Source organism: Procambarus clarkii, chromosome 8 (genome assembly GCF_040958095.1).
Source record: "Procambarus clarkii isolate CNS0578487 chromosome 8, FALCON_Pclarkii_2.0, whole genome shotgun sequence".
Taxonomy (NCBI): Eukaryota; Metazoa; Arthropoda; class Malacostraca; order Decapoda; family Cambaridae; genus Procambarus; species Procambarus clarkii.
In genome coordinates this window covers 46,451,657-46,514,250 of record NC_091157.1, presented here as the reverse complement: position 1 = coordinate 46,514,250, position 62,594 = coordinate 46,451,657, and the positions used below count along the sequence as shown (strand labels likewise).

Below are 62,594 nucleotides of genomic sequence, written 5' to 3'. Positions count from 1 at the left end.
TAGAGCACACTTAGTACTTAGAACATACTTAGTACTAGAGCACAGTACTAGAACACACTTAGTACTAGAGCACACTTAGTACTAGAACATACTTAGTACTAGAGCACAGTGCTAGAACACACTTAGTACTAGAGCACACTTAGTACTAGAACATACTTAGTACTAGAGCACAGTGCTAGAACACACTTAGTACTAGAGCACAGTACTAGAACACACTTAGTACTTGAATACACTAAATACTAGCTGCATCTCGCAATTCATGCTTTCCAAATTTTCATGTGAATTATTACAAGGATGCCACCATGCTAAGTCAAGAGTAGGAAAATCGTTATGTGTTAAATATAACCCTTCTGGTTTAAATCAACTTTTCCTGGAACATATCAATGTACTTTCCCGTTCACTTATCATTTATATAAATGGCAAATAATAACTTGCGGGTAGTGTGGCATTTTCAGTTATTTATTTATTTACAAATGGAATATAAATCTTTCCTGTGATACAAGTATCTTTATTGCTGCGTTATATGTAATGTGTTATACTCATAAGAAATTGGCGTTAATTAAATAAATGTTCTTCATTATTGTTATGGACGCGACAAGGTCCTTGGTATTGATAATTTTTAATCCCTCAATCTTTCGATATCAGAATATATATTTTGGATGTATCTTATTTAAAATGAATGCAAAAAATATAGCATAATTTGAATGGGTATCTTACCCTATTGGTATAGACTCTTGTTCATTTGTCAGTGAAACAAAAAAAAAAAAAAATTGTTTGATAGTTCGGACATGGTACCAAAGTTCTTTTCATCAATTACTACAGAATGATGTATTCTGCATTATTTACATGTCTAAGAATAAAATGGTCAGCTTTACGTAATAATAAAGTACAGGTCGTTAAACATGACTTTTTCCATTGACCTTCTTCAAGTCATTTGAACTTGATCAAGTGAAACTTCATTGACCCGCTTGTTAATTGGACAACCTTAGTTGCCTCACTGTCATATTTCGCAATAATTTCTCAATATTTCACAATAATTTCCCAATATTTTACAATAATTTCCCTATATTTCACAATAATTTCCAAATATTTCAAAATAAATTTCCAATTATTTCCCAATATTTCATAATTTATCAATATTTCACAATTATTTTTGTTCCACTCACAGTTACACATCTCATTAGATGCCCAAATTCTCAATATGATGTAAACTGTTTACAGTCAATTCCATTAAACTCGAGTGTCATTTGATATTTTTCTTCATGACTCTGATATCTTTTAATGTATACAAGCAACAATAAAACATTATATCTTTCTGCTCTGGTATGAGGACCTTGAGCAATATATAAAGCAATATGTCAGTGACCTGCTTTACAATTGACCAGAATGATGCTATATTGCCATACTGGTTTATCACCAGTATGGCAATATAGTACCATTCTGGTTTTCCTTTCATTTCTAATTATTCCTTTCATAACTATTTGCTTCAGTCCTAATATTTGTAACACAAATATCACTTTAGGGAGAAAATGAGAGATAATATTTTACACATAGTTTTAATATATGTATAATGTCATGCATAAGTTATAAAAATATAGGTTATAAGTCAACTGTGTGTGTGTGTGTGTGTGTGTGTATGGTGTATGGCACAAAAACACTGAGTGGCCTCCCGCTCTCCACAACTCTGTTGACAGCTCATCACACAAAGCTGAATGTTTAACGCTCTCAAAGCCATAAATAAAGTACATATAATCAGCATGTCGGAAGCCATTGCCTAATTATTATGTGTCATCTGTGCAAGTGTTCATTACACAGGTAATGACACAGGAATAATTCCATGATGCATAATAATTACCGTCCATAATTCACCCTGATCCAAGAAGTTTTGTCAAGTATTAATTTAAAGAGATAAATATATGAAAGTAGATTGTAAATATAATTATACAAATCAAGACATATTTTTTGATAGCTGAGAGAATAGCCAATTTTCTTGACGGCGTCCGAGAATATTTTTATATTTTTATCTTTTAAACAAAGAGAGTGTTTACGAAATATGAAATTAAAATATCTAAGAGAAATCATATATATCAATGGTGAAAAAGTAATATATTGGAAAACAGAAGCAGTTGGTGGAGGTTGATCTCCTCGTCTTCAGAGGAGTTTCCTCAAGTGATGGAATCGATAATTGACCTGAATCTTTTCTGGTTACTTAAAGAGAAGCTTCCCACGACTCTCGCAAGTTAATGTTATCATGTGTTCACCTAAGATAGAAACGTCTTAGGACCGTCGTAAGGTAACGATGCAACAATGGCTGTCAGCACCAAGTCTGGAAGGTAATGATGCAAAAATGGCTGTCAACACTAAGAATGCAGGCGGAGGAGGAACACATATAATGAACAACACTGTTCATTATATGCTCGGAGTCTGATACAGTCCGACCGGGGCTGGTGAGCCGTTACTGTGACCATTACCGTTAACGCCGTTACCGTTAACACCATTACCGTTCGTTAAACCATTTACTTTACCATTACCGTTTGTGCTAGTATATCCATTACCGTTGCCATTGGTGTAACCATTTCCATTACCTGTAGCTCCATTACCATTACCGTTGACGAGACCGTTACCATTGGTATATCCGTTCCCATTAACTGCAGCTCCGTTACCATTACCGTTGACGAGACTGTTGCCATTGGTATATCCGTTCCCATTAACTGCAGCTCCGTTACCATTACCGTTGACGAGACCGTTGCCATTGGTATATCCGTTCCCATTAACTGCAGCTCCGTTACCATTACCGTTGACGAGACCGTTGCCATTGGTATATCCGTTCCCATTAACTGCAGCTCCGTTACCATTACCGTTGACGAGACCGTTGCCATTGGTATATCCGTTCCCATTGACTGCAGCTCCGTTACCATTACCGTTGACGAGACCGTTGACATTGGTATATCCGTTCCCATTGACTGCAGCTCCGTTACCATTGCCGTTGACGAGACCGTTGCCATTCGTATATCCGTTACCATTAACTGGAACGCCATTACCATTACCGTTGCCATTAGTATATCCATTACCATTGCCGTTGACGGGACCATTGCCATTGGTATATCCATTACCATTAACTGCAGCTCCATTTCCGTTGACGAGACCGTTGCCATTCGTATATCCATTCCCATTAACTACAGCTCCGTTACCATTGCCGTTGACGAGACCGTTGCCATTAGTATATCCATTCCCATTAACTACAGCTCCGTTACCATTACCGTTGACGAGACCATTGCCATTAACTCCAACTCCATTGCCGTTGGAGTTTGCGATAATCACGCCGATCTGAGCGTTGAGACCGTAGAACTGCTGGGCGGTGGAACAGTCGAAGTTGTACCACCAGTCACACACGAAGTACTGCTGGTTGAAGATGGTGCCGTTGGGACAGAGGAAAGAGTCGCTCCTGCCATCAGCCTGGCAGATGTGGAAAACCTGCCGAGGACAACAGTATTAGTGAAGCAAAGTGGTACGTCTGGCAGATGTGGAACACCTGTCGTAGGTGTTATGACCAAAGAGGACTACTGATAAAGGCAGAGGACAATTACTAGCAAATACTCAATAACTTTTAGTAACATGAAAACAGCTTTAAAACGTTTAGTGGAAATACAGACTCTTAATGTGAACCTGACTGTATAAACTCTCAGTTATAAAATGTCAACACGGCAGCATAAGAATCACATGATATCCGGCCTCCAGGGCAGCATAAGAATCACATGACATCCGGCTTCAGGGGGCTGCATAAGACTCACCTGACATCCGGCCTCGGGGGACAGCATAAGACTCACCTGACATCCGGCCTCTGGGGCAGCATAAGACCACTGACATCCGGCCTCGTGGCCAGATAAGACTCACCTGACATCCGGCCTCGGGGACAGAATAAGACTCACCTGACATCCGGCCTCTGGGGCAGTATCAGCGTAGTATCCGGGGATTTGTCCGGTGCAGGAGAATCCGGTGAGTGGGACTGAAGCCAGGATGGGATAGTCCACGCCGGGGACGCCTCCGCCTCCAATAGCGTCACCAAGGGCAGCGATGGGGTCGAAAATGCCATTAAAGATCCCGTTAACGGCACCGTTGCCGTTTGTGTAAACACCATTACCATTTACACCGTTACCGTTGCCATTTCCATTGCCGTTTGTGTAAGCACCATTACCATTTAGGCCGTTGCCGTTTCCATTGCCGTTTGTGAAAGCACCATTACCATTTACACCGTTACCGTTGCCATTTCCATTGCCGTTTGTGTAAGCACCATTACCATTTAGGCCGTTGCCGTTTCCATTGCCGTTTGTGAAAGCACCATTATCATTTACACCGTTACCGTTGCCATTTCCATTTCCGTTTGTGTAAGCACCATTACCATTTACACCGTTACCGTTGCCATTTCCATTGCCGTTTGTATAAGCACCATTACCATTTACACCGTTACCGTTGCCATTTCCATTGCCGTTTGTGTAAACACCATTACCATTTACACCGTTACCGTTGCCATTTCCATTGCCGTTTGTGTAAGCACCATTACCATTTACACCGTTACCGTTGCCATTTCCATTGCCGTTTGTGTAAACACCATTACCGTTTACACCGTTACCGTTGCCATTTCCATTGCCGTTTGTGTAAACACCATTACCGTTTACACCGTTACCGTTGCCATTTCCATTGCCGTTTGTGTAAGCACCATTACCATTTACACCGTTACCGTTGCCATTTCCATTGCCGTTTGTGTGAACACCATTACCGTTTCCATTGGCTCCATTTCCTCCGTTACCGCTGAATCCGTTGGTTGGCGGGAGGTAAGTCCGTTGCTGAGCCAGACACGTGCCCACAACACCTGTTGTTTACAGAATAACAGATATTTCAGCCAAATATCCCACAGACAATACCCGCCAGGTATATATATATATATATATATATATATATATATATATATATATATATATATATATATATATATATATATATATATATATATATACTTCGATGATAGTTTGTTTTATACTTTATTTTAAGCTTCCAATCTTCCAAAGTATAACTCTAGACATTCACTTCTAACTCAAGCTGTAAATGGTTGCTAACTCAAGCTGTAAATGGTTGCTAACTCAAGCTGTAAACGGTTGCTAACTCAAGCTATAGATGGTTGTTAACTCAAGCTGTAAATGGTTGCTAACTCAAGCTGTAAATGTTTGCTAACTCAAGCTGTAAATGACCGCTAACTCAAGCTGTAAATGGTTGCTAACTCAAGCTATAAATGGTTGCTAACTCAAGCTGTAAGTGGCCGCTAACTAAAGCTGTCACTATTACCTAACCCGGCCCATCCTAGCGTTAATGCTATACCCATATATAAATCAGCTCGTCCAGTTGTTACAAAGGACAGAAAATGATGTGCTAAAACACTCGAGCCTAACCTTACTTAAACTATTATGATTAAATGGTACTCATGTTATGTAATATAAAAATACCTTTTCAATTATACGTTATACCGATACCTATACCTAAGTTATACCTATAAAATCCGAAAGATTTTTTAAAATATTGAAAATATTGTTACTGGAGAACATCACAGTGTTAGCCTTTAGAGGTCAAGCCATTTTGATCAGAAATATCTATATAAACATAAAACAATACTTGAGCATAGAAGTTGAATAGCTTAGAGCAGCTTACCAAGGTAAAGGAGGCTCCTGATGATTGCCGCCATGCTTAAACGTGCAGGAAACACAAGATAAGACGATAAAGGAGGAGTAGCAGGGAGATGTAGAGGTGAGGACCGAGTTATGAAGATGGAAGGATGGCGCAGTGCCTTATATACCTGGCTCGGGCAGACACTCTCCCACCTCAAGGACGCTTATACATACGTGCCTTAGGCAAACACTCTTCCACCTCAAGGATGCGGCAAAGAAAGCCCCACACGCAGGCAGGACTACGTCTGACCATTTCTGTCTTCGGCCCAAAACCTCCGTAGATTTTATCTGGGTAAACGCATAGGTACTCTCGTGGTTTATAGGATGTCCTCATAACACTTCCAAAGAGTGCCAGTGGAGGCTACTGGCCACATGCCCCTGTATGGCTAGCCATACAGCAAGATGCTGGACTTTGTAGCATCACGTAGTTACTTCTTGATACTCACACGATGTATCTCTTCTTGCTGTCCAAGATAGGTACTTAAATGCAGCTATCCTTGGTCACCAGACGCGTTTCTAGATGACGATGTAAGTTTCCAGGTCACTAGGTGGATTACCAGGTCACTAGGTGGGTTTCCAGGTCACTAGGTGGATTTCCGAGTCACTAGGTGGGTTTCCAGGTCATCAGGTGGGCTTTCTGATCGCCATATGCATTCCTAGGTCATTAAGTTTGTTCTCAGGTTGCCGGTGGAGCGTCCAGGTCATCAGGTTGGATTTCGCATCATAAAGTATGCTTCCAGGTAACCAGGTTGGATTTCAGGTCACGAAGTGTGTTTCCAAGGATCCAGGTTGGATTTCAGATGACAAAGCGTGTTTTCAGGTAATCAGGTGGGATTTCAGGTCATGAAAAGTGTTTCCAGGTGGGATTTCAGATCATAATGTCTGTTTTCAGTTCAGCAGGTGGGATTACATGCCACGAAGAATGTTTCCAGGTGGAATTTTAGGTCATGCAATGTGACCTAAATTTTCAGTTTCATATATGCTTGGGGAGTTGTTCGCATTTGTGTTCCTCACGTGTGCCCCAAAGAATAAGGTGATTTGATAAAATACTCTGCCGAAGATTACCATTAGAGTGCCGGCGGGATGATGGGAAAATAGAGTCGGCTACCATCATTTTTTGTCCGGTCGTAATGGTTGAGTGGTTAAGGTGTCTTGTACACCAGTTGCAAAGTGCTCCTGGCAATATGGGTTCGAGTCACTTCTGGGGTGCGAGTTTTCAGTTATATATATATATATATATATATATATATATATATATATATATATATATATATATATATTATATATATATATATATATATATATAACTTTAAAAACATAACTTTATAACAGGGACATAACTTTAAAAATAAGTGATATTTATCAAATAAATCATCAGCATTAGAATAATCGCTAGCAGTGACACACTGACTGACTTCCAGCTTCAGTTGGAACTTTATTCCAACTTTTCCATTCGCCCTTGAGCTTCATAGAGTCCGAGTGCGCTACTACCGCAGCACAGAGGCACGAGTGAGCTCTGCACTTACCAAACCGGGGAACGGAATCTATCATTACAATGAATATTACAGGAGCCAGACGCCTCGAGAGCACATTATAGGAACCGCCAACTTCTGGCACCCCTCAACCCTGCCTGCACCGGATAGTCTCTTCGCCCGAAGATCCAACCGGAATGCAGGAAAATGTATTAACTCTCCCGTGACTCCAGGCGATATGTATGCTTGGCGTCGCATTAAACAGGTTCACTGTAAGCAAGTCCTCAAGCTGTGCTCGTCCAAGTGGCAACCGACCCAGTAGACGTACTCATAAATTGTAACGTACCGCAATGAAAGATCTACAAGCATTCTTGGTGGAATAGGGAATAAACAATATATTTCTGACATCCAAACTGTTTTATCATTATCATATTCAGATGTGTCAGTGCATTTTTTTTAACAATCCAAAAGGCAGTGAAAGTGATCTGAGGACAGTCACTGAGTTTCGTTAACTCACCAATCCGCCCTCCACTATACATCATAGCTGACTGCCTGATGAAGGAGCCTCCAAGCCCCAATTCCATTATTTATCTTAAACGACGAATCCTGGTTCACCCTTGACAACGAGCAGACGTCTGGACACCTGCTCCGTCCGGGAGTCGCCGGATCATGTTCTGTTTCGCAATTTTGGATTTTGATACTGCCGATTGGTATTACAATTCGACGGTCCGAATTGTTACGACGCTGGCGCACATATCGCCTTGTGTCACAGGATAGATGATAGATTTTGAACGTTTTTTGGCAAGTTCTCTAGACGGGGTGACGGTGTCCGACGCCGGCTTGGCCGCGAGGTGCCGGGAAGTTGGCGGGTCTCTGTGGGGCTCCTGGTGTGGCCCTCAGACGTGGTGGGCTCCTGGTGTGCCCTCAGGTGTGGAGGGGTCCTCGTGTGTCCTCAGGCGTGGTGGGCTCCTGGTGTGCCCTCAGGCGTGGTGGGGTCCTGGTGTGGCCCTTGGTGTGCCTTCAGTTGTGGTTGGCGGCCGGCTTCTGCTCTGCCGGGGGGCACTGGATGACGTTTTGCGTTTGAATTGGGAGCCGAGTATTTTGTTTTAGCTACCCAGTGTTCTCTGTGGGGCAGGGCCGGTGCTTGCCTCCCTGAGGGACTCCTGGGGCCCCCCAATCATACCGTCTGTGTGTTTATTGGCCTGCTGATAATGACATTCATTTTGTTTATTAAGCTTTCACGGGTACGCGGGGCACATCCGACCCCACGATCGTCGTCTGCCCCTAAATCAACATCTTAAACGACTTGCTCTGACATCGCTGGGCAGTCCCTGGGTTGACCATTCAAGCTGGTGCAAATAGGTCCAGCTACATCCTACAATACTGTCGCTAATTACTGGTAGCCTTGCCATCTCTGAGTGCGTCAGCTTGGTCACACGGCTGCTCAGATTTATCGTGCTCAATGGCGTCAAGAGGGCATTTCTCGGTGACTTCACCTCACGGTATGAAGAGCGCATTTCATGGTGACGTCACCTCTCGGTATGAAGAGGGCATATCTTGGTGACGTCCCCTCACGGTATGAAGAGGTCACATCCTATTGACGACACATCATGAAATCAGGGAGCAAATAGGGAGGATAAAAACAATGTTTTTAAATGAGCGTAATTTTAATAATGTTATCAATATAAAATGTATATAAAAATATAAGATATATGTTCAGGCAGTATATATATGAACCTCTTATATCACAAGAATACCTAGTACGTCACACAAGACAAGATGTCAGGCAGATATAACATGCTATTAAACCTCTTAGTTAATGCTATTAGAAGTAATAGTTAAGGTACAGAGTCGGGGAGAATAATTTTTGCTGCTTTCAGCACAAGTAGTACTGTTAGCACTCTAGTACAACCAGCACTCTAGTACAACCATTACTACTAGAACAACCATCACTACTAGCTCTACCAGTGAGCTACAACAACACAGCCGTTCTATTCAAACAAACCACGTTTTGGAAGCAGTTGATTGATAATGATTTATAAACACAAATATAAATTTTGCTCTAAATTTGACAGTTTTCACAGTTGCGTAAATTACCATAACAAATAAAAAAAAATCTGAATTACTGCTTTTTAGCTCTGAAATATACATTTCAGTCATAATTATCTTAGCGGTGTTTCTAGCAGTTGATGGCGGCTATGTGCAAATCTCTTAAAAATATTTTTTGACTGGAAAATCATTAGATCACTGCTGAATAAGTTACTTGGTTACAAGAAAAAAAGATAATAATTCACTATTAACTAAAGAAATAATATTTGGAAATAATTTCCAAATATTAAAAAAAAATCCAAGAATTTATCAATATTTCCCAATATTTAACAATAATTTTCCAATATTTAACAATTATTTCCTAATATTTCACAACAATTTACCAATATATCACAATAATTTACCAATATTTTACAGTAATTTCTCAATAATTTTTGTTCCACATCTCATTAAATGCCCAAATTCTCAATATGATGTAAACATTTTACAGTCAATTCCCTTAACCTGAAGTGTCATTAGATATTTTTCTTCATGACTCTGATATCTTTTAATGTACACACAAATAAATAAAAAATATATCTTTCTGCTCTGGTATCAGAACCTCGAGCAATATATAAAGCAATATGTCAGTGACCTGTTTTACAATTGACCAGAATGATGCTATATTGCTAATACTAGTTTACCACCAGTATTGGCAATATAGTATCATTCTGGTTTCCTTTCATTTCCAATTATTCCTTTCTTAACTATTTGCTCCAGTCCCAATATTTGTGACACAAATATCACTTTAGGTAGAAAATGAGAGATCATATTTTACACATACTTTTAATATATGTATAATTTCATGCATAAGTTATAAAAATATAGGTTATAAGTCAACTGTGTGTGTGTGCGTGTGTGTATGGTGTATGGCACAAGAGCTCTGAGTGGCCTCCCGCTCTCCACAAGTCTGTTGACAGCTCATAACACAAAATCTGAATGTTTAACGATTGAAAGCTATAAATAAAGTACATACTGTATAATCAGCATGTCGGAAACCGTTGTCTAATTATTGTGTCATCTGTGCAAGTGTTCATTACACAGGTAATGACACAAGAATAATTCCATGATACATAATAATTACCGTCCATAATTTACTCTTTTTGTTAAGTATTAATTTAAATAGACAAATATATGAAAGTAAATCCTATATATTCTTATATAAATGAAGACATGTTTTTTGATAGCTGAGAGAATAGCCAATTTTTTTAACGGCGTCCGAGAATATTTTTATCTTTTAAACAAAGACAGTGTTTACGAAATATAAAATATAAATATAGAAGAGAAATCAAATATATCAATGTGAAAAATGTAATATATTGGAAAACAGAAGCAGTTGGTGGAGGTTGACCTCCTCGTCTTCAGAGGAGTTTCCTCAAGTGATGGAATCGATAATTGACCTGAATCTTTTCTGATTACTTAAAGAGAAGCTTCCTACGACTCTCACAAGATAATGTTATCATGTGTTCACCTAAGATAGAAACGTCTTAGGACCGTCGTAAGGTAATGATGCAAAAATGGCTGTCAACACTAAGACTGCAGGCGGAGAAGGAACACATATAATGAACAACACTATTCATTATATGCTCGGAGTCTGATACAGTCCGACCGGGGCTGGTGAGCCGTTACTGTGACCATTACCGTTAACGCCGTTACCGTTAACGGCATTACCGTTAACACCATTACCGTTAGTTAAACCATTTACTTTACCATTACCGTTTGTGCTAGTATATCCGTTACCGTTGCCATTGGTGAAACCATTTCCATTACCTGTAGCTCCATTACCATTACCGTTGACGAGACCGTTGCCATTGGTATATCCGTTCCCATTAACTGCAGCTCCGTTACCATTACCGTTGACGAGACCGTTGCCATTGGTATATCCGTTCCCATTAACTACAGCTCCGTTACCATTACCGTTGACGAGACCGTTACCATTGGTATATCCGTTCCCATTAACTGCAGCTCCGTTACCATTACCGTTGACGAGACCGTTGCCATTGATATATCCGTTCCCATTAACTGCAGCTCCGTTACCATTACCGTTGACGAGACCGTTGCCATTGGTATATCCGTTCCCGTTGACTGCAGCTCCGTTACCATTACCGTTGACGAGACCGTTGCCATTGGTATATCCGTTCCCATTAACTGCAGCTCCGTTACCATTACCGTTGACGAGACCGTTGCCATTGGTATATCCGTTCTCATTGACTGCAGCTCCGATACCATTGCCGTTGACGAGACCGTTGCCATTGGTATATCCGTTCCCATTGACTGCAGCTCCGTTACCATTACCGTTGACGAGACCGTTGCCATTCGTATATCCGTTACCGTTAACTGGAACGCCATTACCATTACCGTTGCCTTTAGTATATCCATTACCATTGCCGTTGATGGGACCATTGCCATTGGTATATCCATTACCATTAACTGCAGCTCCATTACCGTTGACGAGACCGTTGCCATTCGTATATCCATTCCCATTAACTGCAGCTCCGTTACCATTGCCGTTGACGAGACCGTTGCCATTAGTATATCCATTCCCATTAACTACAGCTCCGTTACCATTACCGTTGACGAGACCATTGCCATTAACAACTCCAACTCCATTGCCGTTGGAGTTTGCGATAATCACGCCGATCTGAGCGTTGAGACCGTAGAACTGCTGGGCGGTGGAACAGTCGAAGTTGTACCACCAGTCACACACGAAGTACTGCTGGTTGAATATGGTGCCGTTGGGACAGAGGAAAGAGTCGCTCCTGCCATCGGCCTGGCAGATGTGGAACACCTGCCGAGGACAACAGTATTTGTGAAACAAAGTGGTACGTCTGGCAGATGTGGAACATCTGTCGTAGGTGTTATGACCAAAGAGGACTACTGATAAAGGCAGAGGACAATTACTAGCAAATACTCAATAACTTTTAATAACATGAAAACAGCTTTAAAACGTTTAGTGGAAATACAGACTCCTAATGTGAACCTGATTGTATAAACTCTCAGTTATAAAATATCAACACGGCAGCATAAGACTCACCTGACATCCGGCCTCCAGGGCAGCATAAGAATCACATGACATCCGGCTTCGGGGGGCTGCATAAGACTCACCTGACATCCGGCCTCGGGGGGGCAGCATAAAACTCACCTGACATCCGTCCTCTGGGGCAGCATAAGACCACTGACATCCGGCCTCGTGGCCAGAATAAGACTCACCTGACATCCGGCCTCAGGGACAGAATAAGACTCACCTGACATCCGGCCTCTGGGGCAGTATCAGCGTAGTATCCGGGGATTTGTCCGGTGCAGGAGAATCCGGTGAGTGGGACAGAAACCAGGATGGGATAGTCCACGCCGGGGACGCCTCCGCCTCCAATAGCGTCACCAAGGGCAGCGATGGGGTCGAAAATGCCGTTAAAGATCCCGTTAACGGCACCGTTGCCGTTTGTGTAAACACCATTACCATTTACACCGTTACCGTTGCCATTTCCATTGCCGTTTGTGTAAGCGCCATTACCATTTACACCGTTACCGTTGCCATTTCCATTGCCGTTTGAGTAAGCACCGTTACCATTTACACCGTTACCGTTGCCATTTCCATTGCCGTTTGTGTAAGCACCATTACCATTTACACCGTTACCGTTGCCATTTCCATTGCCGTTTGTGTAAGCACCGTTACCATTTACACCGTTACCGTTGCCATTTCCATTGCCGTTTGTGTAAGCACCATTACCATTTACACCGTTACCGTTTCCATTGCCGTTTGTGTAAGCACCGTTACCATTTACACCGTTACCGTTGCCATTTCCATTGCCGTTTGTGTAAACACCATTACCATTTACACCGTTACCGTTGCCATTTCCATTGCCGTTTGTGTAAGCACCATTACCATTTAGGCCGTTGCCGTTTCCATTGCCGTTTGTGAAAGCACTATTACCATTTACACCGTTACCGTTGCCATTTCCATTGCCGTTTGGGTAAACACCATTACCGTTTACACCGTTACCGTTGCCATTTCCATTGCTTGTTGAATAAGCACCATTACCGTTTAGGCCGTTGCCATTTCCATTGCCGTTTGTGTAAGCACCATTACCGTTTCCATTGGCTCCATTTCCTCCGTTACCGCTGAATCCGTTGGTTGGCGGGAGGTAAGTCCGTTGCTGAGCCAGACACGCGCCCACAACACCTGTTGTTTACAGAATAACAGATGTTTCAGCCAAATATCCCACAGACAATACCCGCCTGCTTCCCTCGTCCCACACACCTTCAGCTGAAGCTTGCAAAATCTCAAGCTTACAATTCTGGTAATATAATTAAACGCAAACTTAAGGCTAATTGAAAAATTGTAAACAGAAATGGAATATGGGTAAAGGTATTCTGTAACAGCATGCTATATATATATATATATATATATATATATATATATATATATATATATATATATATATATATATATATATATATATATATATATATGCGAACAAGCCTGAATGGTCCCCAGGACAATATGCAACTGAAAACTCACACCCCAGAAGTGCTTCTGGGAGTATGGGTTCGAGTCACTTCTGGGGTGTGAGTTTTCAGTTATATATATATATATATATATTATATATATATATATATATATATATATATATATATATATATATATACTTTGATGATAGTTTGTTTTATACTATATTTTAGGCTGCCAATTTTCCAAGTTATGACTCTAGGCATTCACTTCTAACTCAAGCTGTAAATGGTTATTAACTCAAGCTGTAAACTGTTGCGAAGTCAAGCTGTAAATGGTTGCTAACTCAAGCTGTAAGTGGTTGCTAACTCAAGCTGTAAATGGCCGCTAACTAAAACTGTCACTATTACCTAACCCGGCCCATCCTCACGTTAGTGCTATACCCCATATATAAATCAGCTCGTCCAGTTGTTACAAAGGTTAGAAAATCGTGTGCTAAAACACTCGAGCCTAACCTTACCTAACCTATTATAATTAAATGGTACTCAAGTTATGCCATATAAAAGTATATATTCAATTATACGTTATACCGATATCTATACCTAAGTTATACCTATAAAATCCGAAAGATTTTTTAAAATAATGAAAATATTTTTACTGGTGAATAGATCACAGTGTAAACCTTTTGAGGTCAAGCCATTTTGCTCAGAAATAACTATATAAACATAAAACAATACTTGGGTATAGAAGTTGAATAGCTTAGATCAGCTTACCAAGGTAAAGGAGGCTCCTGATGATTGCCGCCATGCTTAAACGTGCAGGAAACACAGGATAAGACGATAAAGGAGGAGAAGCAGGGAGATGTAGAGGTGAGGACCGAGTTATGAAGATGGAAGGATGGCGCAGTGCCTTATATACCTCGCTCGGGCATACACTCTCCCACCTCAAGGACGCTAATACATACGTGCCTTAGGCAGACACTCTCCCACCTCAAGGATGCGGCAAAGAAAGCCCAACACGCAGGCAGGATTACGTCTGACCACTCCTGCCTTTGGCCCTTTACGTCCGTAGATTTTATTTGGTAAACGCATAAGTACTCTCGTGATTTATAGGATGTCCTCATAACACTTCCAAAGAGTGCCAGTGGAGGCTACTGGCCACATGCCCCTGTATGGCTAGCCATACAGCAAGATGCTGGACTTTGTAGCATCACGTAGTTATTTCTTGATACTCACTCGATGTATCTCTTCTCGCTGTTCAAGATAGGTACTTAAATGCAGCTATCCTTGGTCACCAGACGCGTTTCTAGATCACCATATGAGTTTCCAGGTCACTAGGTGGATTACCAGGTCACTAGGTGGGCTTCCTGATCACCATATGGGTTCCTAGGTCATTAAGTTTGTTCGCAGGTTGCCGGTGGAGCGTCCAGGTCACCAGGTTGGATTTAAGGTCACGAAGAGTATATCCAGGTAACCAAGTTGGATTTCAGGTCATGAAGAGTGTTTCCCAGTCACCAGGTGAGATTTCGCATCACAACGTGTGTTTCCAGGTAACCAGGTTAGATTTCAAGTCACATAGTGCGTTTCCAGGCCACCAGGTGGGATTTCAGATCACGAAGAGTGTTTCCAGGTCACTAGGTTGTATTTCAGGTCGCCAAGAGTTTTTTCAGGTCACCATTTTGGATTTCAGATCACAAAGTGTGTTTTCATGTCACCGGGTTGGATTTCAGGTTGGAAATGGCATCGGTAACGGTGTAAATGGTAATGGTGCTTACACAAACGGCAATGGAATTGGCAACGGTGTAAATGGTAATGGTGTTTACACAAACGGCAATGGAAATGGCAACGGTAACGGTGTAAATGGTAATGGTGCTTAATAATATATATATGTATATATATATATGTATATATATATATATATATATATATATATATATATATATATATATATATATATATATATATATATATATATATATATATATATATATATATAAGTAAAAAGGGACATAACTTTAAAAATAAGTGATATTTATCAAATAAATCATCAACATTAGATTAATAGCTAGCAGTGACACACTGACTGACTTCCAGCTTCAGTTGGAACTTTATTCCAACTTTTCCCTTCGCCCTTGAGCTTCATAGAGCCCGAGGGTGCTACTACCGCGGCATAGAGTCGCGAGTTAGCTCTGCACTTACCAAACCGGCGAACGGAATCTAGCATTACAGTGAACATTACAGGAGCCAGACGCCTCGAGAGCACATTATAGGAGCCGCCAACTCGTGGCTCCCCTCAGCCCAATCTGCACCGGACAGTCTCTTCGCACGAAGATCCAACCGGATTGCAGGAAAATGTACTAACTCTCCCGTGACTCCGGGCGATATGTATGCTCGGCGTCGCATTAAACAGGTTCACTGTAAGCAAGTCCTCAAGCTGTGCTCGTCCAAGTGGCGGCCGACCCAGTAGACGTACTCATAAATTGTAACGTACCGCAATGAAAAATCTACAAGCATTCTTGGTGGAATAGTGGATAAACAATATATTTCTGACATCCAAACTGTTTTATCATTATCATATTCAGGTGTTTCAGTGCATTTTTTTAACAATCCAAAAGGCAGTGAAAGTGATCTGATGACAGTCACTGAGTTTCGTTAACTCACCAATCCGCCCTCCACTATACATCATAGCTGACTGCCTGATGAAGGAGCCTCCAAGCCCCAATTCCATTATTTATCTTAAACGACGAATCCTGGTTCACCCTTGACAACGAGCAGACGTCTGGACACCTGCTCCGTCCGGGAGTCGCCGGATCATGTTCTGTTCGGAATTTTGGATTTGATACTGCCGATTGGCATTCCAATTCGACGAACCGAATTGTTACGACGCCAGGCGCACTTATCGCCTTGTGTCACAGGATAGATGATAGATTTTGAACGTTTTTTTTGGCAAGTTCTCTAGACGGGGTGACGGTGTCCGACGCCGGCTTGGCCGCGAGGTGCCGGGAGTTGGCGGGTCTCTGTGGGCTCCTGGTGTGCCCTCAGACGTGGTGGGCTTCTGGTGTGCCCTCAGGTGTTGAGGGAGGTCCTGGTGTGCCCTCAGGCGTGGTGGGCACCTGGTGTGCCCTCAGGCGTGGTGGGGTCCTGGTGTGCCCTCAGGCGTGGTGGGCTCCTGGTGTGCCTTCAGTCGTGGTGGGCGGCCGGCTTCTGCTCTGCCTGGGGGCACTGGACGACGTTTTGCATTTGAATTGGGAGCCGAGTATTTGCTTTAGCTTCCCAGTGTTCTCTGTGGGGCAGGGCCGGTGCTTGCCTCCCTGAGGGACTCCTGGCCCCCCCCCCATCATCCCGTCTGTGTGTTTATTGGCTTGCTGACAAATGACATTCATTTTGTTATTAAGCTTCGCGATTTACCCTTCACGGGTACGCCAGGACACATCCGACCCCACGATCGTCGTTGCCCCTAAATCAACATCTTAAACGACTTGCTCTGACATCGCTGGGCAGTCCCTGGGTTGACTATTCAAGCTGGTGCAAATAGGTCCAGCTACATCCTACAATACTGTCACTAATTACTGGTAGCCTTGCCATCTCTGAGTGCGTCAGCTTGGTCACACGGATGCTCAGATTTAACATGCTCTATGGCGTCAAGAGGGTATCAAGAGGGCATTTCTCGGTGACTTCACCTCACGGTTTGAAGAGCGCATATCATGGTGACGTCACCTCTCGGTATCAAGAGGTCATATCCTATTGACGTCACATCATGAAATCAGGGAGCAAATAGGGAGGATAAAAACAATGTTTTTAAATGCGCGTAATTTTAATAATGTTATCAATATAAAATGTATATAAAAATATAAGATATATGTTCAGGCAGTATATATGAACCTTTTATATCACAAGAATACCTAGTACGTCACACAAGACAAGATGTCAGGCAGATATAACATGCTATTAAACCTCTTAGTTAATGCTATTAGAAGTAATAGTTAAGGTACAGAGTCGGGGAGAATAATTTTTGCTGCTTTCAGCACAAGTAGTACTGTTAGCACTCTAGTACAACCAGCACTCTAGTACAACCATTACTACTAGAACAACCATCACTACTAGCTCTACCAGTGAGCTACAACAACACAGCCGTTCTAATCAAACAAACCACGTTTTGGAAGCAGTTGATTGATAATGATTTATAAACACAAATATAAATTTTGCTCTAAATTTGACAGTTTTCACAGTTGCGTAAATTACCATAACAAATAAAAAAAAATCTGAATTACTGCTTTTTAGCTCTGAAATATACATTTCAGTCATAATTATCTTAGCGGTGTTTCTAGCAGTTGATGGCGGCTATGTGCAAATCTCTTAAAAATATTTTTTGACTGGAAAATCATTAGATCACTGCTGAATAAGTTACTTGGTTACAAGAAAAAAGATAATAATTCACTATTAACTAAAGAAATAATATTTGGAAATAATTTCCAAATATTAAAAAAAATCCAAGAATTTATCAATATTTCCCAATATTTAACAATAATTTTCCAATATTTAACAATTATTTCCTAATATTTCACAACAATTTACCAATATATCACAATAATTTACCAATATTTTACAGTAATTTCTCAATAATTTTGTTCCACATCTCATTAAATGCCCAAATTCTCAATATGATGCAAACATTTTACAGTCAATTCCCTTAACCTGAAGTGTCATTAGATATTTTTCTTCATGACTCTGATATCTTTTAATGTACACACAAATAAATAAAAAATATATCTTTCTGCTCTGGTATCAGAACCTCGAGCAATATATAAAGCAATATGTCAGTGACCTGTTTTACAATTGACCAGAATGATGCTATATTGCTAATACTAGTTTACCACCAGTATTGGCAATATAGTATCATTCTGGTTTCCTTTCATTTCCAATGTTTCCTTTCTTAACTATTTGCTCCAGTCCCAATATTTGTGACACAAATATCACTTTAGGTAGAAAATGAGAGATCATATTTTACACATACTTTTAATATATATATAATTTCATGCATAAGTTATAAAAATATAGGTTATAAGTCAACTGTGTGTGTGTGCGTGTGTGTATGGTGTATGGCACAAGAGCTCTGAGTGGCCTCCCGCTCTCCACAAGTCTGTTGACAGCTCATAACACAAAATCTGAATGTTTAACGATTCAAAGCTATAAATAAAGTACATACTGTATAATCAGCATGTCGGAAACCGTTGCCTAATTATTGTGTCATCTGTGCAAGTGTTCATTACACAGGTAATGACACAAGAATAATTCCATGATAAATAATAATTACCGTCCATAATTTACTCTTTTTGTTAAGTATTAATTTAAATAGACAAATATATGAAAGTAAATCCTATATATTCTTATACAAATGAAGACATGTTTTTTGATAGCTGAGAGAATAGCCAATTTTTTTGACGGCGTCCGAGAATATTTTTATCTTTTAAACAAAGACAGTGTTTACGAAATATAAAATATAAATATAGAAGAGAAATCAAATATATCAATGTGAAAAATGTAATATATTGGAAAACAGAAGCAGTTGGTGGAGGTTGATCTCCTCGTCTTCAGAGGAGTTTCCTCAAGTGATGGAATCGATAATTGACCTGAATCTTTTCTGATTACTTAAAGAGACGCTTCCCACGACTCTCGCAAGTTAATGTTATCATGTGTTCACCTAAGATAGAAACGTCTTAGGACCGTCGTAAGGTAATGATGCAAAAATGGCTGTCAACACTAAGACTGCAGGCGGAGGAGGAACACATATAATGAACAACACTATTCATTATATGCTCGGAGTCTGATACAGTCCGACCGGGGCTGGTGAGCCGTTACTGTGACCATTACCGTTAACGCCGTTACCGTTAACACCATTACCGTTAGTTAAACCATTTACTTTACCATTACCGTTTGTGCTAGTATATCCGTTACCGTTGCCATTGGTGAAACCATTTCCATTACCTGTAGCTCCATTACCATTACCGTTGACGAGACCGTTGCCATTGGTATATCCGTTCCCATTAACTGCAGCTCCGTTACCATTACCGTTGACGAGACCGTTGCCATTGGTATATCCGTTCCCATTAACTGCAGCTCCGTTACCATTACCGTTGACGAGACCGTTGCCATTGGTATATCCGTTCCCATTAACTGCAGCTCCGTTACCATTACCGTTGACGAGACCGTTGCCATTGGTATATCCGTTCCCGTTGACTGCAGCTCCGTTACCATTGCCGTTGACGAGACCGTTGCCATTGGTATATCCGTTCCCATTGACTGCAGCTCCGTTACCATTACCGTTGACGAGACCGTTGCCATTCGTATATCCGTTACCGTTAACTGGAACGCCATTACCATTACCGTTGCCTTTAGTATATCCATTACCATTGCCGTTGACGGGACCATTGCCATTGGTATATCCATTACCATTAACTGCAGCTCCATTACCGTTGACGAGACCGTTGCCATTCGTATATCCATTCCCATTAACTGCAGCTCCGTTACCATTGCCGTTGACGAGACCGTTGCCATTAGTATATCCATTCCCATTAACTACAGCTCCGTTACCATTACCGTTGACGAGACCATTGCCATTAACAACTCCAACTCCATTGCCGTTGGAGTTTGCGATAATCACGCCGATCTGAGCGTTGAGACCGTAGAACTGCTGGGCGGTGGAACAGTCGAAGTTGTACCACCAGTCACACACGAAGTACTGCTGGTTGAATATGGTGCCGTTGGGACAGAGGAAAGAGTCGCTCCTGCCATCGGCCTGGCAGATGTGGAACACCTGCCGAGGACAACAGTATTTAGTGAAACAAAGTGGTACGTCTGGCAGATGTGGAACATCTGTCGTAGGTGTTATGACCAAAGAGGACTACTGATAAAGGCAGAGGACAATTACTAGCAAATACTCAATAACTTTTAATAACATGAAAACAGCTTTAAAACGTTTAGTGGAAATACAGACTCCTAATGTGAACCTGATTGTATAAACTCTCAGTTATAAAATATCAACACGGCAGCATAAGACTCACCTGACATCCGGCCTCCAGGGCAGCATAAGAATCACATGACATCCGGCTTCGGGGGGCTGCATAAGACTCACCTGACATCCGGCCTCGGGGGGCAGCATAAAACTCACCTGACATCCGTCCTCTGGGGCAGCATAAGACCACTGACATCCGGCCTCGTGGCCAGAATAAGACTCACCTGACATCCGGCCTCAGGGACAGAATAAGACTCACCTGACATCCGGCCTCTGGGGCAGTATCAGCGTAGTATCCGGGGATTTGTCCGGTGCAGGAGAATCCGGTGAGTGGGACAGAAACCAGGATGGGATAGTCCACGCCGGGGACGCCTCCGCCTCCAATAGCGTCACCAAGGGCAGCGATGGGGTCGAAAATGCCGTTAAAGATCCCGTTAACGGCACCGTTGCCGTTTGTGTAAACACCATTACCATTTACACCGTTACCGTTGCCATTTCCATTGCTGTTTGTGTAAGCGCCATTACCATTTACACCGTTACCGTTGCCATTTCCATTGCCGTTTGTGTAAGCGCCATTACCATTTACACCGTTACCGTTGCCATTTCCATTGCCGTTTGTGTAAGCACCATTACCATTTACACCGTTACCGTTGCCATTTCCATTGCCGTTTGTGTAAGCACCGTTACCATTTACACCGTTACCGTTGCCATTTCCATTGCCGTTTGTGTAAGCACCATTACCATTTACACCGTTACCGTTTCCATTGCCGTTTGTGTAAGCACTGTTACCATTTACACCGTTACCGTTGCCATTTCCATTGCCGTTTGTGTAAGCACCGTTACCATTTACACCGTTACCGTTGCCATTTCCATTGCCGTTTGTGTAAACACCATTACCATTTACACCGTTACCGTTGCCATTTCCATTGCCGTTTGTGTAAGCACCATTACCATTTAGGCCGTTGCCGTTTGTGAAAGCACTATTACCATTTACACCGTTACCGTTGCCATTTCCATTGCCGTTTGTGTAAACACCATTACCGTTTACACCGTTACCGTTTCCATTGCTTGTTGAATAAGCACCATTACCGTTTAGGCCGTTGCCATTTCCATTGCCGTTTGTGTAAGCACCATTACCGTTTCCATTGGCTCCATTTCCTCCGTTACCGCTGAATCCGTTGGTTGGCGGGAGGTAAGTCCGTTGCTGAGCCAGACACGCGCCCACAACACCTGTTGTTTACAGAATAACAGATGTTTCAGCCAAATATCCCACAGACAATACCCGCCTGCTTCCCTCGTCCCACACACCTTCAGCTGAAGCTTGCATAATCTCAAGCTTACAATTCTGGTAATATAATTAAACGCAAACTGAAGGCTAATTGAAAAATTGTAAACAGAAATGGAATATGGGTAAAGGTATTCTGGAACAGCATGCTATATATATATATATATATATATATATATATATATATATATATATATATATATATATATATATATAACTGAAAACTCACACCCCAGAAACTCACACCTCAGTTGTATATAGTCCTGGGGACCATTCAGGCTTGTTTGCATATATATATATATATATATATATATATATATATATATATATATATATACTTTGATGATAGTTTGTTTTATACTATATTTTAGGCTGCCAATTTTCCAAGTTATAACTCTAGCCATTCACTTCTAACTCAAGCTGTAAATGGTTATTAACTCAAGCTGTAAATTGTTGCGAAGTCAAGCTGTAAATGGTTGCTAACTCAAGCTGTAAGTGGTTGCTAACTCAAGCTGTAAATGGCCGCTAACTAAAACTGTCACTATTACCTAACCCGGCCCATCCTCACGTTAGTGCTATACCCCATATATAAATCAGCTCGTCCAGTTGTTACAAAGGTTAGAAAATGGTGTGCTAAAACACTCGAGCCTAACCTTACCTAACCTATTATAATTAAATGGTACTCAAGTTATGCCATATAAAAGTATATATTCAATTATACGTTATACCGATATCTATACCTAAGTTATACCTATAAAATCCGAAAGATTTTTTAAAATAATTAAAATATTTTTACTGGTGAAATAGATCACAGTGTAAACCTTTTGAGGTCAAGCCATTTTGCTCAGAAATAACTATATAAACATAAAACAATACTTGGGTATAGAAGTTGAATAGCTTAGATCAGCTTACCAAGGTAAAGGAGGCTCCTGATGATTGCCGCCATGCTTAAACGTGCAGGAAACACAGGATAAGACGATAAAGGAGGAGAAGCAGGGAGATGTAGAGGTGAGGACCGAGTTATGAAGATGGAAGGATGGCGCAGTGCCTTATATACCTCGCTCGGGCATACACTCTCCCACCTCAAGGACGCTAATACATACGTGCCTTAGGCAGACACTCTCCCACCTCAAGGATGCGGCAAAGAAAGCCCAACACGCAGGCAGGATTACGTCTGACCACTCCTGCCTTTGGCCCTTTACGTCCGTAGATTTTATTTGGTAAACGCATAAGTACTCTCGTGATTTATAGGATGTCCTCATAACACTTCCAAAGAGTGCCAGTGGAGGCTACTGGCCACATGCCCCTGTATGGCTAGCCATACAGCAAGATGCTGGACTTTGTAGCATCACGTAGTTATTTCTTGATACTCACTCGATGTATCTCTTCTCGCTGTCCAAGATAGGTACTTAAATGCAGCTATCCTTGGTCACCAGACGCGTTTCTAGATCACCATGTGAGTTTCCAGGTCACTAGGTGGATTACCAGGTCACTAGGTGGGCTTCCTGATCACCATATGGGTTCCTAGGTCATTAAGTTTGTTCGCAGGTTGCCGGTGGAGCGTCCAGGTCACCAGGTTGGATTTAAGGTCACGAAGAGTATATCCAGGTAACCAAGTTGCATTTCAGGTCATGAAGTGTTTCCCAGTCACCAGGTGAGATTTCGCATCACAACGTGTGTTTCCAGGTAACCAGGTTAGATTTCAAGTCACATAGTGCGTTTCCAGGCCACCAGGTGGGATTTCAGATCACGAAGAGTGTTTCCAGGTCACTAGGTTGTATTTCAGGTCGCCAAGAGTTTTTTCAGGTCACCATTTTGGATTTCAGATCACAAAGTGTGTTTTCATGTCACCGGGTTGGATTTCAGGTTGGAAATGGCATCGGTAACGGTGTAAATGGTAATGGTGCTTACACAAACGGCAATGGAATTGGCAACGGCAACGGTGTAAATGGTAATGGTGTTTACACAAACGGCAATGGAAATGGCAACGGTAACGGTGTAAATGGTAATGGTGCTTAATAATATATATATGTATATATATATATATGTATATATATATATATATATATATATATATATATATATATATATATATATATATATATATATATATATATATATATATATATATATATATATATATATATAAGTAAAAAGGGACATAACTTTAAAAATTAAGTGATATTTATCAAATAAATCATCAACATTAGATTAATAGCTAGCAGTGACACACTGACTGACTTCCAGCTTCAGTTGGAACTTTATTCCAACTTTTCCCTTCGCCCTTGAGCTTCATAGAGCCCGAGGGTGCTACTACCGCGGCATAGAGTCGCGAGTTAGCTCTGCACTTACCAAACCGGCGAACGGAATCTAGCATTACAGTGAACATTACAGGAGCCAGACGCCTCGAGAGCACATTATAGGAGCCGCCAACTCGTGGCTCCCCTCAACCCAATCTGCACCGGACAGTCTCTTCGCACGAAGATCCAACCGGATTGCAGGAAAATGTACTAACTCTCCCGTGACTCCGGGCGATATGTATGCTCGGCGTCGCATTAAACAGGTTCACTGTAAGCAAGTCCTCAAGCTGTGCTCGTCCAAGTGGCGGCCGACCCAGTAGACGTACTCATAAATTGTAACGTACCGCAATGAAAAATCTACAAGCATTCTTGGTGGAATAGTGGATAAACAATATATTTCTGACATCCAAACTGTTTTATCATTATCATATTCAGGTGTTTCAGTGCATTTTTTTAACAATCCAAAAGGCAGTGAAAGTGATCTGATGACAGTCACTGAGTTTCGTTAACTCACCAATCCGCCCTCCACTATACATCATAGCTGACTGCCTGATGAAGGAGCCTCCAAGCCCCAATTCCATTATTTATCTTAAACGACGAATCCTGGTTCACCCTTGACAACGAGCAGACGTCTGGACACCTGCTCCGTCCGGGAGTCGCCGGATCATGTTCTGTTTCGCAATTTTGGATTTGATACTGCCGATTGGCATTCCAATTCGACGAACCGAATTGTTACGACGCCAGGCGCACTTATCGCCTTGTGTCACAGGATAGATGATAGATTTTGAACGTTTTTTTGGCAAGTTCTCTAGACGGGGTGACGGTGTCCGACGCCGGCTTGGCCGCGAGGTGCCGGGAGTTGGCGGGTCTCTGTGGGCTCCTGGTGTGCCCTCAGACGTGGTGGGCTTCTGGTGTGCCCTCAGGTGTTGAGGGAGGTCCTGGTGTGCCCTCAGGCGTGGTGGGCACCTGGTGTGCCCTCAGGCGTGGTGGGCACCTGGTGTGCCCTCAGGCGTGGTGGGGTCCTGGTGTGCCCTCAGGCGTGGTGGGCTCCTGGTGTGCCTTCAGTCGTGGTGGGCGGCCGGCTTCTGCTCTGCCTGGGGGCACTGGATGACGTTTTGCATTTGAATTGGGAGCCGAGTATTTGCTTTAGCTTCCCAGTGTTCTCTGTGGGGCAGGGCCGGTGCTTGCCTCCCTGAGGGACTCCTGGCCCCCCCCCATCATCCCGTCTGTGTGTTTATTGGCTTGCTGACAAATGACATTCATTTTGTTATTAAGCTTCGCGATTTACCCTTCACGGGTACGCCAGGACACATCCGACCCCACGATCGTTGTTGCCCCTAAATCAACATCTTAAACGACTTGCTCTGACATCGCTGGGCAGTCCCTGGGTTGACTATTCAAGCTGGTGCAAATAGGTCCAGCTACATCCTACAATACTGTCACTAATTACTGGTAGCCTTGCCATCTCTGAGTGCGTCAGCTTGGTCACACGGATGCTCAGATTTAACATGCTCTATGGCGTCAAGAGGGTATCAAGAGGGCATTTCTCGGTGACTTCACCTCACGGTTTGAAGAGCGCATATCATGGTGACGTCACCTCTCGGTATCAAGAGGTCATATCCTATTGACGTCACATCATGAAATCAGGGAGCAAATAGGGAGGATAAAAACAATGTTTTTAAATGCGCGTAATTTTAATAATGTTATCAATATAAAATGTATATAAAAATATAAGATATATGTTCAGGCAGTATATATGAACCTTTTATATCACAAGAATACCTAGTACGTCACACAAGACAAGATGTCAGGCAGATATAACATGCTATTAAACCTCTTAGTTAATGCTATTAGAAGTAATAGTTAAGGTACAGAGTCGGGGAGAATAATTTTTGCTGCTTTCAGCACAAGTAGTACTGTTAGCACTCTAGTACAACCAGCACTCTAGTACAACCATTACTAACTAGAACAACCATCACTACTAGCTCTACCAGTGAGCTACAACAACACAGCCGTTCTATTCAAACGAACCACGTTTTGGAAGCACTTGATTGATAATGATTTATAAACACAAATATAAATTTTGCTCTAAATTTGACAGTTTTCACAGTTGCGTAAATTACCATAACAAATAAAAAAAATCTGAATTACTGCTTTTTAGCTCTGAAATATACATTTCAGTCATAATTATCTTAGCGGTGTTTCTAGCAGTTGATGGCGGCTATGTGCAAATCTCTTAAAAATATTTTTTGACTGGAAAATCATTAGATCACTGCTGAATAAGTTACTTGGTTACAAGAAAAAAAGATAATAATTCACTATTAACTAAAGAAATAATATTTGGAAATAATTTCCAAATATTAAAAAAAATCCAAGAATTTATCAATATTTCCCAATATTTAACAATAATTTTCCAATATTTAACAATTATTTCCTAATATTTCACAACAATTTACCAATATATCACAATAATTTACCAATATTTTACAGTAATTTCTCAATAATTTTTGATCCACATCTCATTAAATGCCCAAATTCTCAATATGATGTAAACATTTTACAGTCAATTCCCTTAACCTGAAGTGTCATTAGATATTTTTCTTCATGACTCTGATATCTTTTAATGTACACACAAATAAATAAAAAATATATCTTTCTGCTCTGGTATCAGAACCTCGAGCAATATATAAAGCAATATGTCAGTGACCTGTTTTACAATTGACCAGAATGATGCTATATTGCTAATACTAGTTTACCACCAGTATTGGCAATATAGTATCATTCTGGTTTCCTTTCATTTCCAATTATTCCTTTCTTAACTATTTGCTCCAGTCCCAATATTTGTGACACAAATATCACTTTAGGTAGAAAATGAGAGATCATATTTTACACATACTTTTAATATATGTATAATTTCATGCATAAGTTATAAAAATATAGGTTATAAGTCAACTGTGTGTGTGTGCGTGTGTGTATGGTGTATGGCACAAGAGCTCTGAGTGGCCTCCCGCTCTCCACAAGTCTGTTGACAGCTCATAACACAAAATCTGAATGTTTAACGATTCAAAGCTATAAATAAAGTACATACTGTATAATCAGCATGTCGGAAACCGTTGCCTAATTATTGTGTCATCTGTGCAAGTGTTCATTACACAGGTAATGACACAAGAATAATTCCATGATACATAATAATTACCGTCCATAATTTACTCTTTTTGTTAAGTATTAATTTAAATAGACAAATATATGAAAGTAAATCGTATATATTCTTATACAAATGAAGACATGTTTTTTGATAGCTGAGAGAATAGCCAATTTTTTTGACGGCGTCCGAGAATATTTTTATCTTTTAAACAAAGACAGTGTTTACGAAATATAAAATATAAATATAGAAGAGAAATCAAATATATCAATGTGAAAAATGTATTATATTGGAAAACAGAAGCAGTTGGTGGAGGTTGATCTCCTCGTCTTCAGAGGAGTTTCCTCAAGTGATGGAATCGATAATTGACCTGAATCTTTTCTGATTGCTTAAAGAGAAGCTTCCTACGACTCTCGCAAGATAACGTTATCATGTGTTCACCTAAGATAGAAACGTCTTAGGACCGTCGTAAGGTAATGATGCAAAAATGGCTGTCAACACTAAGACTGCAGGCGGAGGAGGAACACATATAATGAACAACACTATTCATTATATGCTCGGAGTCTGATACAGTCCGACCGGGGCTGGTGAGCCGTTACTGTGACCATTACCGTTAACGCCGTTACCGTTAACGGCATTACCGTTAACACCATTACCGTTAGTTAAACCATTGACTTTACCATTACCGTTTGTGCTAGTATATCCGTTAACGTTGCCATTGGTGAAACCATTTCCATTACCTGTAGCTCCATTACCATTACCGTTGACGAGACCGTTGCCACTGGTATATCCGTTCCCATTAACTGCAGCTCCGTTACCATTACCGTTGACGAGACCGTTGCCATTGGTATATCCGTTCCCATTAACTGCAGCTCCGTTACTATTACCGTTGACGAGACCGTTGCCATTGGTATATCCGTTCCCATTAACTGCAGCTCCGTTACCATTACCGTTGACGAGACCGTTGCCATTGGTATATCCGTTCCCATTAACAGCAGCTCCGTTACCATTACCGTTGACGAGACCGTTGCCATTGGTATATCCGTTCCCGTTGACTGCAGCTCCGTTACCATTACCGTGGACGAGACCGTTGCCATTGGTATATCCGTTCCCATTGACTGCAGCTCCGTTACCATTGCCGTTGACGAGACCGTTGCCATTGGTATATCCGTTCCCATTGACTGCAGCTCCGTTACCATAACCGTTGACGAGACCGTTGCCATTCGTATATCCGTTACCGTTAACTGGAACGCCATTACCATTACCGTTGCCTTTAGTATATCCATTACCATTGCCGTTGACGGGACCATTGCCATTGGTATATCCATTACCATTAACTGCAGCTCCATTACCGTTGACGAGACCGTTGCCATTCGTATATCCATTCCCATTAACTGCAGCTCCGTTACCATTGCCGTTGACGAGACCGTTGCCAATAGTATATCCATTCCCATTAACTACAGCTCCGTTACCATTACCGTTGACGAGACCATTGCCATTAACAACTCCAACTCCATTGCCGTTGGAGTTTGCGATAATCACGCCGATCTGAGCGTTGAGACCGTAGAACTGCTGGGCGGTGGAACAGTCGAAGTTGTACCACCAGTCACACACGAAGTACTGCTGGTTGAAGATGGTGCCGTTGGGACAGAGGAAAGAGTCGCTCCTGCCATCAGCCTGGCAGATGTGGAAAACCTGCCGAGGACAACAGTATTAGTGAAGCAAAGTGGTACGTCTGGCAGATGTGGAACACCTGTCGTAGGTGTTATGACCAAAGAGGACTACTGATAAAGGCAGAGGACAATTACTAGCAAATACTCAATAACTTTTAGTAACATGAAAACAGCTTTAAAACGTTTAGTGGAAATACAGACTCTTAATGTGAACCTGACTGTATAAACTCTCTGTTATAAAATGTCAACACGGCAGCATAAGAATCACATGACATCCGGCCTCCAGGGCAGCATAAGAATCTCATGACATCCGGCTCAGGGGGCTGCATAAGACTCACCTGACATCCGGCCTCGGGGGGCAGCATAAGACTCACCTGACATCCGGCCTCTGGGGCAGCATAAGACCACTGACATCCGGCCTCGTGGCCAGATAAGACTCACCTGACATCCGGCCTCGGGGACAGAATAAGACTCACCTGACATCCGGCCTCTGGGGCAGTATCAGCGTAGTATCCGGGGATTTGTCCGGTGCAGGAGAATCCGGTGAGTGGGACAGAAACCAGGATGGGATAGTCCACGCCGGGGACGCCTCCGCCTCCAATAGCGTCACCAAGGGCAGCGATGGGGTCGAAAATGCCGTTAAAGATCCCGTTAACGGCACCGTTGCCGTTTGTGTAAACACCATTACCATTTACACCGTTACCGTTGCCATTTCCATTGCCGTTTGTGTAAGCGCCATTACCATTTACACCGTTACCGTTGCCATTTCCATTGCCGTTTGAGTAAGCACCGTTACCATTTACACCGTTACCGTTGCCATTTCCATTGCCGTTTGTGTAAGCACCATTACCATTTACACCGTTACCGTTGCCATTTCCATTGCCGTTTGTGTAAGCACCGTTACCATTTACACCGTTACCGTTGCCATTTCCATTGCCGTTTGTGTAAGCACCATTACCATTTACACCGTTACCGTTTCCATTGCCGTTTGTGTAAGCACCGTTACCATTTACACCGTTACCGTTGCCATTTCCATTGCCCTTTGTGTAAACACCATTACCATTTACACCGTTACCGTTGCCATTTCCATTGCCGTTTGTGTAAGCACCATTACCATTTAGGCCGTTGCCGTTTCCATTGCCGTTTGTGAAAGCACCATTACCATTTACACCGTTACCGTTGCCATTTCCATTGCCGTTTGTGTAAACACCATTACCGTTTACACCGTTACCGTTGCCATTTCCATTGCTTGTTGAATAAGCACCATTACCGTTTAGGCCGTTGCCATTTCCATTGCCGTTTGTGTAAGCACCATTACCGTTTCCATTGGCTCCATTTCCTCCGTTACCGCTGAATCCGTTGGTTGGCGGGAGGTAAGTCCGTTGCTGAGCCAGACACGCGCCCACAACACCTGTTGTTTACAGAATAACAGATATTTCAGCCAAATATCCCACAGACAATACCCGCCAGCTTCCCTCGTCCCACACATCTTCAGCTGAAGCTTGCATAATCTCAAGCTTACAATTCTGGCAATATAATTAAACGCAAACTGAAGGCTAATTGAAAAATTGTAAACAGAAATGGAATATGGGTAAAGGTATTCTGTAACAGCATGCTATATATATATATATATATATATATATATATATATATATATATATATATATATATATATATATATATATATATATATATATATATATATATATATATATACTTTGATGATAGTTTGTTTTATACTATATTTTAGGCTGCCAATTTTCCAAGTTATAACTCTAGGCATTCACTTCTAACTCAAGCTGTAAATGGTTATTAACTCAAGCTGTAAATTGTTGCGAAGTCAAGCTGTAAATGGTTGGTAACTCAAGCTGTAAATGGCCGCTAACTAAAGCTGTCACTACTACCTAACCCGGCCCATCCTCACGTTAGTGCTATACCCCATATATAAATCAGCTCGTCCAGTTGTTACAAAGGTTAGAAAATGGTGTGCTAAGACACTCGAGCCTAACCTTACCTAATCTATTATAATTAAATGGTACTCAAGTTATACCATATAAAAGTATCTGTTCAATTATACGTTATACCGATATCTATACGTAAGTTATACCTATAAAATCTGAAAGATTTTTTAAAATAATGAAAATATTTTTATTGGTGAAATAGATCACAGTTAAACCTTTAGAGGTCAAGCCATTTTGCTCAGAAATAACTACATAAACATAAAACAATACATGGGTATAGAAGTTGAATAGCTTAGATCAGCTTACCAAGGTAAAGGAGGCTCCTGATGATGGCCGCCATGCTTAAACGTGCAGGAAACACAAGACGATAAAGGAGGAGAAGCAGGGAGATGTAGAGGTGAGGACCGAGTTATGAAGATGGAAGGATGGCGCAGTGCCTTATATACCTGGCTCGGGCAGACACTCTCCCACCTCAAGGACGCTTCAACATACCTGCCTTAGGCAGACGCTCTCCGACCTCAAGGATGCGGCAAATAAAGCCCAACACGCAGGTAGGACTACCTTTGACCACTTCTGTCTTCGGCCCATTACTTCCGTAGATTTTACCTGGGTAAACGCACAAATATTCTATTGGTTTACAGGATGTCCTCATAACGCTTCCTAAGAGAAGCGGAAGCGTTCCATAACGCTTCCTAAGGGTCTTGTGGCCAATAGCCTGCCATTGCAGGCTATTGGCCACAAGGCCCTGTATGGCTAGCCATGCAGCGAGATGCTGGACTTTGTAGCATCACGTAGTTACCTCTTGATACTCACACGATGTATCTCTTCTCGCTGTCCAGGATAGGTACTTAAATGCAGCTATCCTTGGTCACCTGGTGCGTCTAGATCACCATGTGGGTTTCCAGGTCACTAGGTTGGTTTCCAGGTCCCTACATGGATTTCCAGGTCACTAGGGGGTTTCCAGGTCATCAGTTGGGCTTCCTGGTCGCCATATGGGTTCCTAGGTAATTAAGTTTGTTTCCAGGTTACCAGTGGAGTTTCCAGGTCACCTGGTGAGATTTCTAGTTACGAAATGTGTTTCCATGTCACCAGGTGGGATTTCAGGTCACGAAGTTTGTTTCCAGGTCACCATGTTGGATTTCAGGTTACAAAGAGTGTTTCCAGGTCACCAGGTGAGATTTCAGGTCACGAAGTGTGTTTCCAGGTCACCAGATTGGATTTCAAATCACGAAGTCTGTTTCCAGGTCACTAGGTTGCATTTCAGGTCACGAAGTGTGTTTCTAGGTCACCAGGTGGGTTTCCAGGTCACCAATTTGGATTTCAAGCCACAAAGAGTGTTTCCAGGTCACCAGGTGGGATTTCAGGTCATTAAGGGTATTTCCAGGTCACCAGGTTAGATTTCAGGTCACGAAGTGTTTTTCTAGGTGGGATTTCAGATCAAGAAATGTGTTTCCTGGTCAACAGGTGGAATTTCAGGTCACGAAGGGGGTTTCCAGGACTCAAGGTGGGATTCCTTGTCATCAATGTGTTTATATATATATATATATATATATATATATATATATATATATATATATATATATATATATATATATATATATATTTTTTTTTTTACCTAGAAGGGGTACCACCTCTGGTGCAAGTGTAGGGACCCATAGCCTCGGAGAAGAAAATAAAGAGTACTCAGAGAAGACCTTGTGGATCCTCACTGAACACTTTGATATTTTCTTCTCCTACCACCCGTATTCTTTTGTTAAGTGTGTATATTTATCTAACTTTATTTGAAAATGTCATTACACAAAAAAGTTACAATATTGATTACATGCAGGGTGCAAGGCTGCTTGTCACAAGTTGAACAGCTTCTCCAGCTCCTCAGATGGCGGGCAGGAACCGTGGATGCAGTGAGCATTTCCTCTCTGGATTGCCACACTAAGGCGCTGAAAAAGAAAACTGGCAGCTCTAGGGTCTCTAGTTGTTTCGATTAGCTTAGACCCCAACTCCTTCAAAAAGCTAGCAGCACTTTTACCCCAGGCACCAAGTGTCTCTGAGGCAATGGGGACAAAATTGTAGTGGTGCTCAAGGTCTCTGTATTTACGTGACTTGGCCGCTTCCCGGTGATTGGCAGCTCCTCCTGCTTGTGTAGCACTGAAGTCAACATAGGTATTGGCTAAAGTTGAAACGCAAGTGTAGTCCCACACCAACTGTCTACCATTCTTCCAGGGGTTCACCGTAATTCCGTCTGGGCGACCGACAGGCTCATCAGAGTTGCGGGACATTAGGTAACGGGGCTCTCTCTCTGCTGGACAACCGGCTGTGGTAAGGCTTCTCTTAATAATGTCATTAACCTCGCCGTGTCTTGCATGCCATCCTCCCGTCCTTTGGCAAAGAAGGCCATGCCGTCCATATCTGTCGGCCTCTGCCTCGCCGCAAATACACCTGTATTCGGTGTGGATTGGGGCAGATATATATATATATATATATATATATATATATAGGGGGGGTACCACCTCTGGTGCAATTATAGGGACCCACAGCCTCAGAGAAGGGAACACAGAGCATTCAGGGAAAAACTTGCCATTTAACTCTGAATACGTAAGAGTGTTCGCTTCTCCTACCACCCCCCCTTTTTATGGTGTACACTTTATTATGCAAGGTTATACAGTTACATATCTAATTTTATACAAAAAATTAACATTAAGAGGACACAAAAAAAGTTCGCTTTTATCGTGATGTCTGTAAACGACTTCCGCGCGCTTGCTCGTGTTACATCGAAATTCAATATCTTTATTAAGAATATTGAATATTAAGCGTCTTTATTAAGACTGAGAGAGAGTTGAAGGGAAAACTTGAAGGGAAAATTGTATAGAAGTTGAAGGGAAATTGTATAGAATTAGTGTTGATTAAAAACAAATTATTTACAATTGGTTTCATTCAGTTAGTATCAATAAAAAGTTTGTATTTCCGAAGTTGTACCTGTCAAAACAGACGCATCTGTTCGAATTATTCTGAATTCAATATGTTCATTTAAAAAAGTGTGTGTGTATGTGTATTTACTATTTGTGCCTGTAGAATCAAGCTATTAGCACTTGAACCCCGCCTTTCTAACCAATTTAATTTTCCTCTGTTATGGCTACTACATATATTTCTCACTAACGCACACACATCCCCGGGAAACAGCCCGGAGTAGCTGTCTAACTCCCAGATACTTCTTTACTTCTAGGTGAACAAGTTCATCAGGGTGATAGAAATTCTGCCTATTTGTATCTGCATCGGCCGGGAATTGAACCCAGATCCTTAGGACTACGACCCCCGAGAGCTGTTTACTCAGCCGCAAGTGTGTACTAAGTGCAAGGTGTAGTGGGGGACAGAGTGAATGAGGTAAAGTAATTATCAAGGACTTGAATGGTGCCCATGCATCCACTTGGACCATCGCAGAGGAGCAACACACTCAGAACCGCCTCGGGGGGTGCTCGTCCTCCAAAACCCCTTCGGTAGTGCTCCTTCCCTAGAAGCCCACATGGCATGACTTGTGAGGCAGCACACCTCACCCTGGTGTGGGCTTCGGGAGGTGACCGCCTGTCTCGGGCCTCGTGTTATATCATAAACACCAGTCATACCTTATTCAGTCTCCAAAATATTATTCCGGTTTTAAAATACAACAGTAACGTACATGTGTTATAATATCATATTATTTTATATATATATATATATATATATATATATATATATATATATATATATATATATATATATATATATATATATATATATATATTAAAGGTAAAAAGTAGCAACAAAATAGCCCCGATAAATTATTATATCTTTATTAGGAACATAACTTTAAAAATAAGTGATATTATAAATCATCAACATTAGAGTAATCGTTAGCAGTGACACACTGACTGACTTCCAGCGTAGCTTCAGTTGGAACTTCATTCCAACTTTTCCCTTCGCCCTTGAGCTTGATAGAGCCCGATGGCACTACTTCCGCGGCACATACATATATATATATATAAATAAATATATATATATATATATATATATATATATATATATATATATATATATGCACATATATATATATATATATATATATATATATATATATATATATATATATATATATATATATATATATATATATATATATATATATATATATATATCATGTAAAAATAGCAAAAAAATAGCCTCGATAAATTATAATATCTTTATTAGGAACATAACTTTAAAAATAAGTGATATATATAAAATAAAACATCAACTTTAGAATAATCGCCAGCAGTGACACTCACACCGGCGAAAGGAATCTAGCGTTAGAGTGACCTCCGGCAGGAACCAGACGCCCCGAGAACACACTGTAGGAGCCGTCAACTCCTGGCACCCCCTCAACCGAGTCTGCACCGGACAGTCTCTTCATCCGAAAATCCAACCGGAATGCAGGAAAATGTATTAACTCTCCCGTGACTCCAAGAGATATGCACGCTAGGCGTCGCATTAAACCGTGTCATTGTAAGAAGTCCTCAGGCTATGCTCGTCCAAGTGGCGGCCGACCCAAGAGACGCACTCATAAAGTTTAACGAACTGGGTTGAAAAATCCAGAAACATTGTTGGTGGAATAGTGAATAAATAATTTATTTTTGACATCCAAACTGTCTCATCATTAACATATTCAGGTGTTTCAGTGCATTTTCGTAACAATCCAAAAGGCAGTGAAAGTAAACTGATGGCAGTCACTGGGTTTTGTTGACCACCAAGCCGCCCCTCCATTATACATCATGACTGAGCACCCGATGAAGGAGCCATCAAGCCCCTGTTCCATTATATATCTTAAACGACAACTGGTTCACCCTTGACGAAGAGAGGACGTCTGGACACCTGCTCCGCCTGGGAGCCGCCCGGATCACGTTCTGTTTCGCGATTTTGGATTTTGATACTGCCGATTGGCATTCCAATTCAACGGTTCGGATTGTTACGACGCCTGGCGCACATATCGCCTTGGGTCAGAGGATAGATGATTGATTTTGAACGTTCTTTGGCTGGCTGTTTGGGCGGGGTGACGGTGTCCGACGCCGGCTTGGCCGCGAGGTGCCGGGAGTTAGCGGGTCTTGGTGGGCTCCTGGTGTGCCCTCAGACGTGGTGGGCTTCTGGTATGCCCTCAGTCGTGGTGAGCGGCTGGCATCTGCTCTGCAGGGATGGGTAGGGGGGGGGGCACTGGATTATTCTTTGCGTTTTAGTTGGGGCCAAGTATTTGGTTTTGCTCCCCAGTGTACTCTTGTGTGGGGTGGGGCCGGTGCTTGCCTCCGTGAGGCACTCCTGGGGCTCTCCAATCATCCCGTCTGTGTGTTTATTGGCCGCGAGACCCATATAGTTTCTGCTGATAAATGACATTCATTTTGTCATTAGGCTTCGCGATTAACCCTTCACGGGTACGCCGGAACACATCTGATCCCACGATTGTCGTCGCCCTTAAATCAACATCTTAAACGACTTGCTCTGACCTCGCTGGGTAGTCCCTGAGTTAACCATTCCAGCAGGTACAAATAGGTCCTGCCACATCCTTCAATACCGTCACTAATTACTGACAGCTTTGCCATCTTTGAGTGCGTCAGCTTGGTCACAAGCTTGTTTAACACGCTCTATGACGTCAAGAGGGTATCAAGTGGACATATCTTGGTGACGTCACCTCATGGTATCAAGAGTGCACCTCCTGCAGACGTCACCACATGGTATCAATAAGAGGGCACCTTCTACTGACGTCACCACATGAAATCAGGCAGCAAATAGGGAGGATAAAAACAATGTTTTCAAATGCGCGTAATTTTAATATTGTTCTCAATATAAAATGTATATAAAAATATAAGATATATGTTCAGGCAGCATATATGAACCTTATATGGCACAAGAATACCTAGTACCTCACACAAGACAAGACGTCAGGCAGATATAACATGCTATTAAACCTCTTAGTTAATGCTATTAGAAGTAATAGTTAAGGTACAGAGTCGGGGAGAATAATTTTACTGCTTCCAGCACAAGTAGTACTACTAGCACTACTAGTACAACCAGCACTACTAGTACAACTAGCACCACTAGTACAGCCAGCACTATTAGCTCTTCCAGTGAGCTACAACAACACAGCCGTTCTTTTCAAACAAACCACCTTTTGGAAGCAGTTAACTGATAATGATTTACAAACACAAATCTAAATTTAGCTGTAATTTTGACAGTTTTCACAGTTGCGTAAAAACCATAACGAAATAAAAAAGATCTGAATTACTGATTTTTAGCTCTGAAATATACATTTCTGTCATTATCATCTTAGCGGTGTTTATTAGCAGTTGATGACAGCTATGGCCAGATCTCTCAAAATATTGCTTGACTTGAAAATCATAAGATCAATGCTGAATAAGTTACTTTTTTACAAGAAAAGGATAAATATTCACTATTAACTAAAGAAATAAAAGCAAATAAGGTAAGCTAATTACACTAGGGGATATATATATATATATATATATATATATATATATATATATATATATATATATATATATATATATATATATATATATATATATATATATATATATATATATATATATTCTCGAGTCGCCCTGTAGACAGAAATTGTACACAAACTAATTGCAGTTACTCGTCTGTTGTCGAGGGCGACGTGAAACGGATTTGTTGAAGGGATTTTAAGTGAAGAAGAGATCAGCAGCATTTCTACAGCAGCTAAAGAGACTGGAACCGGAGAAGAGCTCTTCTGCTTTTCTACAGCTGCTGAAGACATTTAAGAAGACATCAGCAGAAGACATTACTTAAGAAGACATCAGCAGCTTATCTACAGCTGCTAAAGGCTTGAAACGGAAACACTGTGCAGCTTCAGAATTTCGGAAAGGGAGAGATTGAGACAAAAGAAGCTTTGAAAAGCTTCGAAACCCGAGTCATCTATAAGCTTGGTACCTGGTACAACCCGTTGGTGGCGGCCGGGCTTGGGTACGTGTACGCATTCCCATTGGGCTTTCCATTACCATTAGCTCCGTTACTAATGCCATTTCCGTTACCATTGGCTCCATTGCCATTAGCTCCGTTACTAATGCCATTTCCGTTACCATTACCATTAGTATAGCCATTGCCGTTACCATTAGCTCCATTAGTATGGCCATTGCCGTTACCATTAGCTCCATTAGTATAGCCATTGCCGTTACCATTAGCTCCATTAGTATAGCCATTGCCGTTACCATTAGCTCCGTTAGTATAGCCATTGCCGTTACCATTAGCTCCATTAGTATAGCCATTCCCGTTACCATTTGCTCCATTAGAATAGCCATTTCCGTTACCAATGGCTCCATTACCATTGACTCCATTAGTAATACCATTTCCGTTTCCGTTGGCTCCATTGCCATTAGTAATACCATTTCCGTTTCCGTTGGCTCCATTGCCATTAGTAATACCATTTCCGTTGGCTCCATTGCCATTAGCATAACCATTACCGTTACCATTGGCACCATTTCCATTGCCGTTGACTCCATTGGCACCATTTCCATTGCCGTTGGCTCCATTGCCATTAGAATAACCATTACCGTTACCATTGGCACCATTTCCATTGCCGTTGGAATACCCGTTACCGTTACCGTTGGTGAGACCGATTTGAGCGTTGAGACCGTAGAACTGTTGGGCGGTGGAACAGTCGAAGTTGTACCACCAGTCACACACGAAGTACTGCTGGTTGAAGATGGTGCCGTTGGGACAGAGGAAAGAGTCGCTCCTGCCATCGGCCTGGCAGATGTGGAACACCTGCCGAGGACAACAGTATTAGTGAAGCAAAGTTCTAGTCAAGTCAGATATATGTTACATGAGCTATTTGGAGTGATTTTAATCCAAGATGGTCCCAGAATCCGTTGACGTACAATGTTGAGAGGTGTGTAAATTTCTATAACTTCATGGTTTAATTTGTTTATAATAGTTCTCCTTCAAATTGTCTTCTCATCCTTCTAAAAAAAATATTTTGATATAAATTATGGCCATATCTGTGTCGCCGCTCTTGTGGTAAACTACAATATATTTTCCAATATATCACCTTTTATATTGTAAGCTAAATGCAAAAAATTAAGGTTGGTTGAGAATGATGTACACCTGTTTAGTCCAGTCAGTATGGTATTGGTTTGCATAAGCAGTTACGAAGAAAATTTCTGATTCTGATGTTAACTTTTCAATCATGAGAATTTAACCACTCACCAGAAGATGAGGAGACGACGACGTTTCGGTCCGTCCTGGACCATTATCAAGTCAATTGATTGATAACGACCTATATCAATCGACTTGATAATGACTCATGACGGATCGAAACGTCGTTGTCTCCTAATCTTCTAGTGTGTGGTTTAGTTATCATATCTTCAAGCCCCATTATTGTGACTCATATTCTACACATTTCATACATCTTTTATACCTCTGGGTGTGCTTCGGTTAGTCGGATCTCAAGGCTTTCTTCACCGAAGGAAATAAATGAACACGACTGCTAGCGACAGGTAACCTGAAGGCCCTTACTTGACAAACCTTCGACACTCTCCCAGAACCACGAACAGAAAATGGTGTATGTATATTGATTTACAAATTAGACAGAACGTGTGCGTCTATAATACAATTTTTTTCCGCCACCGCCCATGGGAGAGGTACGGGACAAAAATTGAGTATATATAATATTAGACGGTAAATGATACTTATTATACTGTTGGGTGGTGGATTGGAAGAGAAGGGAGGGTATATAATGCTGTGGTGTAGTAAGGAATGAGACAAAGTGCTGAATATTGGTAAAACCCGACAGTATAAGACTCACCTGACATCTGGCATCGGGGGGGGCAACAAAAGACTCACCTGACATCCGGCCTCGGGAGCTGTATAAGACTCACCCTGACATCCGGCCTCGGGAGCTGTATAAGACTCACCTGACATCCGGTCTTAGGGACAACATAAGACTCACCTGACATCCGGTCTTAGGGCCAGCATAAGACTCACCTGACATCCGGCCTCTGGGGCAGTATCAGCGTAGTATCCGGGGATTTGTCCGGTGCAGGAGAATCCGGTGAGTGGGACAGAAGCCAGGATGGGATAGTCCACGCCGGGGACGCCTCCGCCTCCAATAGCGTCACCAAGGGCAGCGATGGGGTCGAAAATGCCGTTAAAGATCCCGTCAATGGCATTTCCGTTTGTAGAACCACCATTGCCATTTCCGTTAGAATAGCCACCATTGCCATTACCGTTTGTAGAACCACCATTGCCATTTCCGTTGGAGTAACCACCATTGCCATTTCCGTTTGTAGAACCACCATTGCCATTTCCGTTTGTGGAACCACCATTGCCATTTCCGTTGGAGTAACCACCGTTGCCATTTCCGTTTGTAGAACCACCATTGCCATTTCCGTTGGAGTAACCACCGTTGCCATTTCCGTTTGTAGAACCACCATTGCCATTTCCGTTGGAGTAACCACCATTTCCATTTCCGTTAGAATAGCCACCATTGCCATTTCCGTTTGTAGAACCACCATTGCCATTTCCGTTTGTAGAACCACCATTGCCATTTCCGTTGGAGTAACCACCGTTGCCATTTCCGTTTGTGGAACCACCGTTGCCATTTCCGTTGGAGTAACCACCATTGCCATTTGTGGGACCACCATTTCCGTTAGTGTAACCACCATTGCCATTTGTGGGACCACCGTTGCCATTTACTCCACCATTTCCTCCATTACCATTTCCGTTACCATTACTGTAACCACCATTTCCGTTTGTATAGCCACCATTGCCATTTCCATTAGTTACACCATTTCCTCCATTACCATTGGAGTATCCCCCATTCCCGTTAGCTCCATTGACTGCGAGTCCATTTCCGGTACCCCCGTTGCCGTTGAAACCATTGGTTGGAGGCAGATAGGCCTGTTGGGCCAAACAGACGCCAATCACAGCTGTTGAGAGAAGTACCAGAGTTTTATTGATCCGGTAAACAAAACTACAAAATTATGAAAATCATATATTTTTTATTTTTGGTATCTAAACAAAATATAAATTGACAAGCTGAACGACAATGTCGATTCAGTATCGAAATTGAAATATTTAATTAATAAATATTTGTTTTGTACATGTATAGTTGGGTTAGTTTACAAAAAAATACAGTAAATTATATAACAAAGAAAATGTATAATAATAAAGTAACATGTAATATCTGTAATTATAAACTTTATACACAAGAATTAGGTTTAGATTTAGAACTACTGTTCTTGTTAATTTTTCTTATATACAACTTTTAAGCAACATTTTTTTTGTGTAAATATTGTGTTACTGGCACTATAACTTTTATCAAGTAGCTTCTTCCTTAACAGCTGACTGTCGTGAAGCTAACTCTTAACAGCTGAGCCACATTAACACAATATATGGTGTTATAAAAGGTGAATAACCCCAGATATATGTATCGATGTACAATATATGGTTTGCGCTTTGATAGTTCCCTTCCCTTCAACTTAGGTCATGGTATATTCATATTATTACTGGGAATAACAGTAGCTGTGTGGAGTCGTAGTCAGATAGGCATGGTTGTTGGAGGCTCTTTGTGTACGCTTATACATGGTGTGTTGGTGAGTGAGAGAGAGAGAGAGAGAGAGAGAGAGAGAGAGAGAGAGAGAGAGAGAGAGAGAGAGAGAGAGAGAGAGAGAGAGAGAGAGAGAGAGAGAGAGAGAGGGAGGAGTGTGTGTGTGTGTGTGTGTGTGTGTGTGTGTGTGTGTGTGTGTGTGTGTGTGTGTGTGTAGCAACAGCAGCGCTCCCTAAATTAATCTATATTTGACCGCTCGCTGGCTCTCGGGGTTCCATCTTACACATTTAATGCTATCTACTAGTAATAATAATAATACAAAAAATAAATAACCAGCCTCGGTAGATCCGGTAGACTGGCGTAGATTCGTATACTACTGGACGCCTGACGCATCGTAGGAACCAGCTGCAAATATCATGGGCTCAAAACTGATACATATGGAGTAGTTAAGACAATAGTGTTGTGACATGAGTATAGGAAAAGCTGCGGAATGATGAAATAAACTCTAGATGTTTAAGACGGCGCCACAGCCTATCCATTTGTTGTACTTTCTATCCATAGTATAGACAGCCTATCCATTTGTTGTACTTTCTATATCCATAGTATAGCTATGGGCATTATTCATTTCTTGGGGGGAAGGATCGGTTACACAAACACATCCAATAGGCTAAATAGGCGTACGTAGTGGCTTTAAAAAAATATGTAAATACTGTACCTGCTAAGCAACCACTGTAGTTGACCTATAGTATATCTTATAAATAAATTATTATTATTATTATTATTATTATTATTATACATTCGTGACCTTCACACGGTCGTTCAAGTTCCGTTCAGCTGCTGAGTCGTCTTCAGTTCAAGATCGACTGAAATAAACATCTATAACGAGGTCACAGATGTAACTGTTTCGTTGAACCTCGCCTCCAACGGGCTGGTGTTGAGGCTACCACGGGACTTTTAGTTTCGTTTCCCAAGCTGATCAATTATCGTGCACGCCACTGGCAAGTCCTGTCGTGAGTAGTTGAAATTCTTCGTCTTGACTTAAAATGAGGTCAAGAAGATGAGACTCTTCTTCTTTTTGACGTAAGAAATATACGAAAAATTATTAAATCGAGTATCAAGCATAACCGAAAAATATAAGAATTTCTCTGTTTTGTTTTTGCTAATAACTTGACGGTTATGCACAAGCGCGTGTATCATTGCCAACACGTGATTATGGACACTTTTGTTATATATGAAGGTTAGTGAGCACTTTCTGCTAGTAGCTTCGATAAATCACGATGGTCTCCAAGCGGTGTGCGTGCAGGAGGGAGCAGCGACACACTCTCTCCTCGACTGTCTCCTTCACACTGAGCCGTGATACCTGTGTCTCCTCGCACGCGCATGTAGTTGCCATATAGCATTTGATTTAATATTTTCATTATGACACGTATCTGTATATGAAGAAGTCAAGGGAATCCAAAATCGTTGTTTACAGAGGTCTGGGTTTGATTATTTAGAGCCACGTGATTGTTCGTAGTGGACGACCATTACCGATAAATATTTATTTTATGAAAAGTCCAAGTTCTGTCTATTTATTGGGTCTGTCTCTGCCTTCCTTATCGTATATGGCCTGTCTCTGCTGCCTGTCTTACCATATATGGTCTGTCTCTGCTGCCTGTCCTACCATATATGGTCTGTATCTGCTGCCTGTCCTACCATATATGGTCTGTATCTGCTACCTGTCCTACCATATATGGTCTGTATCTGCTGCCTGTCTTACCATATATGGTCTGTCTCTGCTGCCTGTCCTACCATATATGGTCTGTCTCTGCTGCCTGTCCTACCATATATGGTCTGTCTCTGCTTCCTGTCCTACCATATATGGTCTGTATCTGCTGCCTGTCCTACCATATATGGTCTGTATCTGCTGCCTGTCCTACCATATATGGTCTGTCTCTGCTGCCTGTCTTACCATATATGGTCTGTCTCTGCTGCCTGTCCTACCATATATGGTCTGTATCTGCTGCCTGTCTTACCATATATGGTCTGTCTCTGCCTGTCTTACCATATATGGTCTGCCTCTGCCTGTTCTACCATATATGGTCTGCCTCTGCCCTTTTCCACAATACAAGTCCTTTCTGCCATACACTATGCCATCATCCTGTCATAACAGCTTCGTTTATCAGCATCATTTCGTGACACTTTCACCCATTCGGCAACAAGGAACTTCTTGACATGACGTGACAGGAGAGTCACGTCTTGTGCCAGCGTATTCCACACCTTCAACATACCTAAGATTTCATAACAGCTTCTCTGTCATCTCAGCAACACACACACACACACGGGGGGTCGGGACCAAAGAGCCAAAGCTCAAACTCCGCAAGCACAACTAGGTGAGTACACTTGTATCTACAACGTCATTGTGACGATTTTTCCATCGGTACAACGTGCTAAATACGTAATAACTTACAATAAAAACGTCTACGACACGTTTTTTTTTTAATTTGCTGGAACGTTTTTGAGCGTCTAACAAACTTAGAGAGCTACTTACCGGCTAATATAAGATTTATCGTGATCTCTGCCATTCTTTATTAAGAGATTTCAAAGAATCTCGCAGAGATAGAACCCAAGCTTCAGCTGATGAGGGGGGAAGCCTTCGCTCTTGAAGGGGGAAGCCTTCGCTCTTGAAGGGGGAAAGCCTCTGATGTCGCTCTTGAAGGGGGAAGCCTCTGATGTCGCTCTTGAAGGGGGAAGCCGGTGATCTAGCACTTGAGGGGGAGGGGAGCCACAACTTAGTTGGAGTTCCAATGGGAAGAGACTGGTGGGAGAGTGAGAGGGGAGTAGAGAGAGGAAGAGTTGTGAAGGTGGCAGCACGCGACGCGGCTTATATACTCCGTCGTCAGTTTGGCAATCATCCCTGGGCTATGGCGGACGACGGGAGGGGGGGGGGCGGTGCCTGGTCAGGGTCACAGGCCAGGGTGCCAATCCCACAGGCATGGCTGGGTCTATGCTTGGCACCCTGGCATACGGCTGGTACTCTGGTCCACGGCTGGCACTCTGGCATACAGTTTATATACCAGAGTATATTAACAAGAGATACACAAAGAAACCGTAATAGTCTGAAATATCTGTGTGAAAATAAGTTGAAGCAATGCAGATATTTGAACCAGCATCCTGTTGAATACCAGACCTTAACCCCACACGGCCATGACAGGACAAAAGCTATTCAACCTGGGACTCTACTGAGTCCACTAAAGACGTCTGAAAGTCCCAGCTGGTGCTACAGCCAGGTTTTGTGACTACCCCGCCTGCACTCTGGTGAGGATAATGGAGTTCTCCATCTTCGCTCCCATCAGAACACAAAACAAAATAATAATGGCGTGATATAGTAGTAGTAATAGTAGAAGAAATGTTTTTTGTAGCGCAACACCTTAAATAGTTGTTGTAAACGGTTTCACCTGCTGCAGTTACTACATGTATAAATTGTTGGATTTCTGAGTTTAGCGTTCTCGTCCAATATCACTTTTTCGAAGTTGCATTTGATAGCCCCAGATTATGTGCAACATTGTCTTTATTTACTGCAAGTTTAGCTAGGGATATCAACATTATCATATTCTTGATGTGTATCAATGATATTAGTGTCAATGATAGTGACTCTTACTAACTTCTCTGTGTGTTCAGTATGTGGTCGTTCTGTGTGTATGTCTATCAGCCTGTGATGGTTCGCTTTGCATGATCATTGGTCAAAAGTTTGTGATGGTTTTTCGAACTTGTATGTCTAACAGTGTATCTATTAGTGATGGTTCTGTCTACGTGAGTCTATAAGTGTATCAGCCAGTGAGGTTCTGTCTGCGTGAGTCTATCAGTTTATATACTTCTGCTGGATATATCAGTGTATGAGCATGCAAGCTGGAAGAGTTTCCACCTCGGTGAAGGCTCATATTTAAAGCTATACTCTCGCGCATATTACATAACTTCACAAAATATATGTATTGTTATTATTCACTTTATTATTTCTTGTTGTTAATTGTCATTAATTACGCCATGGGGAACTATTGTTATTAGGTCTAGATACGTTTACCAATCGGCGGAAGGTGATTCGATTCAAACATTCCGGACAGGAACAGTTCGGTGGATCTTAAGTCATAGCTGATATATATATATATATATATATATATATATATATATATATATATATATGCGAACAAGCCTGAATGGTCCCCAGGACAATATGCAACTGAAAACTCACACCCCAGAAGTGACTCGAACCCATACTCCCAGAAGCAACGCAACTGGTATGTACAAGACGCCTTAATCCACTTGACCATCACGACCGGACATAATGAGGTGATAGCCGAGGCTATTTGAACCACCCCACCGCCGGCACTCGGATAGTGATATCACCTCATTATGTCCGGTCGTGATGGTCAAGTGGATTAAGGCGTCTTGTACATACCAGTTGCGTTGCTTCTGGGAGTATGGGTTCGAGTCACTTCTGGGGTGTGAGTTTTCAGTTGCATATTGTCCTGGGGACCATTCAGGCTTGTTCGCATTTGTGTTCCTCACGTGTGCCCCAAAGAATGAGGTGATTTGGTAAAATGCTATGCCCAAGATTACTATCCGAGTGCCGGCGGTGGGGTGGTTCAAATAGCCTCGGCTATCACCTCATTATGTCCGGTCGTGATGGTCAAGTGGATTAAGCCGTCTTGTACATACCAGTTGCGTTGCTTCTGGGAGTATGGGTTCGAGTCACTTCTGGGGTGTGAGTTTTCAGTTGCATATTGTCCTGGGGACCATTCAGGCTTGTTCGCATTTGTGTTCCTCACGTGTGCCCCAAAGAATGAGGTGATTTGGTAAAATGCTATGCCCAAGATTACTATCCGAGTGCCGGCGGTGGGGTGGTTCAAATAGCCTCGGCTATCACCTCATTATGTCCGGTCGTGATGGTCAAGTGGATTAAGGCGTCTTGTACATACCAGTTGCGTTGCTTCTGGGAGTATGGGTTCGAGTCACTTCTGGGGTGTGAGTTTTCAGTTGCATATTGTCCTGGGGACCATTCAGGCTTGTTCGCATTTGTGTTCCTCACGTGTGCCCCAAAGAATGAGGTGATTTGGTAAAATGCTATGCCCAAGATTACTATCCGAGTGCCGGCGGTGGGGTGGTTCAAATAGCCTCGGCTATCACCTCATTATGTCCGGTCGTGATGGTCAAGTGGATTAAGGCGTCTTGTACATACCAGTTGCGTTGCTTCTGGGAGTATGGGTTCGAGTCACTTCTGGGGTGTGAGTTTTCAGTTGCATATTGTCCTGGGGACCATTCAGGCTTGTTCGCATTTGTGTTCCTCACGTGTGCCCCAAAGAATGAGGTGATTTGGTAAAATGCTATGCCCAAGATTACTATCCGGGTGCCGGCGGTGGGGTGGTTCAAATAGCCTCGGCTATCACCTCATTATGTCCGGTCGTGATGGTCAAGTGGATTAAGGCGTCTTGTACATACCAGTTGCGTTGCTTCTGGGAGTATGGGTTCGAGTCACTTCTGGGGTGTGAGTTTTCAGTTGCATATTGTCCTGGGGACCATTCAGGCTTGTTCGCATTTGTGTTCCTCACGTGTGCCCCAAAGAATGAGGTGATTTGGTAAAATGCTATGCCCAAGATTACTATCCGAGTGCCGGCGGTGGGGTGGTTCAAATAGCCTCGGCTATCACCTCATTATGTCCGGTCGTGATGGTCAAGTGGATTAAGGCGTCTTGTACATACCAGTTGCGTTGCTTCTGGGAGTATGGGTTCGAGTCACTTCTGGGGTGTGAGTTTTCAGTTATATATATATATATATATATATATATATATATATATATATATATATATATATATATATATATATATATATATATACAACTTTAGAACACTTTCCCACCAGGAGACTCGAACCCTAGCCAGCACAGATGCCTTCCAGCAACTGGCATAACAGGTACGCCTTAACCCTCTGCACCACCGCTCAGACCCTTAAAAGAGATGGTAATTTCGGAGTATTTAAATCCCCCAAAGATCAACACCTCCCAAGAGCACCAGAGCAAGTGAGGGGTCATTTAGACGTTAATTTCATCAAGTCCCTGTTAATATGGGAAGACACAGTGTCTCTGCTTAAGGCACAACTCTCCTAAACACGAGAGTTAAGTATACAATATATATATATATATAGACATATGTCGTACCTAGTAGCCAGAACGCACTTCTCAGCCTACTATGCAAGGCCCGATTTGCCTAATAAGCCAAGTTTTCCTGAATTAATATATTTTTTTTTTCTTATGAAATGATAAAGCTACCCATTTCATTATGTATGAGGTCAATTTTTTTTTATTGGAGTTAAAATTAACGTAGATATATGACCGAACCTAACCAACCCTACCTAACCTAACCTAACCTATCTTTATAGGTTAGGTTAGGTTAGGTAGCCGAAAAAGTTAGGTTAGGTTAGGTTAGGTAGTCGAAAAACAATTAATTCATGAAAACTTGGCTTATTAGGCAAATCGGGCCTTGCATAGTAGGCTGAGAAGTGCGTTCTGGCTACTAGGTACGACATATATATATATATATATATATATATATATATATATATATATATATATATATATATATATATATATAAATATATATATATATATTTATATATATATATATATATATATATATATATATATATATATATATATATATATATATATATATATATATATATATATATCATTAATACGCTTTGTTTTCCAAGCTTAAATTGCGTGAATGTAGCTGAAGGGCTTCTAAAAGGAACACATGCTGGGTTATGACAAACTATATTACTTTACTGAGCAAGTATTGCATGTGAGACCATCCTGGCCGAGTGCCTTAATGGCGTGTAAACACCGCTGGAGTGTTGCGAGAGGAGGGGGTGCCAACACCACCCACAGTTGCCAACATGGACACTAGGAAACCCCCCATTAATAACCCTGCAGCCACGAGTAGTGAAGCCTTCTCTTGCAACAACGCTTGCTGGTGCTTACTCTATGCATCTAATGGCCCCCTTTCCTACAATAAATTATCTCACTACTACCGTTTATGTCAAAAACATTAATGCTAGTAACTGGAGTTTTAACCTCAAATATGATACTGATATAACCAAATAAATTGTACTTACAATTACATTTATTGAGCTAAATTTGCATCTGTTTAAAACCGTCAGAATAATAAGCAAAGAAATACAAGTTAGGCGAACTATGTGTTTAAGCTGGCGTTGCGTCACTGAAAAAACTCCACTAATTTACGAGACAAACAAATCAAAACTTTCGACTAGATAAATTCAATGAATGCCAATGACAATAAATATCTTCTAACGAGAAACCATTCATGATATATCCAAAATATGAATAAACATCAAAGCACCAATAACAAATCTTAATATCTTGATACGTAGCGTATCTTTCTCTCGAATAAGAAAGAATTTGGTATCAGTTATATATATATATATATATATATATATATATATATATATATATATATATATATATATATATATATATATATATATATATATATATATATATATATATATATATATACACACGAGGCAAGCGCAGGATGAACATTATTGAGAGTCCAGTGTTCACGGGTGATGTGGCTTGAAGTCTCTGTGATGGAGGATGATGGATTGTCTGGGAGAATGGTTGGCGGCTGTTTTTACAAAACTTTCGATGGAGAAACTAAGGTTGGCCCGAATGATGCAAGGAAACAAAACTTTGAAGATGACGCGAAGCCTTGAAGCCATCTTAAGACGCTGGAGACGGTCTGCTGTGACTTTGGTGTTAGTGATAATTCTTGGGGGTGACCTACAAGCCTAGGGAGTGACCCATAAATTTTGGAGGTGACCTACAATCCTTGGAGGTGATATACAAGCCTTGGAGGTGACCTACAAGCCTTGGAGGTGATATATAAGCCTTGGAGGTGACCTACAAGCCTTGGAGGTGACCAACAATCCTCGCAGATTATCCTCAAGCCTTGGAGGGGTAGCTATAATCCTTTAAATTGACCTATAAGTTTTAAAGCGGTCTACAAACCTTGAAAGCTACCTGCCAGAACTTGCCATGGCATTGTTTTCTCGGAGAGGAGCTACAAGACATGTTGATGATCATGTTAGGGAGATAATCTACAAGCGTTAAAGAAAGGCCTGAAAGATCTCCAAGGTGACTTGTTCCAGGCGGTCGCCGGCAGTCGAAGGAGTTCGTCTTCAAGAAGTCCTGCTGGTCTTGGTGTGGCCTTTAAGGGTATGCAGGTAGCCTACAAACCCACTGGAAGAGGTGTATGCCTACTCTCGTTTACAGAGAGTAGTATCTAGCTCTCTTGGGACACATCTTCTAGTCATTGTACTTGGTGCTTTTACGTTTCTCGTCGTTCTAATGTTCTGGCAAAGTTGAAGATGAGTTTCAAGGCACAGTTCACGCTTCATAATCCTATTTGTTTACATACAAATGACTCGAAAAAGATGGTATTCACTATTTACCATTTGTGCCTGTAGGACCGAGCTGCCAGCTCTTGGGCCCCGCCTTTCTTACCGTCGGTTGTCTGCTGTCCTGACTCCTGACCTGTGTGTATGCATCGGTTCGCACATCATTCTTACAATTTAATTTGGCAACATATACAACATTCTTCTGGCTAAAGCGAATGAAATTTCAGCATAACATCAGCCGGAATTTGTTGCAATTTATGATGACAGGAATCCTAAATTCGTAATCTATTTACATCACGGCCAATATAAAACTGCAACCTTATTACAATCATTTAGATTTGCAGTTTACAGTTATTTTCATGTCAGTGTTCCGTGCATTGCAACATGTATTGTTGATTTTGTAGTGCAATTGCAGCCTCGCAAGGCTTCCATCACAGGCTAGTAAGGTGATTGTGGTGGAGATGGTTGGGGAGTGGAAGGGGGGGGGGGGGAAGGTTGACTCCATTTCCTAACAATGACCTGTTCTTATCTAGTCATGAACATTTGTAGCCCTGGACACTTGTAGCCCTGGGCACTTGTAGCCCTGGGCACTTGTAGCTCTGGACACTTGTAGCCCTAGGCACTTGTAGCCCTGGGTACTTGTAGCCCTAGGCACTTGTAGCCCTGGGCACTTGTAGCCCTGGGCTACTTGTAGCCCTGGGCACTTGTAACCCTGGGCTACTTGTAGTCCTGGGCACTTGTAGCCCTGGGCACTTGTAGTCCTGGACACTTGTAGTCCTGGGCACTTGTAGCCCTGGGCACTTGTAGTCCTGGACACTTGTAGTCCTGGGCACTTGTAGCCCTGGGCACTTGTAGCCCTGGGCACATGTAGCCCTGGACACTTGTAGCCCTGAGCACTTGTAGCCCTAGGCACTTGTAGCTCTGGGCACTTGTAACCCTGGGCACTTGTAGCCCTGGGTACTTGTAGCCCTGGGCACTTGTAGCCCTGGACACATGTAGCCCTGGGAACTGTAGCCCTGGACACATGTAGCCCTGGAAACTGTAGTCCTTAGGCTTTGTAGACCACCCTGTACCCAGTAAGGGTGCAGCTTGACATTAAATAAAACCCTCGCCTAGTAATTCACTGAATAATAAAACCAACGCTTGCAATGACCCAGGCTACTAAAACAGCTCTTGGCGTGTAAAACAAACGGTAGAAACTCTCAGCCTTAATCCCTGTCAAGGCCTCAAGCATTCTTTCGTTATATGGAAGAATGAACGAGCGAGAGAGCGTGAGTGAGCGGAAGAGATTGAGAACATCGCAGCGACGTCTTGCTAGTGCCACAGTTGTTTCCCAAGAGCCGTCTCGTAGCGCAGTGCTGTTGCCTTGAACCGTCACCGCTGATTAATTATCAGTCGACAGGAACAATCAGAGGAGATTACAGCTTACGTTATGGCTTCCTCGTGCCCCAAGGAGCGCTGGCCTTAGGGGGGGGGGGGGAGTGTTGAGACGTCGGACGCTATCTTTTACGTAAAGAGAATGATGCCTTGTGTTCGTCACATTAGGAAATAGATTCTTTAGCTTTACATTCACCTGGGCTGTATGGGACTCGAACCCAGGACTTCATGCGTGTGAGACCGAAGCACTATCGAGCCTCACTCGATATCTTTTATTAGATTCTTTAGTGATGAGAGGGAAGCTTGTATCGAGAGCTTAATGATTCCCCTTGCTCACCTCTTCCCAACTGGTAGGGACTCATATGTTGACTCCAACAGGTCTTTATAACACACACGCGGTCCTCGACCTCCTTAGGCATGACAGAAGCCAGAAAGTCAAGAACAAATAAGATGTTAAGCCACGTAGAAGCCTGTGAAAGGTAGATATACGCAACTGCAAAGGAAGGAAGAAGTTGCAGACGCAAGTGCAGGCCATATATTAGCGAGGCTGGGGGGAGGGGGGTGTACCTGGGGGGGTCGGCGCCCCGGAAGATGAGGTTAAGTACTGCATACCGCCACTCAGACGAAACTAACGTGCTTTAAATGGCCTTGTTTCGCTGAAAGAGTATACCTTTCCCGTGACCTTCCAGAGCGCCCCCATACTTGCGCATCTCCAGCGCACTGACACACGCAGACGCACGCACATGTCTTGGCGCACGCACATGTCTTGGCGCACGCACATGTTTTAGCGCACATAGCCACACACGTCTTGGCGCACTGACGCACACTGACACGCACAAAACAGATGCATATTTCTGTATTGCCGCCTGACGGCTAATCAAGGTTGTGTTCACTAACAAACACATCAAAGTTATTTAGCTTTGACCTTATTCATTACCTTCTACCCCCCCCTCTCTCTCTCTCTCTCTCTCTCTCTCTCTCTCTCTCTCTCTCTCTCTCTCTCTCTCTCTCTCTCTCTCTCTCTGTTACATCTTCAATTATTGAAGATGTATACAAGTGTTAGGAAATTCAATCTATGTTTGCTATCATAATTCTTATCACATGGCACTCTGTAAGAACTTACCTTGTCACACACATTCTAGTCCTCTATTATCAACTCTACATCATACAGTTCAGACCTCTATTACCAGCACTCAACCGATATTTAATAGAATACAAATGATAAGAATGTAGGTGTATATGACAACATTGAACAGCATGACGCGGAAGCAGAGTGTGTTCTCATTTGTTATAATCTGTAGTAGAGTACTGGAACATTTTGTACCATAACACGGTGTTATTCTGTCCCTCAGTGCTTCTTGGGGGTATAATTACTACAGATAACCTGGTAAAATACTTCCCATTGGTTGTCAGTTTCGCTGAAATATCAACGCGTCTGAAGAAAATAAATTATATAGTAAAATATATTATGAAAGAAAATATATTAGAAAAGAATTAGTAAAGGATATATATGGGTATTTAGTAGAATAAATAATAGGTAGAAAAATCTGTAATTTTTCCTCGCGGAAATTCAATACTGTTAAGGGGATTATTGCAATCAAACAATCGAGAATTCATAAATTCACTGTAGTTCGTGGTGTGTGTGTGTGTGTGTGTGTGTTTGTGTGTGTGTGTGTGTGTGTGTGTGTGTGTGTGTGTGTGTGTGTGTGTGTGTGTGTGTGTGTGTGTGTGTACCTGCAACACCAGCAACTGTGTATGCAAATGTGTGCTCAATAGTGCAAAAGAACGGGGCTGCGAGGCAGTGGAAACAGGTCAAAACAAGCTATTGTTTATGAATGAGGCATTTGTTTCTTGTTGTCTCTAGCATTTGTTTTGTCTCCTGGTGAATGGGTGAACCCATAGCGCTGTACGAGTATAAACATGTCAACTATGATGTTTGTTCGTCTCTCATTTTTTAGTTTTTCTTCACAAATTCAAATTTAAATTTCATTGTCAGAGATGTAATTTTATTTAAAACTAATCGGAACTATGATGATTTTATTTTAAATCAATTGCTTCTTCTATATATATATATATATATATATATATATATATATATATATATATATATATATATATATATATATATATATATATATATATATATATATATGACAATGTCAGACCACGGAGGAAAAATGAAACAGGAAATTTCCTTAAGTACTTTCGTATATTAAATACATCTTCAGAAGAAAGACCTTCTGAAGATGTATTTAATATACGAAAGTACTTAAGGAAATTTCCTGTTTCATTTTTCCTCCGTGGTCTGACATTGTCACATTCTTAATCACGTGTTTATTTTCGTGATATACACACACATATATATATATATATATATATATATATATATATATATATATATATATATATATATATATATATATATATATCACTAGCTAAGACAACCACTGTCTCCACCACACACTCTCCTCCCTATACACAACTCGACGGGACATTTTTGTTTCAATTTTGGCCTCTCTGTTTCGACGCTGTCATATACACGTCTGAACACCACGTCACCGGCTTACGGGAAGAATGCCACAAGTTTTTGGTCTAGTGAGTGACTAAGGGAAGGGGAAGTGATCGATGTTGACAGCTATGTTTCTCGGTTCTGTTGCCGGAATGAACGGAACAGTTGCACGCACGTCGATTGACTATACCGTTTCTGTTGCAACGGGTTCCTTCGTAACAACGGAAACATGCAAGGATTAGAGTAGAACAGCGGTACACATTGTTAAGCAATCTGAAAGATAGGTTTGATCTAAATAACAGCAATAACAGCGTTCTCATGTATGAGAGAGGTGTATACAAGCCGGGATTTGGTTCAGCTATTTCTCTCAAGTCGCATTTATTGCTAGATAAATTTCAGTTGATACGACTGTAATGTTCAGTGAGAGGTCAGCGAGTGCCGGCGGTTCCCGGGACCCTCAGCAGCATGTGGACGGCGTTTGTTCGGCGAATGATTAAAAATTATTAAAACTTAGACATCTTTTCGAATTTCCCAGTTTAAACTGCCTTCTTATATTCAAATAAAATATGTTATTCATCATTGGCTGTACATTGATAACAATCATTGTAATAATTATTGACATAAAATTGTGTGATATAGATAGATAGTAGTGTGATATAGTATAGTGTGATATATAGATACAGTATTATGTGATATAGAAAATATCGTATAGTAATCAGGAGGATAAACCCTTTAAGCAGACTGCACGAACCATCAGAAGGAATGGTTCGTAGGTGTCTGGTTTGGTTAGAAGGTTGGATTTCTTACGGAGTGGCAAATCTAGAGAACGGGCTGATCAAACTGTGATACGGTGTAATATTTACCTCTTAAAATAAAATAAGAAAGTCAATCAAACCCTAAGGTCTAAGGTCTTAGTCTTCAGAAAATTAAAACTTCGTCACCGAGTCCTTCTGCCCCTCGAAAATACTTGAGTGTCGTGGCAAGAGACCGAGTGAGTCTCCAAGCAGCATATGACATGAAGGCAACCCGTCTTCGGACCAAGTCCATTCCATCCAGCGGTCGACCCCAAAGATGCATTCATCAATTTTAACATGCTATTCATTCAAAATAGGAATGTTCTCAAAAATACTTTAATAATATAATATATTAGCATATTGTGCATATATAGGCATAGGTTAGGTTAAGTTAGATGTTTAAGTTCTGTTGGCGATTATTTGTATTTGTAGTACGTGGGTGAAGTATTTACAGCGTTGTGGTTCGAACAAAAGTCGTCAGCGAAGAACTTGTTCCGGAAGTGTTCGAACGCCAACAGTTGTGAGTCGTGTGTAAACCGTTTCTCATTCATGAACAAGGGGTTTGGCGGGTGCATGGAATGGTCTTTATGTCTTTGTTTAGAGGACGGGCTGCAAGTAGGTAAGTGCATTTCGAAGCGTTGTAGCAAGAAACCGAATCTCCCGAGCGTCATATGAGGCCAAGGTGGCCGGGCACTTGACGGGCCTCGCTCGCTCAAGATCCCCAAATACTTACCGCAGAACCCTTAATATTTTCTTTCCTCCTCTGTGTCAGTCTCCATTCTTACTCCTAGCTCTCGCTGTCTCTCTCTCTCTTTACACATTATCTTCAATGACCCTAAAAACTTTCATTTTTCCCCCCAGCGAGACTTTACAAATGACGACGTTTATATGCTGAGGACTGTTGGGGCACAGAATTGGAACTGGAGAGTACAATATTGTGATTAGCAGGTGGGTCAGTGAAGTGTTTACCGCCATGCTTGGTGGAGAATGTTGTGGGAAAGTCCGTCCTGTGAATGGCAAAACAACAAGAGGAGCAAGACTTTAGGGAGGAGAGTCTCTCAGTGGAGCTCTTGTCAATGTTTTCCTCAGTCTTGCTGTTGTGTACCGTGTACAGTACTGTGACAGCCTCCAGTTGTCAAGTGCGCAACAATTAACACAAGCTACAGAATAAATGCATATATATATATATATATATATATATATATATATATATATATATATATATATATATATATATATATATATATATATATATATATATATGTCGTACCTAGTAGCCAGAACTCACTTCTCAGCCTACTATGTAAGGCCCGATTTGCCTAATAAGCCAAGTTTTCATGAATTAATTGTTTTTCGACTACCTAACCTACCTAACCTAACCTAACCTAACTTTTTCGGCTACCTAACCTAACCTAACCTATAAAGATTGGTTAGGTTAGGTTAGGTAGGGTTGGTTAGGTTCGGTCATATATCTACGTTAATTTTAACTCCAATAAAAAAAAATTGACCTCATACATAATGAAATGGGTTGCTTTATCCTTTCATAAGAAAAAAATTAGAGAAAATATATTAATTCAGGAAAACTTGGCTTATTAGGCAAATCGGGCCTTGCATAGTAGGCTGAGAAGTGTGTTCTGGCTACTAGGTACGACATATATATATATATATATATATATATATATATATATATATATATATATATATATATATATATATATATATATATATATATATCTTATAGGTCGCCCAGATGGTAACACAGTGAACCCCCTGGAAGAATGGCAAGCAGTTGGTGTGGGACTACACGTGCGTATCAACCCTGGCTAACACCTACATTGACTTCAATATTGCACAACCAGGTGGCGCTGCCACCCACAGGGAATCAGCCAAATCCCGTAAGTACAGAGAACTGGATCACCACTACAATTTTGTCCCCATTCAAAATTTTGTATTAAATCTCTCGTCCTCTTCCCTTCCCAAACTTCCGAGCAGTAGGAACCAGTTTCCATCCTGTCTTTAGGAACCGGTTTCCTCACCCGAACTTCAGGAACCGGTCACCGGCCCCCTGGTTCCTTTTATTTCCGTCTGAGACTGAAGGTAAACAAAGATATTTTCAGTCATAACAATGTCATTATCTCCTGGCGGTGAATACATTAACATAACGGATAAATCAAAACAACAGTTGCCTGGGTATTGACTTTGTGAACGAGTGTATTGATATCTGCCGCGAGAGGTCCTGGATATTGATGCAAGATAGTGATGACGGTCAAAGAGGATCAACAGTATTGATGTTTGAGCCTCCACAAGATAATGTTTTTAGAATGTGGTCCTCATGGTCATTCTTCGTTATACTCTCCGATACCTGAACTATATATATATATATATATATATATATATATATATATATATATATATATATATATATATATATATATATATATATATATATATATATATATATATTACATTTTCAAAGACTTCAGTTTATACACACACAACTGTAACCTGAAAACACTTAACAGAGTTTTACTAATTCTAACGCTAAACAGCTTGTCTTATATACTCGCATTTGGGAGAGGTGATGTGATGAAACAGTTTTGGATGAGGTGAACAAACTTTTGACCAACACAAGACAGAACACGGTTCAATGGGTATAAATTGGATAAGTGAAAGGGAAGAATGAAAGTAACTATAAAGGGCCTATTGGCCTATACTTCCTCTTGATGCTTCTATATTAGTACGGAGTCTTGAAGTGGGTAGAATATAGTTTTGCATTAATTGGCTGTTGATTGCTGGTGTTGACTTTTTGATGTGTAGTGCCTCGCAGATGTCAAGCCGCCTGCTATCGCTGTATCTATCGATGATTTCTTTGTTTGTTAAGACTTCTCTGGTGATGGTCTGGTTGTGTGAAGAGATTATATGTTCCTTAATGGAGCCCTGTTGCTTATGCATTGTTAATCGCCTGGAAAGAAATGTTGTTGTCTTGCCTATATACTGAGTTGTTTGTGGCTTACAGTCCCCAAGTGGACATTTGAAGGCATAGACGACGTTGGTCTCTTTTAAGGCATTCTACTTTGTGTCTGGAGAGTTTTTCATGAGTAGGTTGGCCGGTTTTTTGGTTTTATAGTAAATGGTCAACTGTATCTTCTGATTTTTGTCTGTAGGGATAACGTTCCTATTAACAATATTTTTCAGGACCCTTTCCTCCGTTTTATGAGCTGTGGAAAAGAAGTTCCTGTAAAATAGTCTAATAGGGGGTGCAGGTGTTGTGTTAGTTGACTCTTCAGAGGTTGCATGGCGTTTCACCTTCATTTTTATGATGTCTTCAACGAAACCATTGGAGAAGCCGTTGTTGACTAGGACCTGCCTTACCCTACAGAGTTCTTCATCGACTTCCTTCCATCCTGAGCTGTGACTGAGAGCACGGTCGATGTAAGCGTTGACAACACTTCTCTTGTACCTGTCTTGGCAGTCACTGTTAGCATTGATACACATTCCAAATGTTTGTTTCCTTAGTGTAGACTGCAGTGTGGAAACCTCCGCTCCTTTCCGTGACTCTTACATCGCACGACCCAGCAGCAAGAAATCAAGCCTTCACGATAAAATATCGCCAAGATCTGATTCGAAATCAGATATACAAGGCAGAAAATGAAATCAAAGACAACAAAACCCAACTACTTCACGCCACAAACCAATGGAGAAACAGCAACATCGACGAAAACTTCCGTACTCGTATCAAGCAACACCTCGACATCCTCACAGATCGACATCACCACAGCACCGAAACCAGGATAATCAAGAAACTAACAACATTATATGGAGGACCTATAGCGATTCCACGACCCAGAGATGGCTTCCTGAGCCTTGCAGGAATCAACCTCACTGAGGACCAAATAACTCTCCTAAATCTGAGTGGTGAGTACAGTGCCGCTGGCCAAGAGTGGTGAGTACAGTGCCGCTGGCCAGGAGTGGTAAGTACAGTGCCGCTGGCCAAGAGTGGTGAGTACAGTGCCGCTGGCCAAGAGTGGTGAGTACAGTGCCGCTGGCCAAGAGTGGTGAGTACAGTGCCGCTGGCCAAGAGTGGTGAGTACAGTGCCGCTGGCCAGGAGTGGTGAGTACAGTGCCGCTGGCCAAGAGTGGTGAGTACAGTGCCGCTGGCCAGGAGTGGTGAGTACAGTGCCGCTGGCCAAGAGTGGTGAGTACAGTGCCGCTGGCTAAAAGTAGTGAGTACAGTGCCGCTGGCCAAGAGTGGTGAGTACAATGCCGCTGGCCAAGAGTGGTGAGTACAGTGCCGCTGGCCAAGAGTGGTGAGTACAATGCCGCTGGCCAGGAGTGGTGAGTACAGTGCCGCTGGCCAGGAGTGGTAAGTACAGTGCCGCTGGCCAAGAGTGGTGAGTACAGTGCCGCTGGCCAAGAGTGGTGAATACAGTGCCGCTGGCCAAGAGTGGTGAGTACAGTGCCGCTGGCCAAGAGTGGTGAGTTCAGTGCCGCTGGCCAGGAGTGGTGAGTACAGTGCCGCTGGTCAAGAGTGGTGAGTACAGTGCCGCTGGCCAGGAGTGGTGAGTACAGTGCCGCTGGCCAAGAGTGGTGAGTACAGTGCCGCTGGCCAGGAGTGGTGAGTACAGTGCCGCTAGCCAAGAGTGGTGAGTACAGTGCCGCTGGCCAAAAGTAGTGAGTACAGTGCCGCTGGCCAAGAGTGGTGAGTACAGTGCCGCTGGCCAAGAGTGGTGAGTACAGTGCCGCTGGCCATGAGTGGTGAGTACAGTGCCGCTGGCCAGGAGTACAGTGCACCAGGCTGGAGAAGGGAGCGTGGTGAAGGACCCTTCCTCGCCCAGATCACCAGAGGGTCAAGGAGCCTCACCACCTCCACAATACAATTAACGCCCCCCTATAACTACCGGGGCTCGAACCCGCCTCCCGAGCCCAAGAATATACAATTTGCCATGATTGCTGATGGATGCATCCAGCGCGTGAAGTCTCGCGGGGCATTCGATCCTCTCATCCAGCAAACTACCTCATAGGTAGTTATGAGGGGAAAAGCTGTTGTTGTTGTTTTAGATTTAGCTACTCAGGACGAATTGTCCATGTAGGACTGGCTATGGCGAGCCCGTAATTGAGTTCGGTTATTCGCGATTACCTTGTTACTGTGATATTTGGGGAAAATGTTTTAAATGGAGGTGATATTTTCTCCTAATCCCTCGGTTTATTTTTCGCTTCTGTTTTAGCGCACTGATTTTAGTCTTGTTTAAGTTACATTATCTTGGCGACGAATGTAGGTGCAGAATGTTCACTAGTGTGTCGCATTCTTCAACTGCTGTTCTAATCATTGTAGTTAATGTTGAGTTTGATGCGCAGAGCTTCAGTAGCTTCACATTCCAGTAAGTAGTGCAATAGTGGCGCCTCTGCATCTGTTCCACAGCTATGACACTCTATAACTATTGGGTTTATTACCTCCCAGCAGCACTTGTAGCCAAGTCTGAGTCTGTGTATGGCTACTGCAATATCTCTGGATATCTTTTTGTAAGGCATGAAAGAGTAGTACCCAGTGGCTTGTTCGTACCATATCGCAGTAGATCTTCCTTCCGCTACTTAAGCTCTGTGGCGACTTTTGATAGTTTGGAGTGTTTTCTTCTTTATTTGCTCCTTAGTCTGTGAAAAATTTGAATGTATTTTAACCTGTACAACAGGTAGAGCAGTGGCAGTTTTTGCTAGTGAGTCTGCCTTTTCATTGCCATCTATGCCAATGTGACTTAGTATCCAATTTAGGGTGATTGACAGCCCTAGATTGTGTGCTTCTTTTCCTATATGTAGGATTTCTGTGATGAGTTGTATATTATATCTGTGCTGACTGGATAACAATGCCTGGAGCGAAGATTTACAGTCGGTATGAATGATGACATCATGTAAATTATTCTCAATAGTATAATTTATGGCCTCCTTCAGGGCATATAATTATGTTTACAATGTTGAGCACCCACTATTCATGCTCCAGTAAGCTTCATGATTGTTAGTGTAAACTGCTGCCCCAGCAGAACCTCTTTCTTGATCAACTGATCCGTCTGTGAAGATGTGAGTGGATCTATGAAGATAGGAGGAAGAAGAGATAGTATAGGACGAAAGGAAGGAACAGTGCCCAACCATCTGGATCATCGGAGATCGAGCGCAGACCTGCGGAGTCTAATGTGGCTCATCTGATTGTTGTATCTTCAGATGATTCAAGTAGTCTGTCAGGAATAATGTCGACCACTGCATCATAATTTCCTTGGCGTTTTTTGCGTATCAAATATAGGTGATGATGATCTCATTGTATCATCGGTGGTACATTGTACCAGCGATAGTTCCCTCAGTGTACCAGCGATAGTCCCTCAGTGTACCAGCGATAGTTCCCTCAGTGTACCAGCGATAGTTCCCTCAGTGTACCAGCGATAGTTCCCTCAGTGTACCAGCGCTAGTTCCCTCAGTGTACCAGCGATAGTTCCCTCAGTGTACCAGCGCTAGTTCCCTCAGTGTACCAGCGATAGTTCCCTCAGTGTACCAGCAATAGGTCCCTCATTGTACCAGCAATAGTTACCTCATTGTACCAGCGATAGTTCCTTCAATGTACAAGCGGTACACTGAAGGCCCACACGCAATTTGATGCTAATTGAAAATATACCACATAGAGAAACAAATCTTACTATGGGGTCTAAAGTATAATACATGGCTGAGACTGCAATTTAAATCCAGGTAAGTTTATTGAGGTAAAAATACACACAAAGGGATGAAGCAGTACACATGGTTGTATATATATATATACAAGCAATTAAACTCCACAACTGATGTGTAACAATACACCGGCAGGCAAGAGCAGTGATAGCATGGTCGCGCATCACCAAACAAGAACTATTTAAAGAGATGACTTGCAGTGATTGTATTTCTTATGTATTTTCTGAAACGTGATGTATTTTAGATACTTCCGCATTTATACAGCTCTCTCCCGAGACTATATCAAGGGTTACAGAGCATGTTTCAGATCCCCCTATCTCGCAGGATGATGGGTTTTAGAGTGCGTGCACAATAAACTAGCCGCCTCCGGCGGCAACAATCAAATCAGAGTGACAGGTAATGAAACAGGTTTTTAGAGTGACTGGTAATGAGGTAACCAGAACAGGCAAAACTTTAGCTGCGTTATGACGATATCTTCACGATTTCTGGGGTAGATAATGTAACTGCCTGGCTCCAAGTACCTCTTACCTGCAGATCTAAAGATTCTAATCATCTAATGCCTGAGTTTGGGCAGAGTTTCTTTCATATGTAGCAGTAAATAGGTAACTGGGAGTTAGACAGCTGCTAGGGGCTGCTTCCTGGGTCTGTGTGTACTCACTAAGCTGTACTCACCTAGTTGTGGTTACAGGGGTTGAGCTCTGGCTCGTTGGTCCCGCCTCTCAACTGTTAATCAACTGGTGTACAGATTCCTGAGCCTACTGGGTTCTATCATATCTATATTTGAAACTGTGTATGGAGTCAGCCTCCACCACATCACTGCCTAATTCATTCTATTTATTAACTACTCTGACACTGAAAAAGTTCTTTCTAACGTCCCTGTGGCTCATTTGGGTACTCAGTTTCCCCCTGTGTCCCCTTGTTCGCGTACCACCCGTGTTAAACAGTAAACAGTTTATCTTTATCTACCCTGTCAATTCCTCTGAGAATTTTGTAGGTAGTGATCATGTCTCCCCTTATCACACACACATACGGTGAGTGTATGTGTGTGTGTGTTAGAGAGAAATATGCAGTAGAAAT

General features: G+C 41.9%; 5 protein-coding genes across 5 annotated transcripts; all 5 read right to left on the bottom strand.

The window, feature by feature from the left end:
- Window positions 1–2,409: 2,409 nt before the first annotated feature.
- Window positions 2,410–5,734, bottom strand: LOC138362227 (uncharacterized PE-PGRS family protein PE_PGRS46-like). The gene is made up of 4 exons (XM_069321016.1): window positions 5,701–5,734; window positions 3,930–4,870; window positions 2,514–3,474; window positions 2,410–2,444 (listed from the first exon to the last, which is right to left on the bottom strand). The coding sequence occupies exons 1-4, from the start codon at window positions 5,732–5,734 to the stop codon at window positions 2,410–2,412; spliced, it is 1,971 nt and encodes a 656-aa protein (XP_069177117.1).
- A 5,122-nt stretch (window positions 5,735–10,856) lies between these two features.
- LOC138362211 (uncharacterized PE-PGRS family protein PE_PGRS46-like) lies at window positions 10,857–14,531 on the bottom strand. Its single transcript, XM_069321014.1, has 5 exons — window positions 14,498–14,531; window positions 12,523–13,457; window positions 11,553–12,065; window positions 10,976–11,480; window positions 10,857–10,891 (listed from the first exon to the last, which is right to left on the bottom strand). The coding sequence occupies exons 1-5, from the start codon at window positions 14,529–14,531 to the stop codon at window positions 10,857–10,859; spliced, it is 2,022 nt and encodes a 673-aa protein (XP_069177115.1).
- A 4,655-nt stretch (window positions 14,532–19,186) lies between these two features.
- LOC123759875 (uncharacterized PE-PGRS family protein PE_PGRS46-like) lies at window positions 19,187–22,966 on the bottom strand. The gene is made up of 3 exons (XM_045745125.2): window positions 22,933–22,966; window positions 20,995–21,965; window positions 19,187–20,537 (listed from the first exon to the last, which is right to left on the bottom strand). Exons 1-3 carry the CDS (start codon window positions 22,964–22,966, stop codon window positions 19,533–19,535), a joined length of 2,010 nt encoding a protein of 669 aa, XP_045601081.2. The 3' UTR covers window positions 19,187–19,532.
- Window positions 22,967–27,798: 4,832 nt separating this feature from the next.
- Window positions 27,799–31,436, bottom strand: LOC138362183 (uncharacterized PE-PGRS family protein PE_PGRS46-like). Its single transcript, XM_069321011.1, has 4 exons — window positions 31,403–31,436; window positions 29,612–30,546; window positions 28,131–29,157; window positions 27,799–28,046 (listed from the first exon to the last, which is right to left on the bottom strand). Exons 1-4 carry the CDS (start codon window positions 31,434–31,436, stop codon window positions 28,012–28,014), a joined length of 2,031 nt encoding a protein of 676 aa, XP_069177112.1. The 3' UTR covers window positions 27,799–28,011.
- A 5,477-nt stretch (window positions 31,437–36,913) lies between these two features.
- On the bottom strand, window positions 36,914–43,802 carry LOC123759811 (uncharacterized). Its single transcript, XM_069318586.1, has 3 exons — window positions 43,723–43,802; window positions 40,115–41,102; window positions 36,914–38,896 (listed from the first exon to the last, which is right to left on the bottom strand). Exons 1-3 carry the CDS (start codon window positions 43,800–43,802, stop codon window positions 38,048–38,050), a joined length of 1,917 nt encoding a protein of 638 aa, XP_069174687.1. The 3' UTR covers window positions 36,914–38,047.
- Between the last annotated feature and the right edge of the window lie 18,792 nt (window positions 43,803–62,594).

What these genes read in the sequence shown, in the direction of transcription:
- LOC138362211 (XM_069321014.1), bottom strand. Translation starts at nt 14,531, where the DNA reads ATGGCGGCAATCATCAGGAGCCTCCTTTACCTTG. An exon ending in CCCCAGAGGCCGGATGTCAG is followed by an intron (nt 12,066 to 12,522) that starts GTGAGTCTTATT and finishes TGTCCTCGGCAG; the next exon opens with GTGTTCCACATCTGCCAGGC. An exon ending in GTAATGGTAACGGAGCTGCA is followed by an intron (nt 11,481 to 11,552) that starts GTCAATGGGAAC and finishes GCAGTCAATGAG; the next exon opens with AACGGATATACCAATGGCAA.
- LOC123759811 (XM_069318586.1), bottom strand. Translation starts at nt 43,802, where the DNA reads ATGGCAGAAAGGACTTGTATTGTGGAAAAGGGCAGAGGCAGACCATAT. An exon ending in GCAGAGGCAGACCATATATG is followed by an intron (nt 41,103 to 43,722) that starts GTAAGACAGGCA and finishes ATAATTTTGTAG; the next exon opens with TTTTGTTTACCGGATCAATA. An exon ending in CCCCAGAGGCCGGATGTCAG is followed by an intron (nt 38,897 to 40,114) that starts GTGAGTCTTATG and finishes TGTCCTCGGCAG; the next exon opens with GTGTTCCACATCTGCCAGGC.
- LOC123759875 (XM_045745125.2), bottom strand. Translation starts at nt 22,966, where the DNA reads ATGGCGGCAATCATCAGGAGCCTCCTTTACCTTG. An exon ending in CAGGAGCCTCCTTTACCTTG is followed by an intron (nt 21,966 to 22,932) that starts GTAAGCTGATCT and finishes TGTAAACAACAG; the next exon opens with GTGTTGTGGGCGCGTGTCTG. An exon ending in CCCCAGAGGCCGGATGTCAG is followed by an intron (nt 20,538 to 20,994) that starts GTGAGTCTTATT and finishes TGTCCTCGGCAG; the next exon opens with GTGTTCCACATCTGCCAGGC.
- LOC138362227 (XM_069321016.1), bottom strand. Translation starts at nt 5,734, where the DNA reads ATGGCGGCAATCATCAGGAGCCTCCTTTACCTTG. An exon ending in CAGGAGCCTCCTTTACCTTG is followed by an intron (nt 4,871 to 5,700) that starts GTAAGCTGCTCT and finishes TGTAAACAACAG; the next exon opens with GTGTTGTGGGCACGTGTCTG. An exon ending in CCCCAGAGGCCGGATGTCAG is followed by an intron (nt 3,475 to 3,929) that starts GTGAGTCTTATT and finishes TGTCCTCGGCAG; the next exon opens with GTTTTCCACATCTGCCAGGC.
- LOC138362183 (XM_069321011.1), bottom strand. Translation starts at nt 31,436, where the DNA reads ATGGCGGCCATCATCAGGAGCCTCCTTTACCTTG. An exon ending in CAGGAGCCTCCTTTACCTTG is followed by an intron (nt 30,547 to 31,402) that starts GTAAGCTGATCT and finishes TGTAAACAACAG; the next exon opens with GTGTTGTGGGCGCGTGTCTG. An exon ending in CCCCAGAGGCCGGATGTCAG is followed by an intron (nt 29,158 to 29,611) that starts GTGAGTCTTATT and finishes TGTCCTCGGCAG; the next exon opens with GTTTTCCACATCTGCCAGGC.